At 37.6% G+C, this 64,557-nt stretch overlaps 1 long non-coding RNA gene across 1 annotated transcript; it reads left to right on the top strand.

Annotated features, from left to right (window-relative positions):
• The first annotated feature begins 6,848 nt into the window (after positions 1 to 6,848).
• On the top strand, positions 6,849 to 46,585 carry LOC125964069 (uncharacterized). Its single transcript, XR_007476673.1, has 3 exons — positions 6,849 to 7,049; positions 34,257 to 34,314; positions 45,450 to 46,585. It is a non-coding gene; the product is annotated as an uncharacterized LOC125964069 (long non-coding RNA).
• The last annotated feature ends 17,972 nt before the right edge of the window (positions 46,586 to 64,557 follow it).

Raw genomic sequence — 64,557 nt, 5'->3', positions numbered from 1 at the left:
CTTAAGATCTTCAGTGAAAGTTGTACTAAATTGTTTTCAAACAAAATCAAAATGTCAACAATGATACAAATTATACAGGTTATAACTGTGTTACATTTCCAGAAGGAGAAGGGGACCACTGGGGAAATGGAACAATGGAGATGTTGTTCTAACAGTGATCCTGTTTACCAGGTCTCTCTTGCCCACCTTCCCCTTCCTTTTGTCATCCTCTTCTTCTGGGGCTACACCTTCACTGGCAAGGAGTATAAAAAGCTATTACAAAAAGAAACTGGTAAAGTATTGACCCAGTGGGCAAGGAAATGAATCAGATAACTATAGAATGGTATGTGAGAAAATATATACAGACAGGAGATGAATAAAAACAGGCACTGTGCATGTTATTAACTTGGACAAGAATAAAAGAAAAGAATCTTATCATCTCACTTTTTCTCTGCCGTATTTTTCTGGATACATTTGACCACTCCGAATTCCTCTGTGATGCTCCCGTCCTTATTTCACATCTTTTTGGTTCATCTTTCTTCCCTTCCTTCCAGAGTTTTCAAGCCCCCATCTCAAACTAAGAAAATAAAAAAAAAAAAGGAGGAGGGGGAAGAATCACAGTGCTGGGGCTTGCACATAACTCTGCAAGACTTGGAGGAGTCTGTCTCTCTGCACTTGTTTCTTCATCTGGAAAGTGGGCACAATAATACTTGTCCCAGCCACGAAACAAGAACCTGTGACTAGCAAGTTGGAGGACATGGTGCAAAAGTTAACCTCTTTAAGTGTCATTTCTCCTCTCAAATCTCTCTTTAACTCACTAGGAGCCTTGCTGGTTGTGCGCTTCCAGGGTCCCCTGCCTTTTCATTCACAGCCACTATTCTTTTACTTGCCCACCCCTGTAAAATGATCTTTTTTTTTTTTTTTTTTTTGCCTATGGCATCATCTGGTTTTAGTCCTTCTGCTTCTCTCATATTCTTAGCTCAAATAAACTAATAGTTCATCAACATCTATAATCTATTTATCTATGATTTTTAAAAACCACATAAAATCCCATTCCCATGTGAGACTAAAATGCCAATTCTAATTCTTCTTTGAGTTGGAAGCATGTGACACTTTCTTGAAAAACCTATTAATCATATTTACAAAGAAGAAAGCTTAATTTTAATATTCTTTTATACTCACTGTAGTTATTGATTTCTTTTCTTTCTTTTTTCTTTTTTTTTTTTTTTTTTTTTGCTGTCTCTGACCTCTTTTGAAACTGTCCTTTAAAAACTCCCTTTAGTGTTTGTAGGAATAGAGTAAGTAGGACAAATCCCCCAAACACCTAATAATTTCTGGGGGAAACAAATTTTCTTAACACTGTCTATACCAATTCAATACCACGAAAACCTGTTTTCTTTCATATCTACATCCTGACCAAAGAGTAAATAAATAAAAAGTTCGATTCCTACATTACTTCAATACCTTTTTCTTGTGGGACATGGAATTCTGTAATACCTCCTACAACATGGTCCATGCTTTTCCTTGTTTAATTCTTTACAATTATTGTTTTAAAGAGTGCAAATTAAACTAAGTAAATGGTGACATTGGGCTGGAGTCCTCTGATGCAAAATTATAGATCTCAGAGGGTCTTTTAAATACGGCTTGCTATTTATCATCAAACATACCCAAATGTTTATAGTGTGTGAATATTTTAAAGCCAACCTACCATAGTGTCTGAGTATAGAGTTCAGTCAATAGTTTGCAAACATCTCTTTGCTTCTTTATATGCATTTAGCTACTGATATATCTTTTTCAGTGAATGAAGCAGACCTAAGCACATACAATAAAGGAAAGCAAAAATTACCAGGTTTGGACTTCACTTCACAGCCAGAATGATTCTCTTGAGTCTGCCAGCAGGGGATCTTGCGTATTAATACCCTACCTGGAAGAGCTGACATGTTGAAAATGAGATTAACACCTTCCTGTTTTACATTAACTAAGGCTAAAGTGGCATTTGCCTAATCGGGAGAAAAAAATTCAGTACTAAAATGATAGGGTTGCCAACAAGGTATGGTTTTAAGAAAATGTTAAAATTTTAAGTAGTATTGTGTGTGTGTGTGTGTGTGTGTGTGTGTGTGTGTGTGGTGCTGTTGGTGAGTCTCTGAAGATAGATATGTTGTGCAAATAAAAGCCAAAATAATCAGGATGACTCGAAAACTAAACACAAACACGTGTAGCACAGTAACTCCTTTTTCAGGCCAATGCTAATTGACATTTGGCTCACAGTAAACAATTTGTCAGAGCACTAAAAAAATAATAAATTAATGAATACACCATGTCAAAGAGTACTGATGTCCTGGTATTTGTTGCCAATTCCAGACCAGCCTAGAAACAGAAGAGCTAATATAAATGATTTATTCATTCAGATATAAGATAGCACTTTTTAATTCCCTCACTTCACAATCCATCTAGTTATATATTTACTAAAGATGAGCATTTAGATGAAAAAATATTAAAAATTCTAATACAGGAAAGTCTCAAAATCACTGTCAAGTGTAAGTGGAAATGGGGTGGGAGAAGTGGGCCAGAAGTGGTCTGATGTTCCCCTGATCGAGAGGGACCCCAAACTGGAATTGGTGGGCTTTTCTCAGGCTCAAAGCCCAGGCAGTCATCCACCCTTCATCCTCAGGTAACAGAGCCCTTCTGCTGTGCCAGGCACCCTCCTAGGAATGGCAGAGGGTCCAGAAAGGAGGACATAAGTTCTTTGTCCTCCGCCTCATAATCTAGTTGTGTAAACATATATCAACAATAGCTGGATTTCAAAGTAGACTCCAATCAGAGCGGAGGCATCAATACTCTCAATGGGAGCCAGGAGGGAGGGAGAAGAATTCTCCGGGAGGATTTGGGACAATTGCCCAGGGGAGATTTGACTGTGAGCTGGAACCTGCAGAATGGGTAGTATTTTAACAGGTGGGAGGGGAAAATGGTGGAGAGGGCTTTCTAGGTAGAATGGACCAATTCATTATATTTTGACACCATGACCACATAGAGCATTATAGTTAAGCAGACACCTAAAATACATCAACGGAAAACATAATTACAGAAAACACTGTCAACAATCCACTGAAAAATAAACTACACATATACACTGAATATACAAATGGTAAAAAAGAAAAAGGGGGGGAATGAGACTTCATTCTGCATGTTAAATGTCTACTATTCAGATCTCAAGAATAAAACGTACCAGTAGCTATTGTTTCTATTCATTTCAGAGCTTCTAATTGCTGCTATCTTATGGGGTCTCACTGAGAAGGAAGGAGGAGGGGGGAATGAAAATACAAGAGAGTTGCAGGAATGTGAAGTTGGAAGCCCACTCTAACTACTTTCATTCATTGTTCCAAAGGTGACACTGGTCCTTGCGTTCAAAGGGAACCGGAGGAGGACAAGCAGTTTTAAGGTAGCACAAAGGAAGGCAACTTAATGCCTCCCTAAGGAGAAGCCGCAGAGGGCTGTGCTGGTGGAGAGAAGGCTAAGAGCAATAATAACAATAAAAGAAAAAAGAGTGGGGGTGGAGTGGGGTGCAAAGGAGTCCTGAGAACTTGGGATGAGGAGGGAGGGAGAGGTGGAGGTAACCTTCGCAGGTGTTCGAGGAGGATTTGTAAATGATGCAAACACAGAGACGACAGAAGCTGTGAGGCAGGATGCAGGAACATATTCAGGGAGCTCGCAGGAATAATGGAGAGCACACGTTGCATCATCAGGATCATTGAGACCCGAATCCTCTGGGGAAGTCACGTCTTTTTTGTACAAAATGTTTTGAAGCTGAGCTTGGGGGTGGAGTGAAAGAGGAGGGGAAAATCACCGGGAAAAATTAAGCAGTCTGAAAGGAGTGTAAGATTATGAAGATAAATGTTTACCTCTCCGCTGCATTGTATCTCTTGAAATGAAACTGTTTTTGAATAGTGCTGCATCCATACTGCAAGAATGTGGGCATTGTGAACAAATTGACTGTCTCAGATGATTTGACACATTTTGATTCCTGCTTAGGAAAATATCTGTTAATCCTATTAGAAAGAGGAGGAGAGGGTCCTGAGCAGGAATGTGAGAGATCAAATCACTTCACCATCTTGATCACACTCTCCCAATGCCAAGGTCTTAAAGTCTCAGCTATTTCCACAAGACCCGGTGCCTCATCCCTGCCCTGCTTGGCATCACATCAAAACCCCTTCTTCTCCACCTCCCCCAACCCCACCATGGCACTGGTTAAAATCAAGACAAGACTGGATGGCTGCCCTCTCCCTGGCAAACTAAAGCAGAAAAGAGATCTTATTTTATGCTTTATCTTCATGTAGTTTTCCTTCTTTCCTTCCTATTCTCCTTTTCTTCCTTCTCCCTCCCTCATGCCCTTTCTTCTTTATGTGGTTTGCTGTTTGCTAATATCCAACTCCAGACCATTCTTTGTGTTTGGCAAAGGAAGCAGTTTTATTGTTTGGTAACTCCAGGGGGGATATGGTGTCTATGATGTTGTCTAGGCCAAGCCTCCCCCAGGAAGGTTAACTACCTCTGGCCTGCTCTCCAAGGGCAAACATGCCTGGCGATGCACACTTCGGCACCTGCCATCCTTCAGCGAGAAAGCAGATCCGCCCTGGCCCAGAGGTACCTTTGCTTCCCACAGTGGTGTATCTCCAGGTCACCGTGCCACTTACTGGGACCAGTTACCTGGAATCCAAATCTACAGACTGCAAATTAGGAGTGAGGGAAAGAGAAGACATTTTTTTCCCGACTACTTTCTGAAAAAGTTCTTCTTGGAGCAACACCCAAGTCTGAGCAAAGGGTCTGTTCATCTGTCGCAAGAGCCAACACTGGAGCCCAGCATGTAGCTAAAAATATGCACTCACAGTGCTAGAAAATTGTGTTCATTAAACTCTACCTACAGGTCCTCACCCAGAATCTGCTCTATGCCAAAGCAGCATGTTGCTTTTTATCCTCCTTTATAGATTAGGCAGTAAAATAAAGAGGGTGGGGCTGAAATGCAGGGGAAGTCTGCACACGTGTTTGGAAAAGAAGAAAAGGAAAAGCACAGGGATTTCTTTTTCTCTCCTTCATGTTCCGAGTTGCCAGGGTTGTCCAGACACCACGGAGAGGTGCAGGGCTTTTTCACGTTCACAGTATTTTCACTTCCACAGGGTGAGTGCTACATGTAAAATGGGAATTTAGAGCCAGATCAAATAAATGCCTTTCAAACTGTGGCACATTGCTATTTCTGGATCCCCTCCTCCCCCCTTCTTTGTACATTAAGGAGGAAATAGGAATAATCACAGCTGACATTATTGAGCACTTACTATGTGCCAAGCGCTGTGGCACGTGTGCTGCATACATCATCTCAGTTCCTTCTTCTAAAATCCCCACAAGGTGCTTGTGTCACCACCATTCTGCAGAGGATGACATGAAGGTTGTAGAAAGGTGAAATAACTTGAGCAAGTAAGTGACAAAGCTGGGATTTGAACCCTAAGCTTCCAACATCTTGCTCTTAATGTCTATGCCATAATGCCATCTCTAAGCAGTTCCTGTAAAAATATGCTCTGTGGTTTTTCATTTAAGATTTTGGTGACTTCGCCTTAATAATAATTCTGTTATTATCTTAATTTTTACAATTTTCTGCAGTCAAATAGTAGGGTTCCTCAAAGGAAGGGACTGTGTCTCCCTCACCTTTGCATCCCCTGCAGCCCTTAAAACAAAGTATCTTGAACAGGAGTTAAAGAATTATTTGTTGAAATGCACTTTACGTTATCTGTGTACCTAAATAAAGCCCATCTAAACAAGTCCATTTCGCAGACACTGGGGTTTTCCTCTTCTTTGTAGCCACCCTCTTCTCCCTGTTTTGTTTTCAAAAGGTTGATTTTGAACTGGAGGGACATTGCAGTTGTCTTGTCACTTAGCGTGATTTGAAAGTGAGAGTCTGTGTAGTGCTTTAGCCTGCCCTCAGCAATCAGGCTTCACACTCGCAAGGCTCTGATTGTAGGAGTTGCCTTATTTGCATTGATGAGGATGAGCCAGCTGCTAGAGCATACAGAACTGCACCTGACACAATCACCGAGTTCAGGATTAGCGCGGGGAATCAGGAATCCACTGCGCTGCATGGCAATCTCAGCCCCACATTAGAGTCACTCATGCAAGATGACCCAAATTTGCAATGAGCACAATTAGCAACCCAAAGATGCATGTTAATTTGGGGGCTGGAGATTTTCCTACATTTCCCTAAATTAAAAATAATAAATATACTCTTTCCTAGACGAGTCTGGGCATGAAAATAATGCAGGGGATTCTGAGTTTGTAAAAAATGGGTAAACCCCAGAAAATGTGGATTTCTTAGCCCCCACCCCTCCGCGACCCCCCCCCCCCCCCCGCATACACACACCCGAGGTATTAAGTTTGGCATCAAATACAGTAAGGGCTTTGTGGTGTCATACTCCTTTTTGAATTAGTAGAAAACAGCTATTTATAAGGATAAAAATAATAAAAATAGCAATAACTATAATACATAGAAATGGAATATTTAAGCTTCTAAAAGGGATCTGATATTTTATATTCTGTATTAATATTTCCGGGGCTATGTTTGGGTCACACATCACCACAGATACACCCACTGATTTCAGGATTTCCTAAAAGTGCAAGAGATTATGTTGAATTTTTATGAAACAGAGTTTGTAAATCAAATGGAACATACTCAAGCCTTGGGCTGTGTTTCCATGGGTCTGCAGTCTATAGGTATTGAAATGCTCACCTATACTTTAGGAAAAAAAAAACCACAACATTTTGCAAAAATTGAATGAATGATCATTCGAAGCAAAAGCATGCAGTTCAAAAGCTAAACCTCCCATTGGAGAACAGAAAATTTAATGAGCTTTTAATGGAATGCAATGCTCAGAGTAGTAAATTATTTGTTAGTTGACGATGCAATCAGCATGCTGATTAAGGTTGCTTGGTTTTTTACTAAACATTAACTGAATGAAAACGGGTAGTCCTTGTTCTGCTTGGGGGGCTTTAAGGAAGCAAATGGACTTTCAGAACAGAGATTGTCAATAAAGGTGAGTGCACTCCAGGTGTCATTTGAATATGATGATAAAATACTTCTGATAAATATTTAAAAGCATTTTAAATCCACAATGTTCGCCTAGTGTATTGTGGACTCTGTTTAAAGAAACAGTGGGCCTTAGCAGGCCTAACAACAATCCCTCTATCTCTCTCTAGAAAGAAATATCTAGACCTGCTTTCTTTTATTGCAATAGAGAAAAAAAGGGGGGGTGGTATGCTTTGAAAATATAAGCCAGCATGGACTCTAGGACCAGGAACTGTTTGGGAGTTTGGAATAGAAGCCTAAGAAAAGACAAAAAAGGACAAAAATCAAAACAAAGGAAAATATTCTGACAGCAAATAAAGAGACATCTGTTTCTCTGGAATAGATTAAGATAAAAATTTAATCAAGTAGTTTTGATGTTTTAAAATAATTGCTATTAGAATACATATTTTTTTCAATTTATAAATGATGGCATTCTGAGACAAGAAGGATTGTGATATCGGAGTTATATTCTGTCTAATTTAGGAGGTCTGAAAGGGGAGTAAAAGAAAAAGATCAAAACTTGGAAATAAATTATGCAATGCTTATTTTTGTGGTTAGATTGTTAATACAGAATTTATAAGGTATATTATTCACCATATATTAATCAACATGTACATTAGCTACAAATTATTGTTTCTGAGAGAGATTTTGTTACTAAATCTGTTTAAATTGCTAGATTTATTTTCCCCCCAAAAAGAAGGGATTCTTTTGTTTGTTTGTTTTTCTCCCTACCAACTGAAGAATTATGGTAGGTTAATTTTCTTTGAACAGCTACAAAGTTCTTTTTCTATAAATCCTAATTAGTTTCATCATCGGTGATTCTCTGGCAATGATAAGGTACCCTTAAAATCCGATAAATAACTACCTCTTGCTTTTAACTCTTCCTGTTTATGACCCAAGAGGTTAAAAGCCTTTGACTGGCATTTGACTTCTGACCTCATATAAATGTTATCTTATCAGTTCCTGCTTGTTAACTCGTATTGAGTACTTGTCCCTGATGGCTTTTAGATAAAGGGTTGTGGGTTTTTTTCTTTTTTTTTTTTCTTTTTAATATATTTCCTATAGGAGCTAAACCACTTGCTTTGTTCTATGCCTAGTGCACTCCAGTCTACACAGGAACCCGCTATAAATCTGTTAGAAAACCCCAAATATACTTTTATTTATTCTCGACATTATTTTTAGTTTAGCTTTATGGGTGGGATTTTATGATTGAGTATATTTATTATAATTAATAGCAGTAATTACTAGTGCTCTTAATCCTTTAACATGTCAGTCAGGAAGCTGGTGAGCGTGGTACACTCTCTTTTTTTTTAATGCAAAAAAATTTAAAAAATAAACAACAATTTTAGCTTTGCATTTTGCACCAGCATGAGATGAGCTAGAGAGATAATTTATGGAAATCTTGTCTCCCCAGACTTCAGAAGTCTGCCTAATGAGAGAGTCATCAGTAAGATATATCTTTTTTAAAAAATCGAATCCAGACCATGAACAGTGCATTTTTGGACCTTTGAGGGAGGAAGGTGGCGGCCTGGCGTCCTCCTTTGCCCTTCTGTCCTAAGAATTAAGAAGGATTTCAGCCTTTTATTCCTTTTGCAGCTGTGTGTGTTGTTCACACATTCAAGTGTGTATGTGTGTGAGTCCAATCACTATGTACACATCTAAATACATTTGAATGTTTGCATTTTAATCTCTCTCCATACCTCGACGGCATCATGAGGGTATTCTAGGTGGATGCTGGTGCCTCGGAGACTGCCTCATTCACAGATGACCTACAGTGTGATTTGTAAACAAAATATTACATGAATTTCTATGTGGAAAACAGGCAGCGGGGAGGGGAAGAAGGCAGAGGCAGCCATCTTGGAGTCATTTTTCCTTTTAGCCTCCTTCTTCCTCATCCCAAGGCTCGATAGTTAGAATATTATCTTCATTTTTAATTGGCCTTCAACATAATGCAGGAGGCATGTACAAGGGACCTTTGTATCAGTGTTTGGAGTAGAAAAAAGTTGTAACCTCTTTGGACTTTAAATAATAACTGCGACTATAGACAAACTACACCTATTATTCTCTATCCTTCTAAATAAATGTACATATAAATGAAACATATGCCACGGCTTGTAAGAGACCTGTACAAAACCTATTAAGGGAAACAAATGTCTATTTGGACCATTCATTTACAGCTATCTAAAGAATTAATATGTCAGTAAAGTTATCTGCCCTTCTCCTCCCCATTCTTTTCTCCCCACACAAACACTCACATGCACATACACAAACACCCTCACTATGCAGCAATGACAACCCTAGAAACTTGTTTTTTTAAACACGAATTCCCTTTCTCTTAGATCTGAAGTAGTTAAGGATGAATTTAAAAGACCAGCTTTTATTTTTTATTTTATTTTAATTTTCTGTGTGTGTGTGGAGAGCTGCTCCGGCTCTGTAATGTCCCAACACTGCTTTCATCATGTTCATATCCTGGCAACACACAGGTTTCATGCAATTTGTCCTAACTTTTCATTTCAACCATTGCTTTTCTCAAAGTGGCCAGAGTTTAAAGACTCAAAAGCAAAGGGAAAAGAAATACCCCGGCAGGGGGAATAACAAACCAGCCCCCAAACTGGTGCTGGTATTCACAGCATTGACACATTCTCCAATGTTTTCTCTGTAGTTATAACACAAAAGCGCTTTCTTCCCTGTTTTGATGTGTTAAAGACGAGAAAGAGAGAGGACACTTGGAAGTGGTAAAATAAGTATTTGGAAGCACAGGGAAGGTGTTTCTCCTTTGAATGTCCAGCATGTGTCAATAACATGCAGATACTTACAGTTTAACATTAATTAAATGTTTAAAAATGGAAAGGGGGTGAAGAGTTAAATTTAAGCAAGTTGTGTCACATCCGTTGAACTTTTAGCTATCAGTGTTGCCTTCATATTTGTCTAATGAGATGTGCATCTGATGCCAACCATTCTGCTATCTGTGAAATAAGGGTAACCACGATCCTAAGTCCCTCCGAAAAGGGTGTGAGTGGATCAATAACGAACTATTGTCTAATTCTGGTATTTGACAGGAGAAACCACAAACTTTCACTCCTTTTGTGTCAGTAATCTGAGTTAATTTTTCTAGTCAATACGATTTGCAGATTGTTTTACTGGGCGAAACAAATAAGGATCTGAAACAAATAAGGATCTGAATCCTAAACGCTCTCCTGTTCTGACGGCTAAATTCTCTGAGTTGAATCCCAGAGTCCTCTACCATTGTACGTTGTATCCTGGCTTTAAGAAAAAACAAGATTTAAACATGTAAGCTAGATGATTTCAAAACTGGTGCACATTATACCACCATTCTTATTTATAATTAATTTTTTAATATATAGTTGTAAGTCTTAGTATACCTAAGGCAGAAAAAAGTATTTACTTAAATCAGTTTCTATACCAATCAAAATGAACTCCCCAGCCATTTTTGAGGTAATATTTTAAAATCATTGTGGTTAGTAATACTTGTAAATCATTGTAGTGAGAGGAAGAAGACGAAAGGTAATCGAGGCCCTTGTTTTTCTGTATAGCTGTATCATAAAGCTTTATAAAGTTACTTAAGGGTGTATTAGAATACATTGCTTCTATGTATTTATACACTTATAAACTTACTCTAAGAATATAGCAAGAAATACAGTCCATTTGATTTTTTTTTTTTCCATTCCTTGCCAGAAATCAAACCTGCTCTGTTTGGAAAAAGCAGAGACTTCTGTGATATCGTGGACATTTTTGTATTTCAGTAAAGAAGTTGAGGACATGGAATCAGAAATATCAAAATTTTTAGGACCCAAGTTATTCCTGTAAAGGTTTTATCCCTTCCTTTGTGAAGACTGATACAGATGGATTTCTAATTTCCTTTGGTCTCTGTCCTCTCTTCTTTGTGTTGTCTTATTCCCATAAATTAGCTTTGTCCTTTCTTACTAGAATGTTTGATTTGGGCACACTCTCCCAGATAGATTCTCAGTCTCACTCCCCCCAACTTGTCTGGGCTTTAGGATGGGGAGTGGTTTTCCTTATTTAAAAAGCTTTGTAATTCAGACTCCGAGAGCCTGGACCTTTTCTCTATCCATCTGGACATGCTCAAAGGTCATACCCAAGATCATAAGCCATGTTTATATCCTTCTTATGGGCAAATGATAAAATAATATCCACAGGCATCTGATTCTAGGGGCATGGCCTGGACACACACCTTGCCCTCTTCCCCTTGGCCTCTCCTGCCCTGATGAATGAACACATCCCTCTCCAAAGTTGATGCTTTCAAGGGACCAGTCAGATGCCGGCAGGTCAGCTGGCTGTCCTCTTGAACACTCTAGGGTTCATAAATCAGAGAAACGTTGGTGTGGTTGAAAGAAGAAGGTAGTCCAGCCTGAGGGAAGCCACGTAAATCTCTCCCGGAGCATTGTTCCTGATAGAGAGTGGGGATTCGAGCTGGGGTAAATCCTGGGGTCTTGGCTGCTATTAATGCCCTGGCCCTCCCGCAGTGGGTGCTAACTTGTGCAGGAGAGCTGCCACCACCCTTCCCAAACATCGGGCCACTTGGAAAAGTCAAGCACTGCTGAGCCCTGATTTTCATTTAATAGTCAAAACCAAGATGCATTTGGGCTATGATGATAGGACAGCTCCCTTGAAAAGAATATTTGAACTACAAAGGCATTCATTTAGGGCTGGCGATGTTGCAAAAGGGCCTGCTAGAAATTAGCAGCCTGTCCTGGTATTTGGAGAGCAAGAGTGACAACTTATTGGAAGTTCTCAAGGAATCATTTATATTTCACACTCCACTAGGCCGCTGATTTGAGATTGTCTGTTAGCATAACAAAGGCTCTGAGCCTGTGAACTTCAGAAACCTTTCGACCTCTTAGCTGCTGGCATGAATAGCCCCCAGTCCTGCCTATAGAGATCTCCCAAAGCTCCCCTGTTCGTGGCTAAATTGTTAATCAGGGTAATTTAATATAGTTTTCAATATGCCTCATCTCTTATTGGGAAAGGTATTCACAGCTCCCCTACCCCTGAAAAAAAAGTTCTTTTATTCAAGTGTGAGAGGGGCAGCTGCAGACAGGCCCCCATCCCCCAACACCCTCCCTGTAGCAGCAGTAACATTCGGAGCAGCAACCATGGTGAAGGGCCAGAAAAAGAAACTCGAACGACCATCCCTCTGCATGCATGCACTCCAACCTGAACCTGAAATTCCAGTCTGTTTAGGCTAGGAACCGACAAAACAAAAACCCAGAGCTCAGCATAACTGAAACCTCAGCGCTTACACACACACACACACACACACACACACACACACACACACACACGCCACACCCCCTTCTCCACCCTCTCTTTTCCCCCACCCTTCTCCTCCCTCCTCGTCTCCTAACTAAGCTTCTCTTCTGGCTCCCGTCAAGACAAAACGCACCAGAGCCCAAGGCCTGCTAATTTTCATTTCTCTCCCTCTTTGGAGGCAGCCCACACCATCCTGCACGCTCCTTCACACAGTCACCCTCAGCCCGAGCCCGCAGCCTCCCCCAGTGTCACATACACTTGCTCTCACCGTTCCCTCGCACACTCTCAATTCACATGCACATTAGTTAGCTGAAAAGAGCCAGAGCACAAATATATTCATTTTAATCCAGTTAAGACCTAAGAGGTCTCATAGGATGTTCTTCGATAGTTTGAAAACCAAGTATAAAACTCAGATTTTGCTGTTTCATCTCTAAGAGGCCTACAGCGTGCCTTTCTTTCACTTTCTACCAGTATATATTGTAAAAATATAAAATAAAGTGAATAAAAAACAATCACGAGCAAACCACCCAGCTTCAGGCAGACGCTGCTCAAATATTAATATGTTGTCTTTTTAAATTCTTGTACCCATGTGCAAAGTCAGAAGAATAATTTCATACAAAGAAGGAAAAAATATAAAATCACTATTTTTAAAAATTACAAATGTAAGGATACAATCTCTTAATCTCATTTTTCCACGTGAGAATTTTAAGACATTTATAATCTTAATCTTTCATTTCCACCTGAGAGTTTTAAGACATCTGTAAAATGTATCTGAATATTTCCTGATCCCTTTGGTGATGATTTTCTGTGCATTTGTGCTCTGTCTTTGTGCGAGTTGAGGCCCTGTGTCTTGCTGCTTCCTGCAAAAGCCATTACTAGTGTGCCCTGTTTTGGTTGGTGGGCTGGCCTCAGCCTCCTGAAGTTGGATAAAGCCAGGATCTAGTGCCTGAAGTATTTTCTTTGAATTTGCTGTAGTTAGAGTGGTCCCTGGTGGGGGTGGGGAGACATTCTTTGCTCATTTGGGATTGTAATCTAGCATCTCAGAATCGCTGAGATGGGAGACAAATTTCTGTATACAGGATCAGGAAAAGGATTATTAACCTCCAAAACAGTAGTACAAATATAGGCCCACAATTAATAAAACAAAACAAAACAAACATCCCAACCTCTTTCCCAAGATAATTTTTCCTGGAGTTAAAAGAATAAAAGGTTTTAAAAAAAGTTTTCCTGGTCAATTTTAATATCTAAACAATACCCAGAGGTGACACTTTAGAACATAAAATAAAATAAGTATATCTGGTTGATATATTACATGGCAATCCTCAAATCTGCATTTTCCTTAAAAAAAAAAGGATTCTGACAGCTTTCATTTCAGTGTTTGAAAGTTTTTAGATTATAAGCATTTTTGTCAATAATCTGTGCATTATTCATTTTAATATTGGGCTTTTCCATTTATTTTATTCTGTAAGTAGTGCTTTTCATTTTCCTAATGTCTTAAACCAGAACATTTCTAAAAATATTAATTGATAGTTACTACAAATCAGTGTATAAATATTTCTGGTTTCTCTTGTTAAAAAACCAAATATGTTAAATAATTCCTATATAAATTGACAGAAATTTAACTTTCAAAAGATGTTCAGAGAGAAAAAAATATTATGGTTTTTAAACCCAAGAAAGAAAAAAAATACACAATTTGCATTTTTCAGTGCTTTCACTTAACATTGTTTTCATTAGCTTTTTCTTCATTAGAATTTATGATCCATGTCCATCATTACACTTTCACATCTCTGATTTCTGTTAAATTTTCTAACAGAGGTTAATAAATATAAAGGGGTAAAAAGGCCTATTTGCTTTCATCTAAAGTGTTCACTATTTCAAGGTTATTTGTATTTGCATTAACAATTTTCCATGTTCTAATTTAAATTATTTAAATTGGCCTGAAATTAATTCTACTTGGAGTTAGGAAGTAACAGGAGGATTTTTTTAAAGGAATTAAATAACATGATTTTGCTTAATTATAATGTTTTCTTAAGGTTGGGCCATCTAACACTCTTTCTAGCATGGCAGAGTTTGGGCTTCATATTTATGGAAGAAATAGGGTTGGGGGGAGAAGGATGTATATTTGGAATGGTGTTTGACAGGGGGAATGAACGCAGACACCAGAACAATTATATTACAATCCCATTGGGAATGCCAGCACCAAATTTAGCCAGACTGATGGGGTACTGTCTAGACGGTCCCTTTTGTGTATCAGCTGTTTTCTCCCTGCTTTATTGCACTGCTTGAATGTGTGAGTTGAACGTGCATATGGATCCCAAACATAACCATTCCTGCAACCATACATTGCTGTTAAATTTTCTCTCATTTGGCTAAGAATCAAGGGCTGTGTATACTTACTATATTCCCTTTACAATACTTTGTAATTAAAATGCAGCTTCCAGAATCAGAGGTTTAACAAAGGTCATAAGACAAAGTAGAAAGTGCCTAGGCTGTTTCTTTATATGAAGAAAAAAAATGTACTAGGTAAACATTTCTATCTTCTCAAACATGTCCACCTCTTTTCTACAGAAGTAAAAGAAAGCCAGAAAGAAAAGAAATAGAACAATGAGAGGAAAGAGGCATAGTACATGTAAATTACCACCTTTCCTTTTGCAAAGGGCAAAGGATAGAAAGAAAGAATATTTATTAAATGTTTACAGTGTAATTAATGGCAGTGTGTGTGGTTTTCCTTTTTTTTTTTTTTTTTTCTTTCCCTCTCTTTATTCGGTAAACCAAATAGAGTTCAGTCATCAGGGTTCTTGTGAGGTCTTAGAAATAGATTCCCAAACTCTTAAATAAATGCTTACAAGATTGCTGTTCTGTTATTGGTCAGGTAGGAAATCCCAGAGACATTTCACATCTGGGCAACTGTCCGGATTGTGTTTTGTTTGTCAAGATAGTGCAGGAAGGCTAGGACTTAGTTATATGTGATTACAGTATCCACACAAAACATTCAGTGTTCAAAGGAGCAGAAATGCACCCCTAAATATGATGCACACTCCACGGGTGATAGGTACTAAGGTTGGATGCCTTTGCTAACAACCAAGAATTTGAAACAAGCACAAATTAATTATTCAAATTAGAAAGTGAGAAATAGAAAGACACATTAATGCTAATGAAAGTAGGTATCAGATCTACCTCTGTCTATGAAAGGTTTATCAAAAATTTTTGTCACCAAGAATGAAAAGGTATAAGAAATTGGAATTCCACAAAATGTAAAACATCACAAATATAATTCTTGCCTTGTAGTAGTAGCCCAAATGAATCCACTGTTTCAGGAAAGAGAATCCCATGTTTCACAGCACATTAATAACTTTTATTAATATGTACACACAAACTATTTGGAGCAGGTTCCTACTTTCCATTTGTTGAATTATTTTGTGTGTGTGTGCCTTAACAAAAAGGAAAATGGTAAAAATGTTTTGCCCTTAAGGAAAATAAAATAAAAGTTAAAGTTAGTGATAGAAAAAAATATTTTTAATAGTTATATGGTTTGGGGCACTAAATTTTGTCAGTAACTAACTAACGGATTTTTAAAATAATAATTTTCCATGCTTTACCACTGGAATTCAGTAACTACCATGTCCTATGGGCAATGAAGATTTTGTCCATCTTTTGAGGATTGGGTATTGAAGAGAAGGCTGGAGGAAAGAGAAAGTAAATTTTGTTCCCAATTTTACTGAACAAGGTAAGACTAGAAGTGATCTATTTTTTGGCTTGAAACATCAGATCACAAATCAACAACCATAAGATATGACTGAGGATATAGGGTTGGGGAAATTTCCAGGTTGGAAGAAGGTATGAGACTTGAACAACTGACATTAAACGTGACGACCTTGAGTAGGCACTGTAGGCACTGATATTAAAAACCTCTGAGATATAACTTTGGCATGACTGAGAAAAAAATTCAACCAGAGGCAGGGACAGAGAGCAAGAGAAACCAAGACTGAGATATAAGAAAGCAAGAGAAAAATGGTGGGAAGGGGGGTCCGGGGAGTGGTGCTTGGGGGTGGGTGCTAGGCAGGAGTGGTGAGTGAGAAAGAAAGAGAGAGAGAGAAGAGAATGAATATTCTAAGCATTGTTTTAATCTAAAACAGAGATGCTTCCAGGAGAATGAATTTCAATGGAGCTGAGCCAAAAATAATTATAGAGATTTTCTTGTTTTGTTTTGTGAATGAAGAGCATCTCTTTTCTCTGGGGATGCGAGAGTGAGAAAGGACCAGAGCCAAGAGATTGAAGTGATGCCCCTCTGCCCCTTTACTTCCACACAGCACAGTAGCGGACCTTTCTTTCTTCCCCTTTCCAAAAGCTATTGGCACCAAACTGTGCTAGGAAGAGAGGGAAGTGGCAGCAGCCCTCCAACCTAGCTGGATTTTCTATTCTTACAATAGCTTGTTTACTTTGATAAGGCTGAAGTATTGAAATTCGATGCAAGATTGGGTTGGGGGGAGCAGGGATACATATTTTAGGTTCTAGAGATAAAATTGAGCTATTTACAACTATGAATATTTCCCTGTTAGAGATACTTGAAACTTCCTCTGGGGTTTGTTTTATCAATTACATTTGTTGTCTTGTTTTTCATTATCAATAGCAGGCTACTAAAGGAAATAAAGTATTCTCTCAATTTTCTTCCATTTTCTCTGTGATATAAAATCTTTATCTTGGAACCTTTCTTACAGGGAAAAAAATTGTCGTTTGTTAAAATATCTTAAGCTATGACTGGATTTTTGTGAAAGCGATATAATATACCCCTCACGAAAGCAGAAATAGAAAGCTTTATGCTAATTTGAAACACAGTATTGGGGGAGAAACTAACATTAATAGACGTTGGGGAGGAAGTAATCATAAACAACTCAGAATTAATACCTAAAGACTATTCATTTTCTTAAGTTAAATTGACTTTCATACAATTCACACCATTAAGTACTGTCTGAACTTGAATATTCTCTCCAAATCTCTTGTTTTAAATGTTGTGCCATGTTAAAGACCCTGTTGTCATTTTTATCATTCATAGATAGAAGTTAGTTCTACAAGTAGGCTTCAGGTATTTTATTTTTGTATTACTTGAATTTAAATATATATATACATATATATATATATATTTCAGAAACCTAAGAACCATTTCCTTTCCTCTACATGGTATGTCACAACTTTTTAAAACAAAAGTGAAAATTAACTTTTGTTTTTATAAATATTTGACCTGCTAAGTTTAACAATGTAGTTATCCAACAGAAGAACAACATAGAGTCATAAGCTTAATGGGTTAACACGAAAATGACCTTCATACACATTTAAAACAAGGAAACCTATGTTACATTAGCAGTCAAGATTATCTATTGGCTTAAGCATAAACATCTTTGAAAGTAGCAAAAATACATCTAATTTCCTTTAAAACTTTTACATATTAAAATTCTTCCTGTTTCTGTCAAAAAACTATTAAAATGTATAGGAGTTGGCAGTAAAGTTGTATGATTCTATTATGTAGTTAAGTTTTTAAAAAATTTTCTTAAAGATGGAAAATGTCTTCATGTACATGAGACTTTATTTAGGGATTTTCAAAACATGTTTTAAATGTCACTGTGAATATACTGTATAAATCTATGAATATGAGTTTTATGAATCCACCTTTAATTTAATTAATCATATTGATTCACTTGACATTTTTCTCCTCCTGCATCTCCCCTCCCCCCTTTTTCCATCACTCTATTAAAAGCAGTTCATTCACAGGGCTAGACTAATTATTGAAGCAGATTTTACAAAATAAAACTGACAATGGTTTTAGAAGAACTTTTAAAAGCATTCAACTTAGATTTTGTTAAAAGTGGTTAAAATGAATATTTAAGAATTCAAAGTACTTAATCATACTAATCTTAACATTACATTTAAAACCCAATCCCCAAATGAGAGATCAACTTTTTAAAAAGAGCAATTATTAATATTAAATAACCAGAATAATCACTAATATATTCTAAGCTGAAATAAGTATATGAGATTAGCAATAAATATTTATTTTTCCAAGTTTTAAAAGAAAGCTTTACCTCTTTTAAAATAAAATAATTTGCAAAATAGGAAAATATTTAGTAATATTTAATGTCTATTAAAAACCCAATATACACCATTTGAGAATTTATGCTTATGCTGTATCATTAAAGTTGTTGGGGGAAACTATTAGTCTACCAAAACATTTAAAATATAGTAGATAATAATTGATTATTAACAGTAGTGAAATATATCACATCAACATATGTATTTGTTAATACTATCAAGCTCTAGAATGGATTAGGAAATGAGGAGATAAAGATAGATTTACAGTTAATAAATGCCCCAAAGATATTACCAATGGCAAGGTCTATATTTTACAAGAGTATATAGATATATGTATGCAGATATGCTAGATGTAGATATATTTGTCCTTTGTTTGTACTGGTCATCATATTATAAAATGTATTTTTAAGGGTTCTATCTTGACCAAATATGTTGGTCAGAAAAGTTACGTTTCACTTGAACCCAAGCACAGAAATTGCCCCAAAGGAAGTCTCGTTGGTTTGTTCATTTTTAGTGGTATAGAGACCAGTTTGCAACTGTGGGGCTGGGGACAGAGGACAAAGCAGCAAGAAGCAATTGAAAGGATTAGAATGGAAACTTCCTCAAGCTTCACAGGCGTGTTTGCTGGTCACAGATGCCATTAAGGTGTATAGATAAGATATATTTAATATTAAGACTTTAAAAAGAGCCTTCACACTCCTGAAAATTCGCAGGCAAAGCCGAGCCTCTTTCTTTAGCCCATATACTTTATTACGTTGGCCCAGGAATCCTGGCTAAAGATAGTTTCATACAGCTCACATGCTTGGGTTTTGTCACTTCATGTCATAACCTCCACATTACTTAAAATATAGTTTTAAAATGTATTAAACAGAAATGCTGATATAAGCCTAAATGTAGCTGTACTTGCTGTTTCTGCTCTAAGTTCATTCATGGTGGTGGATTTAGTTAAAGGGCCCTGAACAGCCATGCTTAACAGTAAGGAAACAAAATCCTCTTGGCTTCTATGGGGGCTAGGTCTATGTCAGAGCAGAGGGAACTCACTGTAGATATCTGAGATAAATACCTTCTGTAAAAATGTACACATTTCACTGGTGTCCTATATAATGTAAAGAAAAGTATGTTGCGTTACAAACAAAGCCCTGTTAGCTTTTTTTGCCTAAACTAAATGCTATTTTATATATCTTAGACACAGATAATATGCAGTAACATTTATGATAGTAATAGCGGACTCCAAATAAGAACTGCAAGTGATCCTAGGTATCTCCTGAATCATAATCAAGGACTACCTGGTAAGCATTAAGTGACAATAAAGGGTATTCTTGCTAAAATATTAGATGAATTAATAATAGAGAAAACGGTCACTTTTACAGAAAAGTCAACAGAAAATAGCAGTAATAATATGTGCCTTGTATACGAGCATAGTGTATTACATCCAGTGTGCAATGTGCTATTATAAAAAAAAAGTATGGTACCTCTTCTGGATGATACAGCTGCATTAGGAAATTTTATAGAATGGCTTATTTTCCAGAGCACAACATCTAGCCTTTCCACATGCTTTTTTGGTAGAATTTCTCCTCCCAGTTAAAAACTGGTTTTCATCACACAACTGCATAATTATTTTTCTGCAACTAGCGATAATTACTTGTTTTGTGTATCTCTACTAGAGTGATTCAGTGTTTGCTGTTCTACCTCATAAAATGCATCTGTATTAGAGGCGTATGAAAAGGAGTATTGACCTTATATAATATATTGCTATATTGGTAGGGGCACACAGCTCTAATTCTTTGTAAAAGGCACAAAAGTCTATATTGCTTTGAGTTTCCCTTTTTGAATGCTATGTGAGTTTTCTGACTAAAGCATAAAACTGGAGGTAACTGAAGACAAGAAACCTCACAACATGGAAATTACTCAGTACACAAAGAAACTCCCTCTCAGATAGATGTACAATGGGTGACTGAATAAAAAAAGGCTGTTGGAGGGATGTGTTTATAGTGGCATCATAAAAAACTCTGGAATCACTGTTAGTGAGATTTGTCACACCAAAAAATCAAACACAGATTTCAGATCATTCAAGAATATCTAATCATTTTCTGTCACTCACAAAGCTCTCCACAAAAAATTAAAAGAAGGAAAATTAAGCAGAGCCCCTCCTGCCAGCCTTCTTTTATCTTACAGCAGTCCTCTTTCTCTATTTTCCTTCCAACTCTTGTTTGTGGTTCTCCTTTCTTTCAAGTTCTCTTTAATCCTTGCTTTCCCATGTCCCTCTTTAGTCTTATTCATCAGTGATGCCAATAAAAATAAACAGTCTATTTAAAACAAATGAGTCAGTGCCAAAAAATATACGTGATTGGTGTGTGCCTTATTTTTTAATTTTATCTTTCAGTGAAACTACACCTGTGGCATTCTCTTACTTAAACTTTTTATAACTCTAAAAACAAAACACAAAGAAAAGAGCAGAGAGCCGAAGTACTCTTTAATGTCTCTGGGTTTATTTATAAATATATGTAATGTTAAATGCAGTGAAATCCTTGTGAGACTACTTTTGTGCTTACTGATCCCAGGGTGCAGAAGGAATTAGCTTATCCAGGAAAACTCAAAGTCATAATTAGTCTTGTGAATTATAATAATCAGGTTTCATCCTACATTTCTTTCTCATGTGGTACTTCCAGTGGGAGTTCTGCATGAAAAAGGACTACAGGATTGGGCATTAATAATGGTATACCTGTGAAATATGAGTATATTCCTATAGTGCCAATGAATGAAATTAGTATACTGCCCAATTTTTGTCCTATACCCTTCAACCAAATGAAAAAATAACTTCAAGAGATTTTTCAAATTTCAAAAAATTCCATTCTTAGTTTTTTTAAATACTTCTTAAAATTATAAAATAAAAATGGAAGTTTTTTTCCCCAATGATATATATCTCTCACTCTTTGTTATAGATATAAGGCTATAATTAATTTTTATTAAAAAAAGGTTAACAATGCTTAAGTTTTACATAATTTCTTCCAACAAATAGAAACAAAAGAACAAGTAGGGAAAGAATCAGTGAAACTCAGCAGAAAGCTATATTTATTCTCAAAGCTCTCAGATCAGCCATTTTCACTAATTTGATTACTCAGGTCAATCAAACACTTTGCTGACTGATGGAGATGATCAATTTCTTTAATATATAGACCTAGCCTAAATTAAACAAAAGAAGTGTAATAGCTTACCAATCCTGAGATGTTGATGTTTTGTCATTTGTGAAACAGAAATACTTCTTTCAAAATTTACACTATGATGAACTGCTAATTAGGCTTAGAAGAGTATGAATGAAATGAAGAGACAGAATGCAATCATAACTGTACATCTATCTAAAGCCCAAACCTGCATAGCTCTAATAACCCTAAAAATTTATACAACTGTCCATCAACAGGTAAATGAATATACAAACTGTAGTATATTCAAATAATGGAATACTACTCAGCAATACGAAAAACAAAGCACTGGTACATTTTACAACATGGAAGAATCTCAATAAAATAATGCTGAGTGAAAGAAGCAAGACCCAAATCATTTATATAATAGTCTAGGAAATTCAGACTAATGTATAGTGACAGAAAACAGATCAGTAGTTGCCTAGGGGAAGGATCAGGAGGCAGGAATTACAGAAGTATGAGGAAACTTTTGGGGGTGATGGATATGTTTGTTGACTTGGTGGTGATGGTTTTCACAGGTGAATACACATGGGCAAACTTTAAAAAATATACAGTTAAATATGAACAGTGTGTTATGTATCAATTTTACTTCACTAAAGCTGTTAAAAATAAATGGACCAATTAGAATGGATATGGGAATCAATCAGAATGGATGCTAGACATTACCAAAAAAAAAAATTCAGACAGTGGGTTTCAGAATTCTCTAGGTAATTGGGACCATGTACAGTTGACCATAAAGATTTTGGGGATTGAGAATGTCCTCTTCATCTCCTTGCTGATGTTTATGATACCTGGTTTAATTCAAAATAATTTTCCACTTTTTCCTGTTAAAAATCGATACAGTCCTGAATGAGGTGAACACCACAATTTTAGATTTTGTCTCTACCAGTGCTACAAACCATGTGACTTAGGTCAGGTGACTAAACCAACATCAGACTACCTCCAGACAATTGTTCAAGGTAGAGGTAAAATGAAAGATACTTCTTTCTAGAGAAAATAGGATCCATCCAGCAAACATTTCCATTTAACAGTTGTGTGTTTTGTCATAAAATCTCCAAAGGTTTTCTCTACCCTTTGTTACTGTGTGTGATAAAAAATGGAGTAAGGAGGTAAATGGGGGGGGGGGATACTGTTAGCAAAATAACAAAATTACTTGAATATATTTGTCTCAAGTAGATCTCACTATGTGAGCTGATTGATTTCAATTTGCTACAGCAAAAAATTTATTAAAATACACAATAAGGGGCAAAATCACCATATTGCAACTCTATTCTGGAATGGAGGATGACTGAGTCACCGGTCAAGGTGCCTTGTATCATATAGAGTAAAGGACTGAGATAACTCCAGGTTGTTATTTTTATTGTTCTATTTTTATTACAGTGAATATTATGTTTATTTACTTACAATTAAATTTCTAGGTATATAACTTGAGTTAGATCAGTGCCCATATCAGGGACAAAGGAAAAATAGCCCTACATAATTTTTAAGAACCTCAGGAACTGAGCTAAAAGTCAATAAACATATGGCAAAAAGACTGGAAGCAAATTGAATATATGTGCAAATTGACATTTTACTAAAAGAACATGCTTAAAACTTTAGGTTTATCAAACATATGTCAATGAAATTGAAACTGAAATCTATTCAGCAAGTAGAATGTATTACTGAATGCAGAAATACACGTGTTTTACAGGACCTGAAATGCAAACGTTTTTCCATCTTGTCATATTATGATTTATTATTCTGATTTTAGAGATATAATATTAAAAATGTGTTAATGAAGACATTTCTATTTAGAGTCTTAGGTACATTTTAGTTTTTAAAATGTCCATGTTTTTGCCAGGGTCAATCCTCATGCCACATGGTTGGGTTTCCGAAATAAGATTTGCAGAAAGAAAAATGTGCCATTGATCTTGGACATAAATTTATAACTTATCTTATGTTGGTATGTAGCTAACTCCTGAATTTTAAAACTATATATAATAGCTATGGTTATGATTTTTTTTCTGGGTACTTTTTCAAAATGGAAAAAAAAATTTAAGTTCAACTTTGTACTTATCCATGTCTCCTATTTTTCTTTTTCGTGTATTCTTTCCTCCCTCCTTCCTTCTCTGCTCTCACTTCATTATTTAGCCAATGATTTTTTTTCTGCTGTTGGCTACTGTCAGTTAGTGACCAAGACCTTGTCTTAACCCTGAAGATGCAGTTGCTTTAGGCAAGTTCCCTCACTATTTCTTGACTGTGTTTAGGGTTAAGAGCTCTTTAGGTACAACGTTAACTATCTCTCTTTCTACAGTGTCTGTGAGATTATTTTCTTTTGTTACTTCTTAGTACAAAATGTTAGCTTTAACCAGTTCAGTGATAAAGGAATTGGAAAGGTTTTGAAGAGGCCCCACCACAGCCTCCCTTCACCTGATTTCTCAAGGAAAGTTATTAGAGTATTTTAGAAAATTCCAAATTCCATGTATTTAGATTACATGTTCCATGTAATCTAATGAGATGAATACACCTCCTTCTCCTTCAGACTGTTGGGAAAGGGATCTAAATCAAGCTATTTCAAAGCCAATACCTAGACAGCAAACCCATACCTAGGTTCCTGGAACTGGGAACTCTTGCTGGAAAAGCACGAAGGATCTTTTGATATTGAGATGAAGATCACTGAGAAAGCTGATTTCTTCTCTGTGTGGAATCATCTCTTGGTGTTCAGCTGTGGCTTCCTCTGGTTGAGATGCTCAATCAACTTCTGATCCGGGCCACACTCCTTACCTGAAGGGAGATTTAACTTGGCGTCATATTTATGATACTTCCAGATGTCTGTTTTTTATCTATATATCTTGGCAAAAATCTACCCTACCCATCTCATTGGATTTTCTTCAGGGTCCAGTGTTATAATATATATTAAATCCTTTGCAAACTATGAAGTATGATTAAAATGTAAGACAGTTTTCCTGGAGACAACAGAACACTAGAAACTGATATGGTATAGCAATATCAGCCAGAGACATATTGGTTGATTCAGACCCTTCCTTTTTTTAGGTCCTGACACAGCCACCTTGCTTGTGTGATACTCTTTTTTTAGTTCACAGGAAATCAGATCATTATTAAGGTCAACCAGCTGCTCCTTGAGATGTTTCGCCATGTAGTCTGGAGGAAATATTGCAAGAGTTTGTCAGCATTGAACCATTTGGACATGGGTAGTCTCATCAGAAAAAAGAATCTTGTCTTCTCAAAGGACATGTGACAAATGTTTATGGACAAGCCATGTAGCTGATAGCTTTATCAAGGTCTATCCTCTGTTAACTTCCCACATGCCCACTCTACTGCAACTTAAAGACCCTCCTTTTTCTCTATTGATCCATTAACATAAATAATTACAATTAGAATGGATTTATTAATTAACGGCTATTATAATCATTATGAATTATTCTTCACTATATAGCATTTCATATAATCCATTCCATAACTCCTCATCTTTTAAAAGATAGCATTCAGAGCTACCCCTGAGGACAATGGAACCCACAAAATCAGTTAGAGGATATAGTTAGAAAAAAGAAATAAAAATATTTAGCACTTCAAAGTAAAGAGCTAAATAGACCTTGCAAATCTCCATGTTTATTTTACGTGCATTAGGTTTCATTAAATTGGAAAAATCAATACAATTTCCAAATTACACTTTGTTCATTGCTTTTATCTATCAACTATCCAAGGAATATAATCTCAAATTTTTATTTATATAGATCTGTAACATTTGGATAGACAGTGAAGAATTTTATCTGCTTTCACTAAAATTTTTACAAAATACAAAATTAAGAGATGGTAATTTTTTAACCCAGAACATGAGAATTACTTATAAGAAAGTAATATTGATTGGAAAACAAAATATTACTTCAGTCAATGTCCAAGGAAAGTTATTAGAGTATTTTAGAAAATTCCAAATTCCATGTATTTATTTTACCTAAAATGACATCCTTTGCTATATACATTATTTATCTGTAACTAATTCTTTTTACAGGTTGTTTAATATTCTATCCAAAGATCAACATATCATGTCAACACTTTCTCTAATACGATGGCAAGTGGCAAGAACAAACTGTACAGAATCCTCTTTCAAAGTAAGCAAAATTAAACTATGGAGAAGACTGATGTAGCCCAAGCAGGTATTATAAGCAGAGACAGATAGATATGGGTTAAAGGCAAAATTCTTTGCCTTAAGAGATCCTAGAATGAAGCTGAGGTAGGGGAGATACAAAAGACATATAATTAGACATAAATGTTACTTTTACCCTCAAATAACTAACCCAGTTATTCTCTTCTACTGACCATTTATGGCTCAATTCACTAATCTCCTAATCTGATACACAGTTGAAATGTTTTACCCCCAATTCTTCAGACCATGTATCTCAAGAAAGATACCGCATGACATCTTTTAAGATGCCATTGTACAAGAACCAGCAAGTTTGCACCTGGTCTATTAAAAATGGCCTGTATAAAAAATAAGATATTCTGCAGAATCCTATAAATCCTGCTACTGCTGCTCCCTGGTTCCTATCTGTCTGTTCCCTTGGTTTGTTTCAATAGTCGCTGATCCTTGGTTCTTGTTCTTACCTCAGTCCTTGGCATTTCCTGTATGACTCCTGGTAATCGTATTTAGCCATTCTTCACCACCCCCCTGAACCTAATGTCCGCTTGTTCTTTACTGGTACTCTCACTGCCTTCTTTCTGCAGTCTTGCTGTACCAGTCCATGTTATGCATGGTCTGACAGCTATGTCAAGCATCATCTTTTACCTATGCAAGCATAGGTACTTGGTCAATTCGGGAAAATAAACAGTTTATTTTAATATGTACTTTTCCACCTGGAAGGCCAATTAGGAAACTGCTGCATAAAACAGTCAAAAGATTATGAGATTCAGAACTAAGATGGTTAGCAGGAGCATGAAAACATGATGGGTTTAAGAGCTACTGAAGAGATAGAATTAACAGGATTTGATGACTGAATTGAATAATAGAGCTAAGGCAGAGGGAAAAGCCATGGATCATGCCTTAGTTTTGGCTCAAGAAATGGAGGTAATCATGAACACATTTATTGAAATGGGAAACACAGGAGGAAAAGCAGATTTGGGGTAGTGAGATGTGATGAATTCAGCTTCTAATAACCGAATTATAAGCATGTTCCTAAGACATCTAAGTTGTCATGTCCAGTGTGCAGATAAATTTAGGGTCTGCAAATCAGGCAAGAAATCTAGCTTGAGGATACATATTAGAGAATAGAGTATTTTAAAAAGACTAAGTGATCTAAAAAATAAAAGTCAGGGAGTCACTAGGATAAGGACTGAAACCCACCGGGTTTACTACAGAGGCTGTTGATGAATATGGCTGGTAGAGTTTTAATTAAATGGTAGAACATAAGCCAAACTTTGGAGGACAGAGGAGTAAATGGAAAGTGAGGGACAGGAACGTCTTATCCTTACAATGAGGACAGCTGGATTTTTATCTCAGTCAGGATTAAGAACCAGAATTACATACATATTTTCTAAAGAAATTTAAAGTGAAGTCTTCTACCTCTCTTCCACATCTATTCTCTATTCTTTTTTCTAGGTGTCTCTGCTGAGGCAGTTTATTTTAAAGAGATAATGTATATAAAATACTTAGCACAAAGTGTAACATAGTAAATACCCCAGGGATATAACTACAGGCTTTCGTAATTATCTGAATGTAAGCTACTTCTGAAAAACATGTGGGAAGGCAAATTTGTGTGTAGCAAAAGCAAATATTTAATTATTTTAAATGGGAATAATAATAATAATGCATTCTTAGTACATGTAGAAAACCCAACCAGTTCCTCTAAAAATCATTAACATACTTAAACATGTATATAATAATCTACTAAGGATTTATGCATTATAAAAACCACATAATACTTGCTTACTTAACATTTAATGAGCACATTAGTGAATGTGTTGATGTGGGTCACAGATACTATCAGGTACATATTGCATTTTCATTCTGCACCACAATGAATATGTGTTCTAATGTAAATAGACAAGAAGATAATATGGAAAAATATATATTGAATGCAATTAACAAAATAAAATAAACAAATGAGGCCATTTAAAAAAAATGGTTACTTTCCAGAGTGAGGTTTAGTGATGTGGGAGACGTTTTCACTTAATAATGCATAACACCTTCAAACCAGGCAAACACAAAGCGCTGTCTTATTCAGAGAATAGCTGAGATGTGAATGCAACATACTCGGCATCCTCTTGTACACTCTCTGGAAATTACATGGAGATTCATTATAACAAATAGATTCAAACACTAAATTTGGGGTAAATATTTTTTAAAGTCGTTATCACTACTGTTAGTATTATGTGGACCTATGGTGTAACTCAAGAGTGCTATTTTTATGGGATACGAGCCAAGAAGAGCAGTGGTTCTTAACTGGGAGTGAATTCTCCTCCCAGGAGACATTCGGCAATGTCTAGAGACACTTTTGGTGGTCACAAAATATGTGGTCCAGGATGGTCCACAAATCAAAAGGTTAAGGATGCTGCTAAACATCCTACCACAGAACAGAGCCCCACAACAAAAATAATCCAGCCCCAAACGTCAATAGAGCTAAGGTTGAGAAACGCTGAAGGAGAGAAAAGAGTGAAATCAAACCAATATTTCAGAGGAAACTTCAACTGGAAGAAGGAAGAGATCAAATATTGCAAAATCAGAAGTTGGAACGAATTGATGTTATTAGTCTGGGGAACTATAAAGTGGATCTTTTCATCAACAGTGCTAATAAATACAAGAAAGGGAGGTACTTTGGGAAGGGATTATGTGGAAAAATATTAAGTTTAGTTTTTACTATGTCACACTTCAGGTATGGACGGAACATCCAAATGCATGAGGTAATTTTAATGAGTGCAGGGGTTTTGTCTAAATTTTCTGGTTAACTTTTTTTTAAAGCATTTAGATACTCTTCGGGTTATAAGTCAACTAACACATTTGAGCTCTAACTCTGTGTCATATATCATACATTTTTCACATGCAATGTTGCTTAATCTTTAAGGAATTACTGGAGAATGATATTACCACCCCATTTTATGGATGAGAGAAATGAGGTTTAGAAATGTTAAAAGTGACTAAGGTCATACAGCTACTAAATCATTGTACTAGGATTGAAATCAATGTCTTTGAACCCTAAGTCCTGGGCTTTTGGCTAAAATAATTTTCTTTTAATGCTCATGAATGCTCCAGTTATTTCAGACAATCCCCTACAACCACTCTTTACTGAGCTTCATAAGTAACTTCCCTCAGCTACAAAACACACACACACACACACACACACACACACACACACACTTTTTAAAATACAGTTTTTCTTTTTTCTGTTCTTATGTCAATGTAGAAGTTTGGAAAACATAAAAAAAGCATAAGTCAAGAAGATAAAAATTATCATTAATTCCACCACGTAGATTTGAATTTTTACTGTTTTTCTTTTGCTGTTTTTCTCTGCTGATGGTTATGCTGACGTACAGTGATATTTCTAAAATGAATCATGAAGAATTAGAAAGAGGAGATGAAGGGAATGATGGTAATAAGCTAGAGAATTAGCTCTCAAATTCATAAAGAAGAAACTGGGGTGAGGTGAGGGTGGGGAAAGAATGGGGATAGGGTAATTTCCAGAACCTTTTTTTTGCCCAAGGAGTACTAGGAACTTAATAAATCTTAGTTCATCTGTCATCTCTATGCTCTGCTAATGACAAGATTAAATTGAAGCTACACTCTCCTGAGTGCTTATCATTTGCAAATGCAGTACTAAGAGCTTTACTCACATTATCTCATCTAATCCCTGCAGCAACCTTGAGTAGGATATTATTATTTCCAACTTAGAGAAGAAACTTAGGCTTAAAGAAGTTTTAAAAACTTGCCGGGTTCCACATCTGGTTAATGGAGAAGTGAGTCTTCAAAAGCAAATCTGTCTGGCCACGGAGGCAGTGTTCTTCCTCTTTGCTAGGTTGCCCCCTTTCTAAGAAGAACATGAGGCGTGGAAACTATAGAATTCAGGAAAGTGATGGCAGAGCTGAAGGAGATCTTGGGATCTCGGACAGAATACTTTTTCGTGGTTACTAGCTCCAACTTCCTTTTCTTTTCCATTTGCAGGAGTGGGTTGGTATTTGGCCTCTGAAGTATGGTTCTTAGCTTAAGTCACCAGATGCTTTTAATTTGATTTCATTGGAAAAATATAGTGTGATAAGGAATGCACGTGAGAAGATTACTACCTGCCTGACACATAGTAGGCTCTCAATAGTGTGCTGAATGAATGACCAGAGGAAGGCAACTCCAGCAAACTGAAGATCATTTTTCTGGAGCAACTTTAATAATAAGCTGAGCCACGCATAGCACAGGGAGATCAGCTCGGTGCTTTGTGACCACCTAGAGGGGTGGGATAAGGAGGGTGGGAGGGAGGGAGACGCAAGAGGGAGGGGATATGGGGATATATGTATATGTATAACTGATTCACTTTGTTATAAAGCAGAAACTAACACACCATTGTAAAGCAATTATACTCCAATAAAGATGTAAAATAATAATAATAAGCTGAGCCAAACTCCTATTGAAGTTTACCACTTATTTATTTAGACGAGCCAAATATCAACAGGTGTTGGCTGATTGAAATTACTATTCCCTGCTCCCTTTCTAAAAATCAGACCACTGCTCTTGGAAAAAAGAATGTCAGAGTTTAAAATTGTGTGATTACAAATGATCATATTTTGGCTCAAATTTAAAATAAGTAAATATATTCCTTTGGTTTTGACAACATGTTTGGAAAACATAGTCTTTGGCTTTGGGTTTTAGGTTGTAGGATGGAGCTGTTGTGGAAAAGTAAATCATAGTTTAGGTGTATTTTCGCAGCTAGCCCTCTGGGTTAGGAATATTCTGCTCATCTGTGGAAACATGACCTCCCAGTGAAGTGCCATGCAAATCATTGGTTTTACATGAAAGCCTATATTAGTCTAGTCACTCACAGGCATCTTTAAGCATAACTGTTGGGTAACAGTCTATGTTTATTGTTATGATAAATGTTTCGAAGCTACTGTTCTCTGGGGTTTTCACAGTAAAGGAAGATACTTATCTCATTGGAATTTTAACCACACTACAATTAAAATGAAATGCAATCAATAAAATATTAATTCAGGTATGTTTGCAGATCAACTATTTAATGGCTAAGTCGATATCTATCATTCTTTAGTTTTCTGAAGGTCAATACATAGCAGAGTCAATGAGTTAACCAGCAAATCAGAAATACCTGTCTGTCTAATTGTGGGTCTATTATTAAGTCCTTAATAAAGTGCATGACTTGATGAGAGTTTATGCTGCCTATTCTTTTTAAAACCTTCTGCCAGACTGGGTTGCTACTTTAAAGTCCAAGGTTATTGAACAATATTTTTAATGCTAGATATCAGTGTAATACCATAGGAAGTAGAATCATCGGATGTTAAAGTAAGAAATGGCTATCCAGATCCCTTCTCACCCTTTCTTTTAGAGCAGGGGACACTGAAAATCAGTGAAGATAATTGAGTTGCTCACCGTCACACAGTCAGTCATGGAGCTGGACCTGGAGTCTAGTCTCCTGGTTCCCAGGCCCTTGCTCTCTGAAACACCAAGCTACTGAATTTCAAGATTCCACCCCAGGGTCTGGTTTTGCAGATACTGTGGGTAATCTGCCTTGCCACTTGTGGGTCTGGGCTGTGTTCACTGTTTTCTGAGCGGAATTAAGTAGGTGAAGGCATAAGGGAGCAGGAGAAGCTTGTACTAACTGAAAATGCAGTCTCATAGTGGCAGGTGCCGTGGAGATTTTTTGAGGCTGCTATTGGTGAGGGTGAGCTACCTCTCCCTCACTCAGAAGTGAGTATCTGAAGTGACTAGCACCAAATTTAATACTATGAAAAGTATCACCTCCAAGTCCCAGGCAGATGTATGGAACTCTTTGGGGCGTCTGCCAAGTAAAATGGGTTATTGAAAAATACTGATATCTCAATTGTCAGTGTGGTGTTTTTTATGTAGGCAGTAGAAGTAAAAAACTAACAATGAATTTCCCTACTAATTTTCCACTGCTACTTTCTATGTGAGTCAGCTTTAATCACTTTTTTACTTCATGCTGGGTAACAAAAAGATTCTAAGCTTTGGTCACTTGTGTAACTCTAGCAGCACTCTACAAAGGAGAAAGCAAAGGTTTTGAACTGAGGTTTTTACTCTTACTGTACAAGCTTAGAGCAAGAAAAACAAACACAAAGTTATAAGTGGAAATAGCAATTCATTTCATTTTAAGACATTTACTTTCATCACATAAATGGTCACTGGGCAGTTAGAAAATGTTAAAGATGCTTACGTTTTGCAGTATTATCACACTGCATCAATTTGCTATCAAAATACAAAAAAAAAAGCATTAGCTCTAAAAAATAAAACAAAAACAAACAAAATATAGCTACTCTGTTAAACTGATCACAGTATTTGCTTTTCAGCTCTGTCAAAAATAGTTTGATTTCATGACTTTTTCCAATTTGATTGTTAGATAAAGGTCTTTTGTAACAACCAAATCAAGTTGACCACTTCTTATGCACACAACCTCATTACCTTTTCGTGTCTGAACAAGTTACCCAGAGTCATGGAGTAGAGAGGAGTCAGCTCTTCCTACGAGATGTTTGCATCTTAGCTGTTCAAAGCACCAGCAGAGGAATGTACCTCTATGTCTTTCGTGTGTCTGTAAACTGAATTTACTGATTTGCAGTATAATAAATTGTTAGAACTGGCAGAGGCCTTGGACAACATACAACCCAGTGTTTCCCAGGTGGAGGGATATGTACCACTAGTGTACAAGATAATTTCAGGAGACATATCAATATTGCATGACACAGTGAGAAAATTCACTGCATTTCAGGTTTTTGGAGACTTCTAATTATATCAAGAAGAAAGTCTCAGGCTGGTGCTCACAAAGAACTATCTAACAGTTTTCCCTTTCTTTTTAAGAAATAGAAGGCAAGCCTCGCGCAACTATGTGGAGCTAGAACTTAATAATACCGTATGGTTTTCATTAAAATAATTTTTTCAGGTTACCATCTATTTATGACAGGGAAACAAAACTTCCTTTCAAAACGCATTTAAGTTAAAAATAAAATAAGTTAATTAAAAGATAAAAACTAAGTAGAAATTACTGCAGGGATATTGGCACAGTAGCCCAAATATTAAATAAAGGCTATAGTCACTTATGTGGTAAAAATCATAAAGCTTCTGAGGGAGCTGGAGACCAACTCCCTCACTGGACAGGTGGGAAACCCAAAGCCTTGAGAGGGCAGAAAATCCCAAAGTCAGGAGTGCAGTCCACAGCCTACTCACCAAGTGGATATCACCTCTCTATTTGAATCATTTCTGAAAAATGACTAGTTTGAATCATTTTCCACAAAATGGCCTTCTCCCCATCATTTTGTGAACAATGCACATTAAGTCTGAACTTGAAAAACAATAAAACATATTTCTTCATTCCCATGACTGGAAAAGGTTATTGAACAGGAACTATATTAGGAAAATTAAACTAGATTCATGAGACATGAGTTAGTTAAAAAGAAAAGTGGGAAAAAATTCCCCAGCATAAAACTTCAAAGTTTAAATTCAAAACTAAACAAGTAGTTTTTTTCTCTTTTGAAAATAAAATGTGTTTTGTCTTGTTTTAAATTTATAAGTCTTGAATACTTGGAAACATAGCAAGACTAATTTTCTAACCAATCATTTTTTTAAACATGTACAAGCTTTCATTGAAATACAAAACTAAAATCCTACTAGAATAAGAGGAAATTTAAATTAAGGGGAAATTATGTGTCTTGCAAATCTTAAATTATAATTAAACTTGCAGTCTGAGAAAAGAATTCTAGAGGTTTTTGTGAAATCCAAAGATTCTTGATAAAAAGTATTTCTGCAAGGCCTGAGAGGAATGTAGGCACAATTTCCTTCTACTAACAGAGAGTCAAGGCCTCCAAAGGTACTGGCCACTCAGCTGAGTATATATTCTAGAGGATGAGGAACAAAATTTCAGAATGACAGAGTGGTCACTGGACTATTGACTTTAAAAATAAATAAATAGAAGGTTTCCTCTTATCATTTAGTTTCTGTGACCCACAAATGACTTTTATATCTTTGCTCTTGCTTAGGAGGTTCAACTGCTTTATATGTCCTGAAAATATCCCCTGGTCCATCTGTGAGGATTCAGACACAAAGAGCTATTTACTTATTTATCAACACCAGGTCATCCCATAGTTTTATCGTAATTGGAATAGACTCCAATACTCAGCCTTCCATTCAGACGTTTCTTCTATAAAGCAATTCTCACTAGCATCCTCTATCTTCGTGTTCACCCTTTCCAGGTGAGTTCAGAAAGAACTGTTATCTCAGGTCTACCTATCCTCATCATTTGTGAAGGATGTTACAGTGGTCCCATTTACGGATGAGGCAACTGAGTCTCAAGGAGAATCAAGTATATACAGGCATATCTCATTTTATTGCATTTTGCTTTATTGCACTTCACGGATTCTGTGTTTTGTTTTGTTTTGTTTTACAGATTGAAGGTTTGTGGCAACCCTGCATGGATCAAGTCTATTGGCATAATTTTTCCAACGGTATTTGTTCACTTCATGTCTCTGTCACATTTTCATAATTATCACAATATTTCCAATTCTTTCATTATTATTATATTTGTTATGGTGACCTCTGGTCTGTGATCTTTGATGTTGCTCTTACATTTATTTCAGGGTGCCACAAACCACACCCACATGAGACAGCGAACTTAATTGATAAATGTCATGTGTGTTCTGACTGCTCCCCTGACCCGCCGTTCCCCTGTCTCTCTCCCTCTCCTCGGAGCGCTCTATTCACAACGATATTGAAATTAGGCCAGTTAATAACCCTACGACGGCCTCTAAGTGTTCAATTGAAAGAAAGAGTCACACGTTTCTCACTTTAAATCAAAAGCTAGAAATAATTAAACTCAGTGAGGAAGGCATGATGAAAGCTGAGATAGGCTAAAAGCTAAGGATCTTGTGCCAAACAGTTAACCAAGTTTTAAATCCAAAGGAAAATTGGAAATTTTGAAGGAAATTAAAAGCACTACTCCAGTGAACACATGAACGATAAGAAAGGGAAACAGCCTTACTGCTGATGTAGAGAAAGTTTTAATGGTCTGGATAGAAGATCAAACCAGCCACAATATTCCCTTAAACCAAAGCCTAATCCAGAGCAAGGCCCTAACTCTCTTCAATTCTGTGAAGGCTGAGAGGTAAGGAAGCTGCAGAAGAAAAGCATGAAGCTAGCAGAGGTTGGCTCATGAGGTTGAAGGAAACCATAACACCTCCATAACACAAAATACAAGGTGAAGCAGCAAGTGCTGATATAGCAGCTGCAGCAAGTTATCCAGAAGATCTAGCTAAGATCATTAATGAAGGTGGCTTCACTAAACAACAGATTTTTAAGGTAGATGAAACAATCTTCTACTGGAAGATGCCACCTAGGACTTTCATAGCTAGAGAGGATAAGTCAAGGCCTGGCTTCAAAGCTTCACAGGACAGGCTGACTCTCTAATTAGGGGCTAATGCAGCTGGTGACTTGAAGTTGAAGCGAATGCTCATTTACCATTCTGAAAATCCTAGGGCCCTTAAGAATTATGTTAAATCTACTCTGCCTGTGCAATGGCACAACAAAGCCTGGATGACAGCATATCTTTTGACAACATGGTTTACTGAATATTTGAAGCCACTGTTGAGACCTACTGCTCAGAAAACAAGACTCCTTCCAAACTATTACTGCTCATTGACAATGCACCTGCTCACCCAAGAGCTCTGAGAAAGATGTACAAGGTTAATGTTATTTTCATGACTGCCAACACAACACCCATTGTGCAGCCCATGGATCAAGGAGTAATTTAAGCTTTCAAGTCTTATTAAGGAAATACATTTCATAAGCCTATAGCTGCCATAGATAGTGACTCCTCTAATGGCTCTGGGAAAAGTAAATTGAAAATTTTCTAGAAAGAATTCACCATTCTAGATGCCATTAAGAACATTCGTGATTCATGGGAAGAGGTCAAATTATCAACATTAACAGGAGTTTGGAAGAAGTTGACTCCAACCCTCATGGATCACTTTGAGGGTCTCAAGACTTCAGTGGAGGAAGAGCTACAGATGTGGAAATAGCAAGACAACTAGAATTAGAAGTGGAGCCTGAAGATGTGACTGAGTTGCTGCAATCTCATAATCAAACTTGAACAGGTGGGGGGGTTGCTTCTTATGGATGAGAAAACAAAGTAGATGAAATCTACTCCTGATGAAGATGCTGTGAAGATTACTGAAATGACAACAAAGGACTTAGAATACTACATAAACTTAGTTGATAAAGCAGTGACAGGGTTTGAGAGGATTGACTCCAGTTTTGCAAGAAGTTCTACTGTGGGGCAAATGCTATCAAAAAACATTTCTTGCTACAGAGAAACCATTTGTGAGAGGAAGAATCAACAAGGCAAACTTCATCATTGTCTTACTTTAAGAAATTGCTGCAGCTTCCCTAACCTCTGCAACCACCACCCTGATCAGTTAGCAGCCATCAACATCGAGGCAAAATCCTCCATCAGCAAAAAGATTATGACTCGCAGAAGCCTTGCAGGATGGTTAGCATTTTTTTAGCAATAAAGAAGGTATGTACATAATTTTTTAAATAATTAAGATATGTACATTATTTTTTGTACATGCTATTGTATACCTGATAGACTACAGTAGTGTAAACATAACTCTTTATGCACTGGGAAACCAAAGAATTTTTGACTCACTTTATTGAAATACTCACTTTATTGCAGCAGTGTGGAACCAAACCTGCAATATCTTCAATGTTTACCTGTACCCTAGGTGATGGAGGAGAAGGCAGCTTAGTTAGCTGTAAAAGTATTGATTCTTTTTGGTAAAAAAAATCACTTACTTTTGTTTCCAGGGTTTCTGACACAGCGGTCACCCATCTTTCATGTCAGACCTCCTTCACTGGCCTACTGCTTGGCTCTTCTACTCAGCAAATAGGGGTCACGTTATTTAGTTGAATTGAAGTCACCTGGATTTTTTCCACCACCTTTCCCCCCCCCCCCGTGAACAGCACACATACCTTTGCCCTTAACCAATTACAGAAGAGTTTTCTTGTCCTCTATTATCCTTTAAGTACTTAAAGAGAGCTTTAACTAATTCTTTAAAGAAAGCCACTACCGTTTGCAGCGTTAATAATTCATTTGTAAAAAATTAAAAATTTGTAGTGAGATATTATAAATTGAAAACGTTATTTGGTCTTTTGGTTTCATCATACTTGCCTGAGGAAATGAGCAGGAGCTTAAAATCTGTCCTTGGGGCTTCCCTGGTGGCGCAGTGGTTGGGAGTCCGCCTGCCGATGCAGGGGACACGGGTTCGTGCCCCGGTCCGGGAAGATCCCACATGCCGCGGAGCGGCTGGGCCCGTGAGCCATGGCCACTGAGCCTGCGCGTCCGGAGCCTGTGCTCCGCAACGGGAGAGGCCACAACAGTGAGAGGCGCACGTACCGCAAGAAAAAAAAAAAATCTGTTCTAATGTTGACCCCTCAGATATATAATCATATGGAAAAGTGAAGACCTTGGAATTGTTTGGAACTTGGTTTTGTCAAGGCAGATGGCTTTACCTTTTATATGTTTTTCTCTTCTTTATTAGTGCTACAGCCGATAATTATAATCAAGTAGCCCAGAACCATGTGAATTAAATTATCCTGAATAATAATGTGTTTGGTTTTTGCCCAGTATGAAAGGACAAGGATATAAGGCCAAAGGGGAAATTTATCTTTCATCCCTCCTTGATGAATAGTTTCTTTAATAATAATAATAAATTAATCAAATTTTAAGGTGGTTTTCTTTTTCATGGCTTAATTCTACATCCATTTTAGGGAGAAGGAGTTGAAATCTCTGACGGGTGGTTGCACTCATTAATTATTTACATTGAACGTAATGTTTGCTTAGTATCTAATATATCTAACCAGACACTCAATGTTATGTAGACATGTAGATAAATGTGGATGAACGAGACACAGGCCTTAGAATTTGACCAAGGAGAAATGTGTGTAAGAAATTAATTATGATGAATTGGGAGACTGGGATTGACATATATACACTAATATGTATAAAATGGATAACTAATAAGAACCTGCTGTATAAAAAAATAAATAAAATAAAATTCAAAAAACTAATAATAAAAATAAATTAAAAAATAAATTAATTATAAGAGTATGTTTTAATGATGAAACTGGGAAAGACTTCACAGAGGAGATCACATTGAATATGGTCCCAGAAGACTGAGTTTGCTGTCTTGGAGGGGGCAAGAAGAACATTCCACATAGAGGGAATAATTATGCAGATATACGGACAGATGCAAGTTGGAAATTTTATGTTCAGGAGGTAAATAGCTCAAAAACTCAAATTTGAAGTCAAAGTTTATCAAATTTTTTTCTCTCCTTCAGTCCTTTAAGAAGTCTAAGTTGTTAAGATGATAGTGATACCATTTTAATCTGATGCATTGTTTAATTGCTTCAATGATCAGATTTAAATAGTCTTTTCACAGTATCTCTCCTCCACAATCTCTGATAGGCCAGAAAGGTGTCAGCAGAAAAGTGAGCTGACATTGGGAGCCCTGAATGGTGACAGACCGGTCACTTTCTCCAAAACACGAGTGCTCATGAAAGAGCATGTTGTAAGATGCTTAAGCACCGTGGTCTAGATGCTATCATAAAATGGCATGGAATTGGTAATGACGCCTAAGCTTAGTGGGTCTAAAGCTTGGGGTTGAGAGAAGGTTTTTAGATTCATTTAGTATCATATACCTGAGGCAGGGAGACAATGATGTGAAAGTGGTAGCCCGTGTTCTTTCACAAATGACTATGCAGGAGAGTGAGGTTGTCACAGAAGTGCCCTTTGTATCAGGAAACATTTTGGCAGAGCGTGAGATGGTTAGACATTTCTAAAAAGCATTAGGATTATGTTTTTTACTTTCCTTGTGATAATAATTTTACATTTAGGTAATCAAGTATCACTCTATAGTAAGTCATCTACTTGAGGTATCTTCATGTATTCATTTAAGATGATTCTATGCAGCAGACTCTTAGGTGCTAGGCATATAACAAAAGAAAGAAAAAAGTCCATAACTCCTTCCCTTAAGGTGCTACCATTGTGAGATTGGGAAGAATATGTTAATGTGCTGAAAGGCAGTCTGAAGACTTTAGGAACCACGGTCCCTTTGGGCAGGCACTGCAGCAATGGGAATGGTAGAAGCTCAAGATTAAGAGAAATCATTCCAATGGAAACTACACCCCATATAGTCATTTGAAACCTACCTCCTTTAGAATGGATAAACTTTTTCTCAAAGAATATAGTAGTCTGGAAATCTCAGGATGCCATAGAACTGGGTGTCCAAGAACATGCCTGGAAAAATACTTCAGGCCACTTGGATAAAGCCAAGAGTCCACTGCCTGCTCCTACTCCAGCCATACCCTTCAAAGTAATTCATCAGAATTCATGCTGTCTTTGATGAGGCAGTAGGAGCTGACATCTAATCTTACTGTAGATCATAAGTAAATATTAGCTTATGCCAAAACAAAGAGGATGGCCGTTGCCACTGATTGGCCTAAATCATAGGCTATATATAGGATTTCCATGGAACTCCAGGAGTTCTTGGATCACATTTTGAGAACCACTACCCTAGTGTACTTTATGCTGGTGTCTTCTTGGAGAGTACATATCTGGGATATATAGATGGAAAGTTCATGCTTCTAGTAAGGCCAGAGATGGAAACTCCAAGTGTGCAACTTTCAGGAAAGCTTCAGGCTGATATGTTCACAATTTACTCATTAGATTGCCTGGAAATGATTTTTGGTCAGAATAAGTTTTGGTATTCTTCTGGTTTTTTTTTTTAAGTGTAGAAAGTTTCTTTTTTTTCATCTGTAATATTCAGCATTCCAGCCATATCTGCACACTTTTATCAGAGATGCTTAATCATTTTTTGGTTTACCTTTCAAGAAGCCTGAAATGAGGTTGGGTTTTCTATGACTTTGACTCATAAATAAATATGCAACTGAGGTAAAGTCCACCTCATTTTAAATATGCATTTTCTCAGAGAATACTTACTTACCAGTCTCTAGTCCTAAATTTTTGTCATCATTGTAATAGTCTCTTTTTGGGCACATGAATGAAACACACACACACACACACACACACGCTCCCATGCACATTCTTCCCGTACCATGATATAAAGTCTAGGAGTTTGTCATTCTAATTGCCAGTGGTTGAAATTCTGATTTCAAAAAAATAATAAAACAAATTGAGAAATCCTGAGATTTTACTTCGTCTAAGCACTCAGCAAGGGAAATGAGCTTAATTTGAAAAATGGTGGTGATATATGCACTGGATTTCCTACCCAGCTGGGAGATTTATAGCATGAATAAGATGCCAAGAAATGAACCAATAGGGTACTGTGTGTGATTGTCTTTAAAGGGGAAAATTATTCTACAGGACTCATGAGCCATAATTTCAAATGCTTGTGTAAATATGGTTTAGTTCATCATCACCTTTTCCAATTATGTTTATGTTCAGCTCCAGAGTACAGCCTCTGCTTCCTTGTTTGAAATGCCACCAACTGAACTAGCATTTTCATTAATACAAACATGTTTACAGTGTCCAGAAATGATGATAGGAATATAGGAGTCCTTTGTTATTTGTAAATTAGACATACCTCAAAGAGGTGCCCCATTAGCTCTGGCTTAGCTTTTGAACAAAGCCTATTAAAATATTACAATTTTTAGGTTCTTCATGAAACTTTCATATTTATATAGTAATTATTATAATTATGTAGATAAAATAATATTATCTTTTTTATTTCTAAAAATATAATTTGCATACCTAAATAGATTAGGAATTAAATCATAGTTTCTGAATAAAAAACTTTTATTTTTCAGGAAAGTTATAGAACCACTAAATATTTGGAAACACACCTATAGCTTTGTTGGTAACTAAAGTTTTATACTTAGAAAACTACAAAATATTTTAACTGTGTTAAATATGGTGTAGGGGTTATTTTCCCCAAGTCGCTGCGACTTGGAGAAAACTGCCTGAGTTTGAATCCTAGCTTCACTCTCCATGACCTTGGAGAGTTGCCGGATCTCTCTATGCCAGTTTCTTCATCTGTAATATGGGGATAATAATAGATCCTATCTTAGAGGTTTGTTGCAAAGATTAAATTAGTAAAAATTTGTTAGCGAGAACAGTGAAATAGAAGTGTTTACTCTTTTTTTTTTTTTTTTTTGCGGTACGTGGGCCTCTCACTGTTCAGGCCTCTCCCGTTGCGGAGCACAGGCTCCGGACGCGCAGGCTCAGCGGCCATGGCTCACGGGCCTAGCTGCTCCGCAGCATGTGGGATCTTCCCGGACCGGGACACGAACCAGTGTCCCCTGCATCGGCAGGCAGACTCTCAACCACTGCGCCACCAGGGAAGCCCTAGAAGTGTTTACTCTTGCTAATATGGCATTTCACAATTGTAAATAGGGGTTCAAGAAGGAGTAAAGTAAGAAATATGTAAGGTATGGCACAATCGAACAGAAACAAGGCTTTGCAAGTGCTAGGCTGTGAACGACACCTTGACATCTTTTGTCCACTCCAGGAACCAGGATATTATCTGTAAATATTACTGAGTCTTCCTGATTCAGGCGTCTTTCCTTAATAATACCTGAAGACAAAGTTGTTAAATTGTTGTTAAAGATCGGGCTTCCCTGGTGGCGCAGTGGTTGAGAGTCCGCCTGTCGATGCAGGCAACACGGGTTCGTGCCCCGGTCCAGGAGGATCCCACATGCCGCGGAGCGGCTGGGCCCGTGAGCCATGCCGCTGAGCCTGCGCGTCCGGAGCCTGTGCTCCGTGGCAGGAGAGGCCACAACAGTGAGAGGCCCGCGTACCACAAAAAAAAAAACCCCAAACAAAAAAAAAACTTAAAGATCATCAAAAAGCTAATTAAGAATAATTGAGTGTTGAATTAGCTGATCTTCTGCTTTATTGTTCAGGGTTCTCTATTCCTCAAAGTTGATACATTGGGCATTTGACTCTTTCTCCTTTCCATGTTTAGCTATTGACTCATTTTGTCATTCTTTCTGATTTAGTTCAATCAGAACTAATTGGATCATCATTATCTAAATGGATCATCATTATCTTTCTTTGTCAACTACTCCTTGCTTCTCTTTCTGCTGCTCACCCTAATTTCACCTTTCCCAAACTCAAAACGAATTTTTTTAAAGGAATATATGCTATCCTACTTTACCTGGTTGCTTATATCCAGCTGTCCTGCCTCTCACAGCATAAAAGACATGCTATGTGTCAATGGACTGAATGATGGTTACTGCCCTGCTAGTTCTCAGCGGTAACAATCCTAGCTGATTCCTCACCAGCACCTTAAATCAAAGCAGGGAAGAATGGTTTTGTGGTACAATATACTAGTTGAAAGATATTGGTCGGGTCTTACTGCTTGAAGTCATAGGTTAGAAGAAGAGGGAACCATATATCTTTGGATCTGAACTGGTGACCTAGACATGAGTTCCAGCACCTGTTAAATACCCCAGAGCTATGCTAGCTTATAAAGTGATTACTCACTATTGGTTTGAAAACAGATGTTAAGGAAGAGAAAAAGGACACACTGAAAACCAAGCTTGAACTAAGGACCTTTGGAAAATCACTCTAATACTTGCCCAACCATGCTCAGTGGGAAGACTTCCTTTATTGAATCCATACTTTATCAGAATGCCTTCTCAGAAGACACCCAGTTTTTTCAAAATCCTTGTTCAGCAGAAAGCACTTGACATAATGGAAGGAGGAAGGACCAAAATGGTAATAATTTCACGCCCTCATCCCTTCCTTTGCCCTTTTTTCACTGCAGTTCAGGCAAAGTAGCATGGAGAGCAGAATATCGCAGTATGGTAGAAAGAACTCTGGACTAGGCGATGGGGTCAGTGTGTGGATCTAAGGTCTGTCACTTGGGAAAGGCCATTCCTCTGCCTGAATGTCAACGTCTATTCACATGAGAAGGTAATGATATGTACCTCACAGAAATGTTGTGAAGATTAAATGAGACTTTCGTATGTTGCAATAGTAATATTAGACATTATTACTGCTTTTTACTAGCAATGAATAATTTTGATGTTATAGATCTGAATAATTAAGGTCCTCAAACCAAACCATTTTTTGTCCCATAAATTCATAATTGGCATGTCTTCTGGGATGCAGTATGTGAAGTGCACAGGGCTCAGACAGTAGGAGATGAGAGGTCTGAAGACAAACTCAGGTAAGGCACTTTTAGTCAGTGCCAGTCAGGTCTCTGACCCTTGGTTTTCCTTTCTAATGTATGATGGCGCCTAGCACAGTGAATAGTTCACAGTAAACAGCTATCATATTATAAAATATTTTGGGTTTTTTTTTTTTTGCTTTGTTAAACCTTCATATTATCATCCATATTATGGGGTTGCTTTTGTTTACAATTGCTTTATGGGTCCTCAAGCATTGTGCTTAATGAATAGTAAGTGCTGACAAGATTGTACCTTATAAAGATGTCATTTGGATTGATAAAACATTAAATGTTAATATAGCGGGCTCAAACGTTCTTTTTTGTTCAGATATCCTAACTGGAAATTCTTTAGAAACTCAAGTTTCTGAGGAATGTAAACATTGATAAGACATGGTTATTGCCTTCAGGAAGCTTACATCTTAGTAGGAGGCATTTCTTTCACTAAAAGCTGTGTCCAGGGCTTCCCTGGTGGCGCAGTGGTTGGGAGTCCGCCTGCCGGTGCAGGGGGCGTGGGTTCGTGCCCCGGTCCGGGAGGATCCCTGTGCGTCCGGAGCCTGTGCTCCGTGGCAGGAGGGGCTGCGGCAGTGAGAGGCCCGCGTACCGAAAAAAAAAAAAAAATCTGTGTCCAACAGAATGTGGTCTTTTTATGGTGACTGGGCTATTAAGTAAGAAACGGAAAACGCTTTCAGAGATTAGACAGCAGTCTCTGAAGTCAAACTTCTGTCAAAAGGGATGAGTGATGTGGAACTGGATTGGTGGGGCCAGCGGAGGGGGTGGGGTGGAATTAAAGCCTGTTACTTGTATTCTATTGTCAGGCACAGTACTAGGCAAGTCACATTCATTGCTTTAGTTAATCCTAAAAGCAATCCTATGAGATGGGTTGCAAAACGTTGACTTTATGGTTGAAAACAGTTGGTAACTCAGAGAGGTGAAACAAGCTTGTCTAAGAACACACACCCAATGAGCGCTGGAGATGGGATTTCAATCATTAACACAGGGAGTGGATTAGAAAGTGGGTTTTGTTCAATTTAACTGAAAAAAAGTTTGAATCTGAGTATCTCACCTTCTGCAAAAATTTCTTATTTTCCCTCCTGGATTCTTCTCCTTCCCTTCTCTGTTGGGCCTGATAATGAGTTCAATTCTGGATTTTGGAGCCCTCTGATCAGGTCTATAGTCATCTTTCTGTGCACATAACCCAGGAAGGCTTATCTTATTTTTTTAACCTGCATACTTACAGCAATAAGAACTGATAGCTATTGCAGATGTGCTAGTGTTTAGCATTCATATGAAAGGAAAGTCACCCAACATTAATTTAATTGTATAAATATGGTATAGAATACACCACAATTAAGATATATGACTCAATCATTTATCCTTTTATTTAACAAATACTAGTGATTATTGCTCCCACCCCCTCAATAAGTCACAAAACTTTAAAAAGTAGTTTTAGGTAATCAGTATAGTCAGCCACAAGTATCAAATTAACATGGCTTAGCAGAAAGGATTTTTTTCCCCTTATGTATTAACAAATCTGAAGATGGATAAACCAGGATAGATAAAGAAGAAGGATGGAGGGGCAAGGAGACCAGGAGTCTGTCTCTTTCTTTTTTTTCTTTTCTTTTTTCTTTCTCCCTTCCTCCCTTTCTTCCTCTCTCTCTCCCTTTTTTCCTTCCTTCCTTCCTTCCTTCCTGTTAGAACACTTAACATGAGATCTACCCTCATAACTAGAGACCTGCTGTACAACCAAGTCTGTCTCTTTAAAAAAAAAAAATTCTGGGAAGCCCCAGCTACCAATTTCACCTTCTCCTTGGCTGAAATCTATCACATGGTTACTCCTAGGAGCAAGGAAGGCTGTGTTGTGGTTTGAATTATTTAAATTGGAAGAAAAAGAGAAATATCAGAGACACAGAAAAAGGTCTCTTTAGAATATCAAGAATTTTAGTTTTCCAGCCTCCCTAGTAAAGAAAAGCAAGGCAGAAAAGGGCTACGAAAGGCTTTGAGGAAGCTATCAGGTCACCCACAATGCTGGGCATGGGAAGCTAACTGGCCTTCCCGGGACTGTGTTTAATAATACAAAGGGCATTCTGGTTCTACTATTTACTGTGAATCACATTCATGTTTCTTGACCTCTGTCAAGCTCATCGGCCTATTTATAAAACAGAGATAATTATAGTGCTTATTTATTTTAAAGTATTTTATAAGACGGTGAATGAAAAAAAGTGCTTAACATCATGCCCGGCACATAGTTAATTTTAATAAATATGAGCAACTATAAAAGTACAATCACTGATATTGTAAAGCATAACACATACTTCTTGACTAAAGTGAGCCTTTTTACATTAACTGCACATTCCCTTTAGTTTCTTGCTTTGTTTGTTATTTTTCTGTCCTAGGAATACCCTTCCTAAGCTCTGGATGTGTCCTCTGAGAAGGTACCCATGACACAGACCACACTGGACACCAACTCAGATACTGGGGGACGGTTCCACGACAGCTGAGTGCGGACATGCTGATCACTGAGCCCCTTGATGAATGAAAAGCTGCTAAGCTCTCCTCTCAAGCTGATGGGGCTGGTGCTGCCTTGAAGCGCTGAGAGATGCCATGCCAATTCACGGCAAGGTCTTTATTGTTGAAACTCTTGCATCATGACATCTTTATGCATGTGAAAATACAGGATGAATTTCAACTATATGATATTGTTCATGTTCATCAGAAATGTTATTTGTCTTTACAAAGTCTGGTTTCAATGAACCAGTTATGTAATGGATATTAAATAAACATGGAATTTTACATGTTCATAATATTTGGTTTCTTGTTGTGATTTTGATGAACTACACTTTCGAGCACTGTCAGTTCATCCTTATTTACAAACAAAACGTTTGCCTGTAGCAGAGTGATGTAGTGACTTGCTTTATTTTAAGATAAGTCAACTTTTCTATTCAATGTTTAATGTGAAACTGACTCAAAATGTTCTTTTAGGCCACATTTACATTTCTCTCTGTATAACATGTATTATACTATCTTAATGCTGTGAGCTATATAAACCAAAGACATTCTAATTCTGTTTTTAATGTATTTTTCCAAGATAAATAATTTATAACACACTAATAAAAGTAAGGAGCTCATATTAAAAGAATTATATGACCTACTGAAATGGATCTATGGAAATTGACTCTCTTAAAAGTAATTCTGTGAAATTATTTTATATAAAATTGACTTCCTTACATGAATTCTTGACAACAAATATAAAACAAAAAGAACTTGAAATCTCCCTTCTGTCCTTTTACACATTGAAGAGAAGTAATCGAATACTTCCTAACTTTATGATTTTGGGGGTTCTTAGAAAAAGAAACCAGATGAATAGTAAACATTTCAGTTGCACATATCAGCTCTGGCTACCTATTTAAAATAAAAATACTGGGAACATATGTATATGTATAACTGATTCACTTTGTTATAAAGCAGAAACTAACACATCATTGTAAAGCAATTATACCCCAATAAAGATGTTAAAAAAAATAAAATAAAATAAAAATACTTTTCAAAGTACTCCTTTCAAAGTACTAGTCTTTTCACATTTAAAGTGATATAGTTTTATCTGTGGGTTTATTTGTGAAATGTTTTCACATTGCCATCCAGGTGAAGAAATATCTTTGGGGTTTTTTGTCTTGTTTTTTTTTTTTTTTTTTTAATTTGGAAGGCTGAAAATAAGTAACCCTGAGCCTAAAAGGCACCTTGTGAGCACTCACATGCATCACAAGAGATAAGAAAAGCGATGAAAGGGCAAACAAATATTCCAAGCATTAAGGTTCCTTTAACCTTGAAAGGGTTTGTTTCAAATGGGCACTCATGGCATACCATGACCTCCTAACGATATCAAGTACATATCAGTGTATTTGACATTCTGCCTTTGCAGGGAGGCACCAGGAAGATGTTGGGGAAGGGAAAACTGACCAGCTTTCAGAGAGAGTTTCAGATAACAGGGTGATGGTGTCTGGTTTTCAGTTTTAAAGTTGGGGTGGTGGCAGAAATAAGGGAAAGAAAGGGAGGAGAGAACTGGGGAACCTGAAGAGTTGAAGGAGTGGAAGAAATCTTTAGGAATTTTAGTGACAAAGTGCAGATTCCTATGACCATGCTTCAGAGCATCCTAGCACCAGCTTGCAAGGGGCAGCAAGATTATTTAAAAGAGTTAGAACTTTGGAGTCATAAAAAATAGTTTTCTATGCCATTTCTTGGATCGGGCTACTTTTGTGGGTAACTAACTTCACCCATTCCTAGGATTCTTTCCATTTGACTAGTTCCATTTTTCAGGCAGTGACCTTTCCCTGACCTCGGCCCCAAATCCCAGGTCACCTTGCTGTAGCCTTGGTGTGGTGCTGAATAGAGGGCTTACCAGATTGTTGGCACCGGATAAGTGGTACTGAGCACAATCGTCCTCTTTCATGAGCGGGAGGGAAGTTGCCTTTCCTAGGGTTCAGAGATCTGGGCTGACTTACGCCTCCTTTTCATTTTGTTGTTCAGTAATTTTCCCTCTGGCCAGATCTGCAAACTGGTTGCCTTGCAGGAAGGTGACATGCACCACTGATGCAAAAAGAAAAAACAAAAAAATACTATTGGCATCAGCACAACATCCAACGGTACTTCCAAACAGTTTCATTTTATGATAGAATAGGTCAATTATTTGCCCCAAATAATTAAAAAGTTTCATTGCTTAAACTTAATCTCATATCTTTATGTTCCTATGTTGTTATTTAATTATACTCCTCTTCTGAGTGGAATCATTATCTGAACACCGAGCTTTGCCAGTTTTCCAATCCACCCCCAAATTATCTTGGGAAAGACCTCCTTCTTCCTCAAAATGAAAATAACCTGTATCTGCCAAGTTTTTAAACAGTGACAAAATAATTGTTTGATTATACCTCAGTCAGAGACTCTAAATAACCTCAGTCATCAGCCTCCATGTTGCCACACGGCCATGGCTCCACAAGCAGGATGGTCATTTCTGATGTTCTAGACGGTTCTGCTCCTCTTTTTTAGGAAGAAACCTAATGGGTCCTAATGCTGAGATTCAAGGGCTACAGTGAATGGCAAATTCTGACATGTCACATTGAAATGCAAAGCCAGTGTACGAGCCTCTCTCTTTTGAATAAATCAATATGGCAATACTGACAATTTTCAAGCCTACCTCTCTCTATTCTGTGTTTCCTCCCATTCTAAGGATGTCAGAACTAAAGAAGGACAAAAAAGAAGAAATAAAGAAAAAGAAGAAGGATCTCAATAGTGAATGGAAAACATCAAGCTAATCTCTTATCTTGGCATCCAACTCAGTCAGTTCTTGGAAAAATAGTGCTTCGAATTATTTTTCAAATGATTAGATTCATGTCTTATGTTTGGACATTTAATTAGGCTTAAGGGAAAAAACACGGAAGTTTTTTAATACCATTCTGCTGTGTAAAATACTCATGAATGTTTCCACCATATCAGGTAATTCCCGATCAAATACACTTGTGATTCCAAGTGGCCTGGCCGGGGCACCGAAGCACGCAACCGCCAGCCAATGCTAGCTCCACGCAGCACGCATTGTGCCCTGCGTGCTTTAAAGCAATCAAACGAGTCTGCAAATGTTCTTCAAAGAATACATCTAGAATGTTGCTTCTCTAAACATCTCCTTGGCATTCATTCTATTTTCCACTTTGAATTGCTGCATTTAGTTTTGTATTGACCTTCTATAGCAAGGAGGTTTTATTAACTCTTTGATCTTCTGGCTTTGGGATGAAAACAAAGAATATATAAATGAGCACTTTGTACACTGTCTTATAGAGGAGACCAGAAGAAAAAAGGAAATATGTTTTCATCAAACAGATTGGTCTGTGTGGAGACTTTCAGCCCTTCCTGTTCTTTTCTCTCTTTAAGCAAAACGCTTATCAGTGTTGTACATGTGTTTGTTTTAATGTTGCCTGAATAACTAGATCTTTGTTTCTCTTCTCTCTAGCAGCCATAGCTGAGGTGAGGGTCAGATATCTCTTTGTGGATTTTCTTTTTAAGGCATTCTTCATCCTTGGTTTTTCTAACCCTAAGTGCCATTCTTGGGAAAACTGCCATCGTCTTTATGGGTTGAAGGCAGCCCTGCTCTGTTTCCAAGTGTTCCTTTGCATGTGTCTCCGTGAGTGGGGCAAGGGAGCGGATCTGCGGTCAGGTAGTTGCCTAATACTTTGAGGAGAAATAGATTGAGAATCCTACCTCCAAATCCCAGTTCTGTACTTCAGTGTAACTGTGTCTATATATTCTGGAATGGAGTCTCAAAATTTATTTATCTTGCCCCTAAAGTCCTAAACTTGTGACATTATTAATCTAGAGATGAGACACTGCCTTTCACAATGGCTGACTGTATTTTTACTCTTTGTCACCCTTTGGTTTGTTTCCTTTTACATACTCATATGATTCTATGTTTTTGGTCTTTAACACAACTTTGGAAGCAAAACTTTAGGTAAAATATTATAAACTACCACCATTCTTCGATAGAAATAAAAGAGTGGAAATAGTTACTAATCAGAACAAGCTTTTTCTTTTCCCAATCTTATAATCAGTCATTTATTATAACACACACTTTCTTTAGCATCTTGAAATCTGAAGCTCTTATTTGTTGTTAAATCTGAAGCAACTTGAACGAAGAGCCTGGGGACTTTCTGGATATGCTCAATCCAGACTCTAGAACAACAGGTGCTCCAGTTGGATGCTGATAATGTTATCTGGTCCTTTTGTAGTGCCTTAGGTTTACTTGAAATGCAAAACCTTTTTTTTTTTTAATCTCAAAATGTTTTCATTTTGCTTTGGCTAAGGTTTTCTTTTACCTGACTCATGTAACACTATTCGCTGTTACTGGTGTGCTAAAAGTGATAAAGTAAGTGATAAACTTACCTTAGAGATGGAGAAAAATGAGTGATAGTTTACCTAGGTGCTTTGCCCAAGTAAAGCAGGCCCAGTATTAGAACCCACACCTTTTAATTTCCTGCCTGCTTTAATTTGCTTTTCTGGGTCAGACAAAGGGTGGGGGAAATGATCAACTATTGAAACAGGAGATATTCAGCTTTTCACCCTTGGTATTTTCTCCAGTGATACTCTCATCTGTGAGAGGAGTGCCTACCAGCTTGGTCAACCCCTTTTCACATCTTCATTTGGTGCCTTTTAATTGGTTTTTTGGGAGAATATTCGTTCCTCATCCTAGCAATTATTTATATTGTTTTATGTTTGTTTGTCTTATCATACTTCAAATTATAATTTCCCTAAGATGAAAACTTGCTTATGCTCTAGAATATGTTCTAAAAATATTTTGCAATGATATTAATAACGATAAATTACTGAAAACTGTGAGACTGCTTCTACTGGGAAATTTGTATTTATAGATAAGTTACTGACTTTGAAAGGGTGTCAGTCTGGCAGTTGTGATCAGAAAATAGTCTAAATTTACATATACATCAGGAATATTTCTAAACATTCTACTGAAATACCTTTCTATAACAAAGCAAGTACTGAGCAATCAACATTTACATACATGCAGTGCTTTAACCTTGGGTACAAAGCAAGATGATAAACAAAGAGATTATTATTTATTAATAATTATAATATAATTATAACTAACTGTATATTATGCTAATATAATTATTAATTACATTATTACATTTTTAGATGAAAATTATATATATACTATAATATATATATATATATGAAATGCTGAAATTTGAGATCTTGAAATACTAATTGTTTTAAATGGTTCCAGAGAGATTGTAAAAGATTGGGAGAAAAAAATTAAATTACTTACAGAATTCTTTTCCATCTTTACCTTTTCGTGGTCCATTAAAAAAAAAATAGTGCAAAACAGTATGACATTTATTCAGAGGCTAATAGCATTTTTAACCTATTTGATAATCTTAAACTATGTAATCATAAAATAATATTGTGGTGGGTGTACATAGGGTGTACTATTAAACAGCTGAAGGGGAAAGCCCTTTATCATGGACAATTATTTATTTAGATTTTTCATCCATGTTACTAGGTCAAAGAGTAAATTTGTTTTTCTACTTTGCAAAATGGTGGGGGCAAAGGAATTTAAGGATCAAGGGCTCTTGTGAAAAGTTCTGACTGTCTTAATGCTTGTGGAGAAAAAACCAAAAGGGCTCTTCGTTAAAAATGGTGAACTAATTAAATGCACTTATCTCTTCTCCTTTCACAACCTCTGCCAAAGTGATAGTGAAAGAATAGCAAAGGTATTTGCCTCTAAGAAAAGAAAATGAGAAAGAAAAAACAGTGAACATGGGATTTCAATAACTATTTGGAAGAAAAGCAGATAGAGAAGTATAAACAGATCAGAGGAACAGAGCCAGAAGCGTGCCCAAAAGCCCTGAGAGACTGAATGCAGAAGGAAGCGTGGAGTGCAGGGCTGGAAACTAGAGGGGTGGAAAGCTTGAATACAGACAGGGTGAACTCCCAGATCTCTTCCCTCCCTATACACACACACACACACACACACACACACACACACAACCTTCACTCTCTCCCCAGCAGGAGAGAGGGGGTTATTCTCCAAAGAAAATGAACTATACTGGCTCTGGTTTCAAGGATCCCAGGCATAGCAGAGACTGAGGCTAACACACAGGACTGAAATAAATCAAAGTTTAATACTAAATTGTAAAACTTCTATCCCCTTCTCTGGCTCTGCTCTGAAAATTCTTGCAACCAGGAACATGCTTTCCTACATAGGAAACTTCAAGAGAAGTCTCTAGAGAAATTGAATGGTCCCCAAGAAAAGACCTATACAAACTGAAATTTGGGTACTCCCAAGAAAATGCTGGTTTAGTCCTACAGTGAAGTCTAGTCATCAGTAAGCTCTCACTGTACATGCAGAGCTTTCACTCAGCTTTATAATGTTCTATGTTTAAAATATGACTAGGCAACTAAGGATCACCAGACACATAAGCAAAGTCTTCCATGTGAAAGACAGAGACAGAAAATCTAAAGACACAGGGAAAAGTAGTGACTGAAAGAACAGAGAAAAAGAATTCAAAATTATTATAGTCAGTATCTTCAGATATATGAGAAAAAAATTGTGTCCAAGAAGCAAAAACAGAATGTTATGAAAAAGAAATAAAAGAAATAACTTTTTTTTTTTTTGTGGTACGTGGGCCTCTCATTGTTGTGGCCTCTCCTGTTGCGGAGCACAGGCTTCAGACGTACAGGCTCAGCAGCCATGGCTCACGGGCCCAGCCGCTCTGCCGCATGTGGGATCTTCCCGGGCCGGGGCACGAACCCATGTCCCCTGCATCAGCAGGTGGACTCTCAACCACTGCACCACCAGGGAAGCCCCAAGAAATAACTTCTGAATATGAAAAATACAGTCTTAATTAAAAATTCAACAAAAAAGTAAAAAGATAAAGTTAAGAAAATGATTCAGAAAGTAGAGTAAGTCAAAGAATTGGAAAATAAGAGAGAAAAGATATGAGCAGAATTATCTATCTCAATATAATGACTACACAAAGAACATATATTCCATTTGTAATCGTGTTCATAAGTTAATCGTAGATATTCCATGTGGCTGGTGTTATGGCTCTCATGAATTTTGCAATGGAAGAAAGTGCCACAACTTTATTGGGAAAGGTCTTCAGAGAGTTGAGAAATGGCCAAGCTCACTAGGTGCCAAAGTCAGTATGGTCCAGACTTGAATAAACGCAATTTTCTATCGATTCAAGACTGACCGAGGTCACTGCTAGTACTGAGCATCCTAGGGTTGGTAGCCAATCAATGAAAGAGACCATTACAAGGACTGGGTCAACTATAGGGTCCAACTGTAGGGTCCATTAATGAGACCATAAATGAAATACTCAAAATTCTAGGGCTTCATTCATTCATCCATTGATTCTTCAAACATTTAGTTACTATCATCCTTTCCTCTTCCCTGTGCCTTAAGACATTTGGTCTTTAATACACAAAATAACAAATAAACGCAGTTAATTTTCCTTGTAACCTTTTCTGATTCTTTTGTACTCTCTCTACTGCATTTTATCTCCATCTCACCCCCTCCTCCCCTCTGCCTGAAAAAAGTCACATTATAAGTCTGTCTCATGCAGCACTGCCCATATAGTCATCTCAGAAATATTTGATATTAATTTGTATACATATTGTGGCATATGTGCTGTTAATAAAATATTCTCCTTGTGGACACAGTAGGATTGTATTTCCTCTTCAGTGAAATTAGGCATGGCCATGTGACTACTTGGTCAATAGAATTTGAGTAAAAGTGAATATAAATTGCTATCGCTTTTTCCTTCTGCCATGGTGACTGGAAATGTTCCAACTACTTTTCTGTTTGACTCAAGTGAGGATGATGCAGAGCAAAATTCCAAGTCAACCCATGGAAAAATAGAGTGAGCAAGAAGAAATAATCTCTGAAGGGCTTAAGGAGGCTTCCGGGAAGATGGCGGAAGAGTAAGACGAGGAGATCACCTTCCTCCCCACAGATACACCAGAAATACATCTACACATGGAACAACTCCTACAGAACACCTAATGAATGCTGGCAGAAGACCTCAGACCTCCCAAAAGGCAAGAAACACACCACGTACCTGGGTAGGGCAAAAGAAAAAAGAATAAACAGAGACAAAAGAATAGGGATGGGACCTGCACCAGTGGGAGGGAGCTGTGAAGGAGGAAAGGTTTCCACACACTAGAAGCCCCTTCGCGGGCGGAGACTGTGGGTGGCGGAGAGGGGAAAGCTTTGGAGCTGTGGAGGAGAGCGCAGCCACAGGGGTGCGGAGGGCAAAGCGGAGAGATTCCCACACAGAGGATCAGGGCCAACCAGCACTCACCAGCCCGAGAGGCTTGTCTGCTCACCCGCCGGGGCGGGCGGGTTTGGGAGTTGAGGCTGGGGATTCGGTTGGAGCGCCAGGAGAGGACTGGGGTTGGCGGCGTGAACACAGCCTGCAGCAGGTTAGTGCGCCACGGCTAGCCGGGAGGGAGTCTGGGAAAAAGTCTGGACCTGCCGATGAGGCAAGAGACTTTTTCTTACCTCTGTTTCCTGGTGCGCGAGGAAAGGGGATTAAGAGCGCTGCTTAAAGGAGCTCCAGAGATGGGCGCAAGCCACGGATAAAAGCATGGACCCCAGAGACGGGTATGAGACGCTAAGGCTGCTGCTGCCGCCACCAAGAAGCCTGTGTGCGAGCACAGGTCACTATCCACACCCCACTTCCGGGGAGCCTGTGCAGCCCGCCACTGCCAGGGTCCCGGAACCCAGGGTCAACTCCTCCGGGAGAACGCACAGCACGCCTCAGGTTGGTGCAACGTCACGCCGTGGCCTCTGCCGCCACAGGCCCGCCCCACACTCCGTGCCCCTCCCTCCCCCCCGGCCTGAGTGAGCCAGAGCCCCCGAACCAGCTGCTCCTTTAACCCCATCCTGTCTGAGCGAAGAACAGACGCCCTCTGGCGAACTACACGCAGAGGCGGGGCCAAATCCAAAGCTAAGCCCCTGGGAGCTGTGAGAACAAAGAAGAGAAAGGGATATCTCTCCCAGCAGCCTCAGAAGCAGCGGATTAAAGCTCCACAATCAACTTGATGTACCCTGCATCTGTGGAATACATGAATAGACAACGAATCATCCCAAATTAAGGAGGTGGACTTTGAGAGCAAGATTTATTAGTTTTTCCCCTTTTCCTCTTTTTGTGAGTGTGTATGTGTATGCTTCTGTGTGAGATTTTGTCTGTATAGCTTTGCTTCCACCATTTGTCCTAGGGTTCTATCCGTCCTTTTTTTTTTCATTTTTCTTAATAATTATTTTTTATTTTAATAACTTTATTTTACTTTATCTTCTTTCTTTCTTTCTTTCCTTCCTTCCCTCCCTTAGACAACGAATCATTCCAAATTGAGGAGGTGAGCTTTGAGAACAAGATGTATGATTTTTTTCCCCTTTTCCCCTTTTTGTGAGTATGTATGTGTATGATTCTGTGTGAGATTTTGTCTGTATAGCTTTGCTTCCACCATTTGTCCTAGGGTTCTATCCGTCCTTTTTTTTTTTCTTTTTTTCTCTTAATAATTATTTTTTATTTCAATAACTTTATTATATTTTATCTTACTTTATTTTATTTTATTTTATCTCCTTTCCCTTTTTCCTTCCTTCCCTCCTTCCTTCCTTCCTCCCTCCCTACCTCCCTCCTTCTTTCTTTCTCTCTCTCTTTCTACTTCTACTAATTCTTTCTTTCTACTTTTTCTCCCTTCTATTCTGAGCCATGTGGATAAAAGGCTCTTGGTGCAGCAGCCAGGAGTCAGTGCTGTGCCTCTGAGGAGGGAGAGCCAACTTCAGGACACTGGTCCACAACAGACCTCCCAGCTCGACATAATATCAAACGGCGAAAATCTCCCAGAGATCTCCATCTCAACACCAGCACCCAGCTTCACTCAACGACCAGCAAGCTACAGTGCTGGACATCCTATGCCAAACAACTAGCAAGACAGGAACACAACCCCACCCATTAGCAGAGATGCTGCCTAAAATCATAATAAGTCCACAGACACCCCAAAACACACCACCAGACGTGGACCTGCCCACCAGAAAGACAAGATCCAGCCTCATCCACCAGAACACAGGCACTAGTCCCCTCCACCAGGAAGCCTACACAACCCACTGAACCAACCTTAGCCACTGGGGACAGACACCAAAAACAATGGGAACTACGAACCTGCAGCCTGCAAAAAGGAGACCCCAAACACAGTAAGATAAGCAAAATGAGAAGACAGAAAAACACACCGCAGATGAAGGAGCAAGATAAAAACCCACCAGACCTAACAAATGAAGAGGAAATAGGCAGTCTACCTGAAAAAGAATTCAGAATAATGATAGTAAAGATGATCCAAAATCTTGGAAATAGAATAGACAAAATGCAAGAAACATTTAACAAGGACCTAGAAGAACTAAAGATGAAACAAACAATGATGAACAACACAATAAATGAAATTAAAAATACTCTAGATGGGATCAATAGCAGAATAACTGAGGCAGAAGAACGGATAAGTGACCTGGAAGGTAAAATAGTGGAAATAACTACTGCAGAGCAGAATAAAGAAAAAAGAATGAAAAGAACTGAGGACAGTCTCAGAGACCTCTGGGACAACATCAAATGCACCAACATTCAAATTATAGGGGTTCCAGAAGAAGAAGAGAAAAAGAAAGGGACTGAGAAAATATTTGAAGCGATTATAGTTGAAAATTTCCCTAATATAGGTAAGGAAATAGTTAATAAAGTCCAGGAACACAGAGAGTCCCATACAGGACAAATTCAAGGAGAAATACACCAAGACACATATTAATCAAACTGTCAAAAACTAACTACAAAGAAAACATATTAAAAGCAGCAAGGGAAAAAACAACACACAAGGGAATCCCCATAAGGTTAACAGCTGATCTTTCAGCAGAAACTCTGCAAGCCAGCAGGGACTGGCAGGACATATTTAAAGTGATGAAGGAGAAAAACCTGCAACCAGGATTACTCTACCCAGCAAGGATCTCATTCAGATTTGATGGAGAAATTAAAACCTTTACAGACAAGCAAAAGCTGAGAGAGTTCAGCACCACCAAACCAGCTCTACAACAACTGCTAATGGAACTTCTCTAGGCAAGAAACACAAGAGAAGGAAAAGACCTACAATAACGAACCAAAAAATTAAGAAAATGGGAATAGGAAGATACATATCGATAATTACCTTAAATGTAAATGGACTAAATGCTCCCACCAAAAGGCACAGACTGGCTGAATGGATACAAAAACAAGACCCATATATTTGCTCTCTACAAGAGACCCACTTCAGACCTAGAGACACATACAGACTGAAAGTGAGGGGATGGAAAAAGATATTTCATGCAAATGGAAACCAAAAGAAAGCTGGAGTAGCAATTCTCATATCAGACAAAATAGACTTTAAAATAAAGACTATTAGAAGAGACAAAGAAGGACACTACATAATGATCAAGGGATCGATCCAAGAAGAAGCTATAACAATTGTAAATATTTATGCACCCAACATAGGAGCACCTCAATACATAAGGAAAATACGAACAGCCATAAAAGGGGAAATCAACAGTAACACATTCATAGTAGGGGACTTTAACACCCCACTTTCACCAATGGACAGATCATCCAAAATGAAAATAAATATGGAGACAGAAGCTTTAAACGATACATTAAACAAGATGGACTTAATTGATATTTATAGGACATTCCATCCAAAAACAACAGAATACACATTTTTCTCAAGTGCTCATGGAACATTCTCCAGGATAGATCATATCTTGGGTCACAAATAAAGCCTTGGTAAATTTAAGAAAATTTAAATTGTATCAAGTATCTTTTCCGACCACAACGCTGAGACTAGATATCAATTACAGGAAAAGATCTGTAAAAAATACAAACACATGGAGGCTAAACAATACACTACTTAATAACAAAGTGATCACTGAAGAAATCAAAGAGGAAATAAAAAAATACCTAGAAACAAATGACAATGGAGACATGACGACCCAAAATCTATGGGATGCAGCAAAAGCAGTTCTAAGAGGGAAGTTTATAGCTATACAATCCTACCTTATGAAACAGGAAACATCTCAAATAAACAACCTAACCTTACACCTAAAGCAATTAGAGAAAGAAGAACAAAAAAACCCCAAAGTTAGCAGAAGGAAAGAAATTATAAAAATCAGATCAGAAATAAATGAAAAAGAAATGAAGGAAACGATAGCAAAGATCAATAAAACTAAAAGCTTGTTCTTTGAGAAGATAAACAAAATTGATAAACCATTAGCCAGACTCATCCAGAAAAAAAGGAAGAAGACTCAAATCAATAGAATTAGAAATGAAAAAGGAGAAGTAACAACTGACACTGCAGAAATACAAAAGGTCATGAGAGATTACTACAAGCAACTCTATGCCAATAAAATGGACAACCTGGAAGAAATGGACAAATTCTTAGAAATGCACAACCTGCCAAGACTGAATCAGGAAGAAATAGAAAATATGAACAGACCAATCACAAGCACTGAAATTGAAACTGTGATTAAAAATCTCCCAACAAACAAAAGCCCAGGACCAGATGGCTTCACAGGTGAATTCTATCAAACATTTAGAGAAGAGCTAACACCTATCCTTCTCAAACTCTTCCAAAATATAGCAGAGGGAGGAACACTCCCAAACTCATTCTACGAGGCCACCATCACCCTGATACCAAAACCAGACAAGGATGTCACAAAGAAAGAAAACTACAGGCCCCTATCACTGATGAACATAGATGCAAAAATGAAAGAAATTAAAGATGATACAAATAGATGGAGAGATATACCATGTTTTTGGATTGGAAGAATCAACATTGTGAAAATGACTTTACTACCCAAAGCAATCTACAGATTCAATGCAATCCCTATCAAACTACCACTGGCATTTTTCACAGAACTAGAACAAAAACTTTCACAATTTGTATGGAAACACAAAAGACTCCGAATAGCCAAAGCAATCTTGAGAACGAAAAACGGAGCTGGAGGAATCAGGCTCCCTGACTTCAGACTATACTACAAAGCTACAGTAATCAAGACAGTATGGTACTGGCACAAAAACAGAAAGATAGATCAATGGAAAAGGATAGAAAGCCCAGAGATAAACCCACGCACATATGGTCACCTTATCTTTGATAACGGAGGCAGGAATGTACAGTGGAGAAAGGAGAGCCTCTTCAATAAGTGGTGCTGGGAAAACTGGACAGGTACATGTAAAAGTATGAGATTAGATCACTCCCTAACACCATACACAAAAATAAGCTCAAAATGGATTAAAGACCTAAATGTAAGGCCAGAAACTATCAAACTCTTAGAGGAAAACATAGGCAGAACACTCTATGACATAAATCACAGCAAGATCCTTTTTGACCCACCTCCTAGAGAAATGGAAATAAAAACAAAAATAAACAAATGGGACCTAATGAAACTTCAAAGCTTTTGCACAGCAAAGGAAACCATAAACAAGACCAAAAGACAACCCTCAGAATGGGAGAAAGGATTAATCTCCAAAATTTATAAGCAGCTCATGCAGCTCAATAACAAAAAACCAAACAACCCAATCCAAAAATGGGCAGAAGACCTAAGTAGACATTTCTCCAAAGAAGATATACCGACTGCCAACGAACACATGAAAGAATGCTCAACATCATTAATCATTAGAGAAATGCAAATCAAAACTACAATGAGATATCATCTCTCGCCAGTCAGAATGGCCATCATCAAAAAATCTAGAAACAATAAATTCTGGAGAGGGTGTGGAGAAAAGGGAACCCTCTTGCACTGCTGGTGGGAATGTAAATTGATACAGCCACTGTGGAGAACAGTATGGAGGTTCCTTATAAAACTACAAATAGAACTACCATATGACCCAGCAATTCCACTACTGGGCATATACCCTGAGAAAACCATAATTCAAAAAGAGTCATGTACCAAAATGTTCATTGCAGTGCTATTTACAATAGCCAGGAGATGGAAACAACCTAAGTGTCCATCATCGGATGAATGGATAAAGAAGATGTGGCACATATATACAATGGAATATTACTCAGCCATAAAAAGAAATGAAATTGAGCTATTTGTAATGAGGTGGATAGACCTAGAGTCTGTCATACAGAGTGAAGTAAGTCAGAAAGAGAAAGACAAATACTGTATGCTAACACATATATATGGAATTTAAGGGGGAAAAAATGTCATGAAGAACCTAGGGGTAAGAAAGGAATAAAGAAACAGACCTACTAGAGAATGGACTTGAGAATATGGGAAGGGGGAAGGGTAAGCTGTGACAAAGCGAGAGAGAGGCATGGACATATATACACTACCAAACGTAAGGTAGATAGCTAGTGGGAAGCAGCCGCATAGCACAGGGATATCGGCGCGGTGCTTTGTGACCGCCTGGAGGGGTGGGATAGGGAGGGTGGGAGGGAGGGAGACGCAAGAGGGAAGAGATATGGGAACATATGTATATGTATAACTGATTCACTTTGTTATAAAGCAGAAACTAACACACCATTGTAAAGCAATTATACTCCAATAAAGATGTAAAAAAAAAAGAAAAATAATATTGTTATTAATAATAATTAATTGCAGGGCAGAAATTGAGACACAGATGTAGAGAACAAACGTATGGACACCAAGGGGGGAAAGCGGCGGGGGGCGTGGGGATGGTGGTGTGATGAATTGGGGGATTGGGATTGACATGTATACACTGATGTGCATAAAATTGGTGACTAATAAGAACCTGCTGTATAAAAAAAAAAAAAAGAAATAATCTCTCTTTTATAAAATCTCTGAGATTTGCAGATTGTTTATATTACAGCAAAATCTAACCTATTCTGACTGATACAAATATAATATAAATATAAAAAATATATAGTCTTTTCTCACCACCAGTCAGCTAATACATATGATGAGTGCCGTTTTAAGCTTTCAGCCAGTGAACATTCACATGCCATTCTGTGTTTTCTTTAATGGTACTTCCCTTAGTTGTTTTTAGTTCTGCCTTTATTTCTGGTGAAGAATTTTGACTAATTATGACAAGCCACATGTTGGAAATGGCTGTTCTGGAGGTTTCACCTAAACTCCCTAACAGGCTAGACCTTAAAATGTAAACTTTCAAGGAAATGGAGGAAATAGAGGCTAAAGGGCAACACGTAGAAATTGGTGGAAGACATTTGATATGACGAAGGGCAAGCATCACTGCAACCTGAAAGATGTTATTAATTGTATAAATAGTAGCCAGAACAAACCATGGCCAAAAACAGGCCACAGTTCAGGTGTTTTTTGTTTGTTTGTTTTTGTTTTGTTTTTGGCCATGCTGTACGGCATGTGGACCCTAGTTCCCCAACCAGGGATCAAACCTAGGCCCTTGGCAGTAAGAGTGTGGAGTCCTAACCACTGGACTGCCAGGGAATACCCACAGGTGTTTTGAAGATAGAGGATGTCAGGTATCTTTTGCTGCATAACAAATTTCCTCAAACTTAGCAGGAATTCAGAAGTGGTTCTGGTTCGGGGTCCTGCAAGTGTGAGGAGTGCCTTGGAACATGGATCTCATCACAGTGCTGCTTGAGTGTCTGCACAACATAACAGCTAACTTCTTCTAGAGCAAGTGATACAAGAGAACAGGATAGAAGCTTCCATTTTTCTGACCTTGACTCAGAAGTTACATGCTGTCATTTCCACAGTACAGGCATACCTCATTTTACTGTGCTTTGCTTTATTGCACTTCACAGATATTGTTTTTACAAATTGAAGGTTTGTGGCAATCCTGCATTGCCAGACGATGGTTAGTATTTTTTAGCAATAAAGTATTTGTAAATTATACACATTGTTCTTTTAGATGCTACTGCATACTTAATAGACTACAATATAGTATAAATATAACTTTTATATGCATTGGGAAACCAAAAAATTTGTGTGACTCACTTTATTGATATATTTACTTTATTGCGGTGTAAACCTGCAATATTAGGTGGTTCCTTTATTTGCTGGAACCAAACCTGCAATGTCTCTGAGGTATGCCTGTATCCTACTTGCTACACAAGTTAACTCTATTCATTATGTAAGGAATTAACATAAGGGCTTAAATACCAAGAGACAAGGATCATTCATGGCCATGTTGGGGGCTGACTACCACACTAGATGAGCCCTTGGCAAAGTGTAACTCAGGGATTGTATCTCGAAAGGTGATCCTGCTATAATGGCCTTGCTGTTTGTAGATGTAGTGTTCCCATTCTAGAAACACAATCTATTCCATCCCATCTGCATCTACCCAATGGAATATAATTAACAAATTTCAATACAAAAAAAAATGATTGAGACACCTCATGAGCTACTATTAGCTTAAAAAAAGATATTCTACCCCAATGTTCCATAGTATTTTATTATTATCTGCACAAAATTGAAAATAATTGAAAAGATTGAACTTCTGAAATCTCAACTAAATCTTTCCTTAAGTATATTATTTTTCTATCATGTAAATATCAAGATATATTAACCAAGAAAAGTTAAATTATAATTTTTCTAAAAGTAAAATTTGAAAAAAAAATTAAGAAGAACATTGTACATTTACATTGTACAGCACTCACTGTCAGCAGCAACTGTACACTTTTGGAATAATTATTTCCTCAGATTATTCTGCAAAGATTGATAATCATCATTTTGATTTTGCTCCTTTTCTCATGTCTTTAAAATTGGAAATATTTCTTGATTTTCATTATAATGACAAATTCATCATATACTTTAAGAATTTTCATTTGAATAAAAGTTTAAAGTTTTTATTATTCCATTAGAAAGACAAATATAATGAATATTTCAATTACAAATTTTTAGCAAGACATTATTTCTACCCTTGTTTGAAATTGAATTAACATTCTAAAATTCATGTTGATTTCCTTTTTATAAAAAAAGCTGAAGAAGGGCTTCCCTGGTGGCGCAGTGGTTGAAAGTCCACGTGCCGATGCAGGGGACACGGGTTCGTGCCCCGGTCCAGGAAGATCCCACATGCCGCGGAGCGGCTGAGCCCGTGAGCCATGGCCGCTGAGCCTGCGCGTCAGGAGCCTGTGCTACGCAAGGGGAGAGGCCACAACAGTTAGAGGCCCGCGTACCGCAAAAAAAAAAAAAAAGCTGAAAAAAACATCTAGCATGATGGTGACAAGACCATAACCATCTAAATGGCACCAATGTTCCTTCTACTTCTCAACTAGAAATGTATTTTATTGGCTGTCCTAGTTTACTGGTGGGTCTCATTTCAAAAGTTTTTTTCTAATTTGGTTTTTTTATAATCTGGAACACATTTCCCCATAGAAATAATGTTAAGCATAATAGTGAGTTAACTAAATTAGTCCTCAGAAGCCTTCTTAACCATAGAATTCCTCAATTGAGTATTCTCCATCTACAGAATCTAATCCCCTTGTGTAGGAAAACCTGAAGATGGGGCTTGGTTGAGGGATGTGCTACAGTCTCTTGTGGTTTGATTGGAGAAAAAAAAAAGAAGTGGTCTATATCTTTTTCCTTTTGTTCACTTCCTGGTGACTTAGACATATCTACCTTTTTCTTCCTACTACTGTTCCCTTTGCTTCTGCTAGAATTTATCTTCTTCTTTGTTTCACAATAGACACAGAACTTACTTCTTAAATAATAATAAAGTACCAGTAATCATAATAATAACAATAATAAAAATAACTAATACTTACTACTACAAATTACATGCTGGTCCAAGCATTCTGTGAGTATTATCTCATTTAATCCTATAACAACCCTAGATGTAAGGCATTAATATTATCCCCATTTTAAGGATGAGATAACTGAGAAGTGAAGTTGAATAACCTGTTTAAAATCATGGAGCCAGAAGGTGCTGGGATAAGAAGTTAAACTTAAGGAATTTGACTCTGGATCTCACCTCTTGTTAACCATACGAAGACAGATAGATATAGATAGATAGATAAGCACACAATTTACCTCTACTAAAATTAAAAACAGATGGAAATAAAACTACATCTACCTTATTTTTAAAAATTTAGCAGCAATGGGAAAAGCAAAACTTCAGAGGTCAGCTATAACTTGTACATTTCATCTCCATTTCAAAAAAAAACACTACTTTTTGGAACCGAGGCAGTAGCTCTGGGTAGGCAAGGAGAGAAATGAATGCACTCTGACAGTGGGTTCTGGCCCGGGTGTGGCAAGCACAGCAATTTGTTGGAGAGGTTGAAGGGAATGACCCTTCCTTCTCCTTTCACTGCAGGACCACCCAGTCCCCATAGAACTTACCCTGAAGCAGCCTTCAACATCGCTGGGGAGGATGCCAAGAAGGCTTTGGGGTTCTGAGTTTGCTAGGTGGGGAGGGAAACTAGGGTCAGGATACACTTAAGTGGGTAATGGAAGGAACAAAGAAAAGGTTAGGAAGCTAGAAAAACACCAAGTGGCACATATGTCCTTCTGTCCTTTCAAAAATAATTGACAACATGTCTAAAGTGAAATTTGTAGGTGTAACGTTTTACAGAGAATTTAACTCAGTGAAAAGTCATTTAATCCTAATGTTATTACTTCATTTCTTTAATCCATTGCTGATAGCTGGGAACAGAATCAAATACCACAGACACCTCTGGAGAAAGTCACGAGTAGCTAGGAGACTAAGCTGTTCTCAGTCTGAAAAATTAGAATCTTTCTCCATTGTGCATTCTTACATCCTTGCCAAGAAAATAGATACATTTCCCCACTAGGAACTGAACACGGTCACCTTGGCCCAGGTCGTCAGGATCTAAAACAGTAACACACACTTGTCTACAGCAAGATGATAATATTGCTATCAAAGATTTCTAACATTTCTTTAAAAAGAAATGGCATAGTAATATGTGGAGATTTAATGAATATTTAACAAATATAAGATAGCAATTTGGTTTGTTAGTGCCAGCTAAATACTT

This window comes from Orcinus orca, chromosome 3 (assembly GCF_937001465.1).
Source record: "Orcinus orca chromosome 3, mOrcOrc1.1, whole genome shotgun sequence".
Lineage (NCBI taxonomy): Eukaryota > Metazoa > Chordata > Mammalia > Artiodactyla > Delphinidae > Orcinus > Orcinus orca.
This window is presented reverse-complemented; position numbering and strand designations above follow the sequence as displayed.